The sequence below is a fragment of the Mobula birostris genome, chromosome 15 (assembly GCF_030028105.1).
Source record: "Mobula birostris isolate sMobBir1 chromosome 15, sMobBir1.hap1, whole genome shotgun sequence".
NCBI lineage: Eukaryota > Metazoa > Chordata > Chondrichthyes > Myliobatiformes > Myliobatidae > Mobula > Mobula birostris.
Window position 1 is genome coordinate 16038308 of NC_092384.1, and position 72089 is coordinate 16110396.

At 43.4% G+C, this 72089-nt stretch overlaps 1 protein-coding gene across 1 annotated transcript; it reads left to right on the forward strand.

Annotated features, from left to right (window-relative positions):
• The first annotated feature begins 22894 nt into the window (after positions 1-22894).
• Positions 22895-41271, forward strand: gins3 (GINS complex subunit 3). The gene is made up of 3 exons (XM_072279119.1): positions 22895-23137; positions 33858-34091; positions 39258-41271. The coding sequence occupies exons 1-3, from the start codon at positions 22967-22969 to the stop codon at positions 39486-39488; spliced, it is 636 nt and encodes a 211-aa protein (XP_072135220.1). The 5' UTR covers positions 22895-22966; the 3' UTR covers positions 39489-41271.
• Positions 41272-72089: the final 30818 nt, after the last annotated feature.

Here is a 72089-nt window from a genome sequence, read left to right on the forward strand (position 1 = left end):
TTTCCATTTCACCCAAAGTATCACTCCAGTATGCCTGAAGTTTGGGACAAGTCCAAAATCAATGGGTGAAGGTTCCAGTATTTACTTTACATTTAGAACACATTGGAGAAACCCCTGTCTTAAATTTCGAGAGATGATCTGGAGTCAGATGGGCTCTATGCAAAATTTTGAGCTGCAATTCTTTAATTCGATTACAAACTGAAATCTTCTTTGCATTATCACAGATGTTTTCCCATGTTTCAGCTGAATTTCTGCTTCCATTCTTCCTCCCAGACCCTTCCCAGCTGCTCAGCCTCTCTACAAGAACACTCCCTCAGGATGCTGTAAAAAGTCCTGATGGAGACTTCACCCTTAGAACAAAACACCCTCTTTTCTATGTCAGAACTACAGAAATCAGTTAACAATGATATTTTTTTCTGTATATAAACTCTTACCTGAAAGAAACGAAAAAGATCTTTGTTGGGTATGTTAAATTTCTGCACTATTTGACTGAAAGACATCATCGTTCCTTCATCAAACAAATCTCCTAGATGGAAAATACCCTTAGAAATCCAAAGTTTAAATCCAGAATCCATTATGCCAGGCTGAAAATCTGGACTGCCGGTTATTGGAGTGTCGGGTGATATTTTCGCTGCATTGCCCTCCAAGCCTTGACAGTATTGTTCCTGAAGTCCTTGAAAACCCAGTCAACCACATAAGATAAAAAGGAACTTAATTGATATTTTTTGATATCTGGAAAATCCAGACCCCCTAGACTACTGGGAAGCTGTAACTTAAGACATTTTAATACAGGGTCTTTTTTTGTGTAACATGCCAATTTATGCTCTGTCCCTTTTATAGTAATTCCTCTGATATCCTCATTTTGTCTGATGTATTGAGCTAATGGTTCCAGATATAATGTGAAGAGTAACGGTGACCATGCACAACCCTGTCTCGTGCCCCTTCCTTGGGTAAAACTACTTGATAAATATCCATTGATTTTAATCCTAGCAGAAAGTTGACATATAGTGTCTGTATAGTTTTAATAATTGTGTCATGGAAACCAAATCTATGTAAAACTCTGGAAGGAAAATTCCAATTAACTGATCAAATGCCTTTTCAGCGTCCACGCTTATCACTATTGCTTCGATTTTATTTTGTTTGTATATGATCCATAATGTGAAGTGTCCTTCGTATATTGTCTTGTGTTTGACATTGTTGTATAAAACCTGTCTGATCCTTATGTATCACTATGGGTAGAAACTCTTCTAATCATTTGGCCATGATGGGGGTAAATAATCTATAATCTACATTAAGAACAGATATTGGTCTAAATGACCCATATTCCATTTTATCCTTGCCTTCTTTTGGTATAGCTGAGATTATCGCTTCCTTCCAGCTGGGTGGCATTTGTGCCTTTCTTAAGAGCCCAGTTCAGTGTGGGGAGTAAGACAGGAATTAACTCATATTTAAGTTCTTTGTACCACTCTGACGTATACCCATCTGAACCTGGTGACTTGCTTAATTTAAGCCTTTCAGTTCAACTTCAGTTATGTCAACAGTCATCGTTCTATTTTGTTCTTCGCTTAAAGTGAGTAACTCTAGAGAATTCAGGAAAGTGTCAATTTGGGTTATGCTTCCCCCTGGAATTTTGGAATATAGAGTTTTGTAACACACTTCAAAAGCTTCTTGAATTTCACTTAGCTTATTTTTTTTTATCATTTTTATTCTTAGATTACTAATTCTATGAATTATATTTTTTGCTATCTTTTTTTTCCAGTTTCCACACCAGTATTTTCATAGGCTTAGATCCACTTTCATAATGTCTTTGTTTCAGAAACAGGAAATACTTTTTGATTCCCAGGTTAAGACAACACGTTTGCAGATATTTAAATAATATATTAAAATTTGCTGAATAAGACCTTAAATTTGTTTATCTTTTGCCAAAATACTGCAAGTTTTAAAATATCATTAATATTATTTTCAAATAAATGTAAGACCTATTTAAAATGCAAAAGTGTTTAACATATTCAAGTGCAATTTAAAACAAATTTTAATTTTAGTCCAAATGTTGTCACTCACCAATAATCAGATATGAACCTGGCCAAGTGTTGGGGTCACTCAAAGCAAATGCAATAATCTGAACTGGATCCACAAGAATTCCATACCTGTATAGATACTTTAGTTGTCATTAATATCACAGCTGAATCTACAAACTAAACAATGTTCATCAAGATAAACTGGGATAAAAATACATATTATATTTTATATATATATATATATACACACACACACACATACACACACACACACACACACATAGATAAATATATAGACCACATCAACAAAGGCTTCCATATTCTCATTAAAAGTAACAATACAAATTATTAGAAAATTACTGTTCAAATGTTAAAATTAATAGTTACAAAATCCTTACTGTTTACCTCAATACTATTATAACTGCAGGTGCAATACATACGTGATCAAATTTTCATACACCATATGCGTATGTGTCAAAATCTGTGGAAAAATTAAGGTAATTAACACAAACAAACAGATTTACTTATTAAAATGACTTTATGGTAAATCTTCCGCAAACTTCTAATACTATATACAGTAAGGCAATGTTGACAGTAGGTTTACAGAAATGGTTGTCCCAATTAATATGAAATAAAATTAATCTTGTATTCTTTCAGTGTTAAATATTCTACAGTTTACACTCAATTGTGAATATTTACCCCTTACTTGATGGCGTGATAGTGATATTTAATATCACTTTTAAACAAGTAAATTATTCTGGAATATTACAACACTTAATATCTACAAATTAATGAATTCTTTTTAGAAAAATTCAAACAGTTGAATTACTACTTCGCTGCATCAAAAATAAGTACCCTAAAAAATCTAATGCTTCTTCTACTGCTCTTACAATACACCGTGTACAAAGCTAGGCAGGAAATTAAACACCTTCTCCAAAATCACCCAAGCTGAAGTTTTCTTCAGGGTTTGTAGTGAGTGATAACAACAACTTCTCAATGTCAGCAAGACCAAGGAACTGATCATAGGCTTCAAGAGAGGGAAACCAGAGGTCCATGAGCAAATAATCAGAAGACCAGAGGTGGAGAAGGTCAGTAACTTTAAATTCCTGGCTGTCACTATCTCAAAGAATCTGTACTGGACCTATCTTATGAATACTGTTGCAAAGCAAGCAAAACAGCACCTCTACTTCCTCAGGAGTCTCTGGAGATTCAGCATGTCATCAAAACCCTAGGCAAACTTCTATAGATGTGTGGTGGAAAGTGTGCTGACCAGCTGCATTATGGCTTGGTATGGGAACACCAATGCCTTTGAGTGGAAAATCCTACCAAAGGTAGTGGATTTGGCCCAGTACATCATGGGTAAAGGCCTCCCAATCATTGAGCACCCCTACATGAAATGCTGCCGTAGAAAAGCAACATCCATCATCAAAGAGCCTCACCACCCAAGCTATGCTCTTTTCTCATTGCTGAATCGCACCACCACTTTCAAGAACAGTTACTACCCCTCAACCATCGGGCTCTCGAACAACCAGGGGTAAATACACTCATTCTATATCTGGTGTTCCCTCAAGCAATGGACTCACTTTAAAGACTCTTTATCTTGTTAATTCATACTTGTTATTTATTGTTTTTTTAATATTTGCATTTGCACAGTTTGTTGTTCATTGATCCTGCTTACAGTTACCGTTCCATAGACTTACTAAGTACACCTGCAGGGAAAAGAGTCTCAGGGTTGTACGTGGTGACATGTATTTACTCTGATAATAAATTTTATTTTGAACCTTGCTTCACATCCTTCCCTGAGCACACTTAATACAGCCTCTACACGTGCTCTCTCCATGTCTATATGGGATTTATCAATTTGCATCTCAGCTTCGTGCTTTAGCATAACCCACTTTCATTCTTGCTGCTTCATCTCTGGTGCAAACTCGTGCTGTGGCTTTCATGGATTCCTTCGAGCATTGTGAAGACACAGGCAAAATGCCACAACTTGACCTCACTTTTAGGTCTTAGTGATCGACACTGCTGGGTTTGGAACCTAACATTATAGAATACAGCGTTCAGACACGTCTCCAGTTCACAGGCGATGCCTTTGAAGATGATTTAAGTTTTCACTCTACTGCCCTCACAGTGCATTGTGTACAAAGCTAAGCAAGGACTTAAACACCTTCTCAAAAATCACCCAAACCTGAAGCTTTCTTTGGGGTTTTTAAGAAGTAAACTTTGTGAAAAGATATTGCTGTTTCAAGGGTAAATAAAGAGTGGGTGGAGATAGATGCCTTTCAACCGTGTTTACTCCAAGTCAATTTTATAAATATATATGAACCTTATATGTCACCTTCAGTTGGCTAGAACTGCAAAGAATTTGAAAGTACACATGCTGCTAAGCTATTGGACTGGATCATTGTGGATTGAGGAACAACTGCGCAGGCGCATGGATGTCAGCGAGTTAGACAGGTAGCAAGAGAATAAAAGGCGATCATTTTTTCTTTGGTGTTTGATTGAGGAACGACTGCGCAGGTGCATGGACATCAGTGAGTTAGACTGGTGGGAAGAGTATAAAAAGACAGATTTATAGAGCGGGCATCAGAGAAGCGGGAGACAGAGTAGGAGGACTTTGACTCAATGGGCTTCAGCAATTACGGGTCGAAGCAAGGTAAGTTACTTGTGAAAGATAGGAATAGGAAGTATGTCTGTAAGGCCGTTGTTCTGTATGGGTGTCAGATGTGGGAAGCCGGGAGACTCCCAGCCTCTGGAAAGGCCACATCTGCGCCAGGTGTGTTGAACTGCAGCTCCTTAGGGACCGGGTTAGGGAGCTGGAAATGCAGCTCGATGACCTTCATCTGGTCAGGGAAAGTGAGGAGGTGATAGAGAGGAGACATAGGCAAGTAGTCACACCGAGGCCTCGAGAGACAGATAAGTGGGTAACAGTCGGGAGAAGAAAGGGCAAGAGTCAGATACTAGAGAGTATCCTTGTGGCTGTCCCCCTTAACAATAAGTACTCCTGTTTGAGCACTGCTGGCGGGGGACGACCTAACTGGGGGAAGCAACAATGGCCGCGCCTCTGGCACGGAGTCTTGCCCTGTGGCTCAGAAGGGTAGGGAAAGGAAGAGGATGGCAGCAGTGATAGGGAACTCTATAGTTAGGGGTCAGACAGGTGATTCTGTAAATGCAGGGAAGAAATGCTATTTGCTTCCCAGGTGTCAGGGTCCGGGATGTTTCTCATTGCGTCCACGATATCCTGAAGTGGGATAGTGAACAGCCCGAGGTCGTGGTACATATTGGTTCCAACGACATAGGTAGGAAAAGGGATGAGGTCCTAAAAACAGACTACAGGGAGTTAGGAAGGAAGTTGAGAAGCAGGACCTCAAAGGTAGTAATCTCGAGATTGCTACCTGTGCCATGCGACAGTGAGTATAGGAAAAGAGTGAGGTGGAGGATAAATGCGTAGCTGAGGGTTTGGAGCAGGGGGCAGGGACTCAGTTTCTGGATCATTGGGACCTCTCTTGGGGCAGGAGTGACCTGTACAAAAAGGACAGGTTGCACTTGAATACGAGAGAGACCAGTATACTGGCAGGGAGGTTTGCTAAGGTTATTGGGGAAGAGTTTAAACTAGAATCGCTGGGGGGGTGGAAACTGGACTGAAGAGACAGAGGAAGGGGTGGTTGGCTCACAAATCGAGAAAGCTTGTAGACAGTGTGAGAGGGAGGAAAGACAAGTGATAGAGAAGGGATGCACTCAGACCGACGGTTTGAGATGTGTCTATTTTAATGCAAGAAACATCATGAACAAAGTGGGTAAGCTTAGAGCATGGATCAGTACTTGGAATTATGATGTTATGGCCATTACAGAGACTTGGATGGCTCAGGGGCAGGAATGGCTACTTAGAGTGCCAGGCTTCAGATGTTTCAGGAAGGACAGGGAGGGAGCCAAAATAGGTGGGAGCATGGCACTGCTAATCAGAGATAGTGTCACGGCTGCAAAAAAGGAGGAAGTCATGGAGGGATTGTCTACGGAGTCTCTGTGGTGTAAGTTAGGAACACAAGGGGTCGATAACTCTACTGGGTGTTTTTTATTGACCATCCAATAGTAACAGGGACATTGAGGAGCACATAGAGGGACAGATTCTGGAAAGATGCAATAACCATATAACAATTACAGCACAGAAACAGGCCATCTCGGCCCTTCTAGTCTGCGCCGAATGCTTTTTTTTTGTAATATAATTTTTATTGAGTTTTCAAAAAGAATACATGAAAAGATAAAATCTACCCTCCCCACTCCCCTTAACCCTCCCCCCCCCCACATATAGTCCTACCTAAAAAGAAAGAAGAGAGAAAAAAAAAAAGAGCCGCCTGGGTATTGGAAGGTTTCCACATGCTCCATGGGATTCAAAATAAATTTGATATAATTATTTGTTACTTTCCCCAAGGGACCAAGATCTTTATTGGAGCACTTAAATATGCCATCCTATCTTTTGTAAATAAGGGCGCCAAATATTCAAAAATGTTACATATTTATCTCTTAAATTATTAGTAATTTTTTCGAGTGGAATAGAACTAGCCATTTCATTATTCCAACGATCCATACTTAAATACGAATCAGATTTCCAAGTAACTGCTATAGTTTTCTCAGCTACTGCCAATGCAATTTTTATAAATTCTTTCTGATATTTATTCAATTTAAGTTTCGGCTTAATCCCTTCAATATCACCTAATGGAAATAACCATGCCGAATGCTTACACTCACCTAGTCCCATCTACCTGCACTCAGCCCATAACCCTCCGTTCCTTTCCTGTCCATATACCTATCCAATTTTTTTTTTAAATGACAAAATCGAACCTGCCTCTACCTTTACCTCAATAATAACAGGGTTGTCATGGTGGGAGAATTTAATTCCCCCAATATTTATTGGCAAGGGGTTTAGATGGGGTGGCGTTGGTTAAGCGTATTCAGGAAGGTTTCCTGACACAATATGTAAACAGGCCTACAAGGAGGCTGTACTTGGGAAATGAACTTGGTCAGGTGTCAGGTCTCTCAGTGGGAGAGCAGTTTGGAGATAGTAATCACAATTCTATCTGCTTTACCATAGCATTGGAGAAGGACAGGAATAGACAAGTTAGGAAAGCGTTTAATTTGAGTAAGGGGAACTATGAAGCTATCAGGCAGGAACTTGGAAGCATAAATTGGCAACAGATGTTCTCAGGGACATGTACGGCAGAAATGTGGTAAATGTTCAGGGGATATTTGTGTGGTGTTCTGCATAGGTATGTTCCAATGAGACAAGGAAAGTATGGTAGGGTACAGGAACCATGGTGTACAAAGGTTGTTGAAAATCTAGTCAAGAAGAAAAGTTTACAAAAAGTTCAAAAAACTAAGTAATAATAAAGATCTAGAAAATTATAAGACTATCAGGAAGGAGCTTAAGAATGAAATTAGGAGAGCCAGAAGGGGCCATGAGAAGGCAAGAGGATGATGTGAGAGAATAGGACCAATCAAGTATGACAGTGGAAAAGTGTGGATAGAACCGGAGGAAATAGAGTATTTGCTTCAGTATTCACTACAGAAAAGGATCTTGGCAATTGTAGGGATAATTTATAGTGGACTGAAAAACCCGAGCATATAGACATTAAGAAAGAGGATGTGTTGGAGCTTTTGGAAAGCATCAAGGACCGGACGAGATGTACCCCATGCTACTGTGGGAGGCAAGGGAGGAGATTGTTGCGGAGGATTGGAGGGTTGCAGATGTTGTTCCCTTATTCAAGAAAGGGAGAAGACAGAGCCCAGAAATTATAGGCCAGTAAGGCTTACTTCAGTGGTTGGTAAGTTGATGGAGAAGATCCTGAAAGGCAGGATTTATGAACATTTGGAGAGGCATAATATGATTACGAACAATAAGCATGGCTTTGTCAAAGACAGGTCATGCCTTATGAGCCTGATTGAATTTCTTGAGGATGTGAAGAAATACATTAATGAAGGTAGAGCAGTCAATGTAGTGTATATGGATTTCAGCAAGGCATTTGATAAGGTACCCCATGTAAGGCTTATTGAGAAAGTAAGGAGGCATGGGATCCAAGGGGACATTGCTTTGTGGATCCAGAATTCCCTTGCCCACAGAAGGGAAAGAATGATTGTAGATGGGTCAATTCCACATGGATGGTGGTGACTAGTGGTGTGCCTCAGGGGTCTGTTCTGGGACCTCTTCTCTTTGTGATTTTTATAAATGACCTGGATAAACATAGAACATAGAATAGTACAGCACAGTACAGGCCCTTCGGCCCACAATGTTATGCCGACCCTCAAACCCTGCCTCCCATATAAGCCCCCAACTTAAATTCCTCCATATACCTGTCCAGTAGTCTCTTAAACTTCACTAGTGTATCTGCCTCCACCACTGACTCAGGCAGTGCATTCCACGCACCAACCACTCTCTGAGTAAAAAACTTTCCTCTAATATCCCCCTTGAACTTCCCACCCCTTACCTTAAAGCCATGTCCTCTTGTATTGAGCAGTGGTGCCCTGGGGAAGAGGCGCTGGCTATCCACTCTATTCCTCTTATTATCTTGTACACCGCTATCATGTCTCCTCTCATCCTCCTTCTCTCCAAAGAGTAAAGCCCTAGCTCCCTTAATCGCTGATCATAATACATACTTTCTAAACTAGGCCCCATCTGTTACTTATTTTTATATTCCACTAATGCCCCACCTCCCCCTCGTACCCCGTTACTTATTTTTATATTCCGCTAATGCCCCACCTCCCCCTTGTACCCCATCTGTTACTTATTTTTATACACACATTCTTTCTCTCACTCTCCTTTTTCTCCCTCTGTCCCTCTGAATATACCTCTTGCCCATCCTCTGGGTCCCCCCCCCCCGTCTTTCTTCCTGGACCTTCTGTCCCATGATCCTCTCATATCCCTTTTGCCTATCACCTGTCCAGCTCTCGGCTCCATCCCTCCCCCTCCTGTATTCTCCTATCATTTTGGATCTCCCCCTCCCCCTCCAACTTTCAAATCCCTTACTCACTCTTCCTTCAGTTAGTTCTGACGAAGGATCTCGGCCTGAAACGTCGACTGCACCTCTTCCCAGAGATGCTGCCTGGCCTGCTGCGTTCACCAGCAACTTTTATGTATGTTGCTTGAATTTCCAGCATCTGCAGAATTCCTGTTGTTAGCATCCTGGTAAATCTCCTCTGTACCCTTTCCAATGCTTTCACATCCTTCCTATAGTGAGGCGACCAGAACTGGACACAGTACTCCAAGTGTGGCCTAACCATTGTTTTATAGAGCTGCATCATTACATCACGACTCTTAAACTCTATCCCTTGACTTATGAAAGCTAACACCCCATAAGCTTTTTTAACTACCTTATCCACCTGTGAGGCAACTTTCAGGGATCTGTGGACATGTACCCCCAGATCCCTCTGCTCCTCCGCACTACCAAGTATCCTATAAGGAAGTGGAGGGATGGGTTAGTAAGTTCACTGATGACACAAAGGTTGGAGGTGTTCTGGATAGTGTGGAGGGCTGTCAGAGGTTACAGCAGGACATCAATAGGATGCAAAACTGGGCTGAGAAGTGGCAGATGGAGTTCAACCCAGATAAATGTGAGGTGGTTCATTTTGGTAGGTCAAATATGATGGCAGAATATAGTATTAATGGCAATGTGAAGGATCAGAGGGATCTTGGGGTCCGTGTCCATAGGACACTCAATGCTGCTGCACAGGTTGACTGTGTGGTTAAGACGACACATGGTGCATTGGCCTTCATCAACCATGGGATTGAGTTCAAGAGCCAAGAGGTAATGTTACAGTTGTATAGAACCCTGGTCAGACCCCACTTGGAATACTGTGCTCAGTTCTTGTCACCCCACTACAGGAAAGATGTGGAAACCACTGAAAGAATGCAGGGGAGATTTACAAGGATGTTGCCTGGATTGGGGAGCATGCCTTCCGAGAATAGGTTGAGTGAACTTGGCCTTTTCTCCTTGGAGCAATGGAGGATGAAAGGTGTCGTCCTGATGAAGGGTCCCAGCCCGAAACGTCGACTGTACCTCTTCCTAGAGATGCTGCTTGGCCTGCTGCGTTCACCAGCAACTTTGATGTGTGTTGCTTGAATTTCCAGCATCTGCAGAATTCCTCATGTTGGAGGATGAAAGGTGAGCAGATAGAGGTATATAAGATGAGAGGCATTGATTGTGTGGATAGTCAGAGGCTTTTTCCCAGGGCTGAAATGGCTAACACGAGAGGGCAGTTTTAAGGTGTTTGAAAGTAGGTACAGAGGGAATGTCAGGGGCAAGTTGTTTTTTTTTAAATACGCAGAGAGTGGGGAGTACATGGAATGGGCTGCTGGCGACTATGATGAAGGCAGATGTACTAGGGGTTTTTTTTTTTAAAAGGAGGCTCCTGGATAGGACATGGAGCTTAGAAAAATAGAGGGCTATGGGTAATCCGAAGTAATTTCTAAAGTAAGTACATGTTCAACACAGCATTGTGGGCCGAAGGGCCTGTACTGAGTTGTAGGTTTTCCATGTTTCTGTATTTATTCTTCTCTTAAGGGCCATTAGTGAGCCTATAATACAAATCAGCAAAATGATTATTACCATATTTTTTCTAAGTTCCAAATATATAACCTCACCAGCTGATTCCCCCAACAATTAAGTACTGCCATGATGTTCTTCCTAATCAAAAATACAACTTCCTTCCTTCTCTTGTGCTTGTAACAGGTGTAATGGACAGCAGTGAGCTACTAGTCCAGCCCATCCCTCAACTATATTTTTGTTGTGGCTATATGTCCCATGCACCAATCTATACCCTAAGCTCCTCTGCCTTACCTGTCAGACAATAAAATAAATTGAGTACTGTCCATAAGATCTTAATATCTTCCCGTCTAGCCCGTGCCTGTCCTGTTTACTCAGCATGCTTGCTTTAACATTTGTAATTGCTTTAACTATTCCATCTGCCATACTCCTACCAGCCTTGTATAAACACTACGAAATCTAGGATACAGTATTGGTTCTCCTCCAATTTAGTCAGAGGTCACAATCTTACAATAAGGAATTGGCCATTCAGGATAGAGATGAGATGACAATTTTTTTTATTTATAGTGTAGCAAATAATATACAATTCTCAAATAGCTTACTCATGCTTCTTTTTCGTTTGTACTTCTGTACGTGACATAAAAATTTGAAACTTCAGGAACTCTAATTCAGAGACATTGAACAAAACAAAGTTGTCACATGAAGGTAGAGCCAAGGTCCATAACATGAAAGAGGATTAAAAAAAAAAGACCGAGATATGACATTTGTAACTACAATGGAATTCCATTATTGCGCTATCAGTTAATTGGGGCAGCTGCTTATTTGGGACAACTCTTAAAGAAGAAAAACTAATTGAGAAAATAGTCAGGGTTCCCTTAGTTTATTTGGGAAATTATGCCACCTAATTGGGACAGGAGACTTGCTGAGCAGTTTCTAACTAGCATCAGTTGCATGCACTTGTGTGACCATTAGACACATCATGCTTAGAGCAAACAGTTTTAAAAATAGTGTCAGTTGTATGTGTTTGTGTTCAAAAATCAGTGATTTTTGTCACGGATAGTTGGCAAGAAATAAGCAAAATAATAATTCAGAACTCTTTTGCACACTGCAGTTTCAAACATTCAGGCTTGGAGATGCCAGAAACTGCCGGAAGTAAAAACAAGGTAAGTTCACTACTTCAGCAAGTTAAGAAACATGTAGAGTTTGAAGGTATTAATCATCTTGAATGTTACAAAGAAAATGAAGATTTGGAGGATGCAATTATTGAAAGCATTGTATGAAGGCAGTCTGTTATCTGTACTAGGTGTCTGTGCTGATTTTGTTCATTTACAGTCAATCAAAACATAGCGGCATACACTGGCTGAATTCCTCCACTGATAACTGTTAGAAACTAATACAATTTTATAGTATTGTAATAGCATTGGTAGTATTCCAACTTATCCTGAATTTCATTTAAATACATAAATTGTTACTCAGTTAAATGGTAGTCTTACACCTTTTTAACTACTTTCATGAAACTTTGGCTAATTCAGGCAGCTGCTTAATTGGGCCAAAATGTACTGGTCCCGATGTGTCCCAATTAACCAGAATACAATGTATATCCATTCTGATGAATTGAAATAGTACATTGTAAATTCACACAATGTGGTATAATTCTCACAAGAGAGAATCTGCAGATGCTGGAAATCCGATCAACATACACAAAAACGCTGGAGGAATTCAGCAGGCCAGGAAGCATCTATGGAAAAAAAGTAGAGTCAACATTTTGGGCCAAGACTCATCGGCAGGACTCAGTCCTGCTGAAAGATCTCAGCCCAAAACATCGACAGTACTTTTTTTCCCGTAGATGCTGCCTGGCCTGCTGAGTTCCTCTAGCATTTCATGTATAATTCTCACTTTTGTTTTCTCAGAAAGACCTCAGCAAAGTACCTACCAGCACAACCACAGCCCAATTCAAAATTCCACGGTAGTTAACAAATCCACTGGAGGAACTAAACAGAGATTCCCGTGCTCTGTGGCAACTGTAATGTGAAAAACACAAAAATCCAATTTACTTGAACTGACCTTATAAGAATTCTTACTATCTACGCTAATTTACTGGTATTTAATTGTGATTATCAGCCAGCAAGCTCAAATAATAGTCTTAATAGAGATAGAACATAGATAGAACATAGAATAGTACAGCACAGTACAGGCCCTTCGGCCCACAATATTGTGCTGACCCTCAAACCCTGCCTCCCATATAAGCCCCCACCTTACATTCCTCCATATACCTGTCTAGTAGTCTCTTAAACTTCACTAGTGTATCTGCCTCCACCACTGACTCAGGCAGTGCATTCCACGCACCAACCACTCTCTGAGTAAAAAACCTTCCTCTAATATCCCCCTTGAACTTCCCACCCCTTACTTTAAAGCCATGTTCTCTTGTATTGAGCAGTGGTGCCCTGGGGAAGAGGCGCTAGCTATCCACTCTATCTATTCCTCTTTATTATCTTGTACACCTCTATCATGTCTCCTCTCATCCTCCTTCTCTCCAAAGAGTAAAGCCCTAGCTCCCTTAATCTCTGATCATAATGCATACTTTCTAAACCAGGCAGCATCCCGCTAAATCTCCTCTGTATCCTTTCCAATGCTTCCACATCCTTCCTACAGTGAGGTGACCAGAACTGGACACAATACTCCAAGTGTGGCCTAACCAGAGTTTTATAGAGCTGCATCATTACATCGCGACTCTTAAACTCTATCCCTCGACTTATGAAAGCTAACACTCCATAAGCTTTCTTAACTACCCTATCCACCTGTGAGGCAACTTTCAGGGATCTGTGGACATGTACCCTGAGATCCCTCTGCTCCTCCACACTACCAAGTATCCTGCCATTTACTTTGTACTCTGCCTTGGAGTTTGTCCTTCCAAAGTGTACCACCTCACACTTCTCCGGGTTGAACTCCATCTGCCACTTCTCAGCCCACTTCTGCATCCTATCAATGTCTCTCTGCAATCTTTGAAAATCCTCTACACTATCTACAACACCACCAACCTTTGTGTCATCTGCAAACTTGCCAACCCACCCTTCTACCCCCCACATCCAGGTCGTTAATAAAAATCATGAAAAGTAGAGGTCCCAGAACAGATCCTTGTGGGACACCACTAGTCACAATCCTCCAATCTGAATGTACTCCCTCCACCACCACCCTCTGCCTTCTGCAGGCAAGCCAATTCTGAATCCACCTGGCCAAACTTCCCTGGATCCCATGCCTTCTAACTTTCAGAATAAGCCTACCGTGTGGAACCTTGTCAAATGCCTTACTAAAATCCATATAGATCACATCCACTGCACTACCCTCATCTATATGCCTCGTCACCTCCTCAAAGAACTCTATCAGGCTTGTTAGACACGATCTGCCCTTCACAAAGCCATGCTGACTGTCCCTGATCAGACCATAATTCTCTAAATGCCTATAGATCCTATCTCTAAGAATCTTTTCCAACAGCTTTCCCACCATAGATGTAAGGCTCACTGGTCTATAATTACCCGGACTATCTCTACTATCTTTTTTGAATAAGGGAACAACATTCGCCTCCCTCCAATCCTCCGGTACCATTCCCGTGGACAACGAGGACATAAAGATCCTAGCCAGAGGCTCAGCAATCTCTTCTCTCGCCTTGTGGAGCAGCCTGGGGAATATTCCGTCAGGCCCCGGGGACTTATCTGTCCTAATGTATTTTAACAACTCCAACACCTCCTCCCCCTTAATATCAGCATGCTCCAGAACATCAACCTCACTCATATTGTCCTCACCATCATCAAGTTCCCTCTCATTGGTGAATACCGAAGAGAAATATTCATTGAGGACCTCGCTCACTTCCACAGCCTCCAGGCACATCTTCCCACCTTTATCTCTAATCAGTCCTACCTTCACTCCTGTCATCCTTTTTTTCTTCACATAATTGAAGAATGCCTTGGGGTTTTCCTTTACCCTACTCGCCAAGGCCTTCTCATGCCCCCTTCTTGTTCTTCTCAGCCCCTTCTTAAGCTCCTTTCTTGCTTCCCTATTATTCCTCAATAGACCCAGCTGATCCTTGCTTCCTAAACCTCATGTATGCTGCCTTCTTCCTCCTGACTAGATTTTCCACCTCACTTGTCACCCATGGTTCCTTCACCCTACCATTCTTTATCTTCCTCACCGGGACAAATTTATCCCTAACATCCTGCAAGAGATCTCTAAACATCGACCACATGTCCATAGTACATTTTCCTGCAAAAACATCATCCCAATTCACACCCGCAAGTTCTGGCCTTATCGCCTCATATTTTGCCTTTCCCCAATTAAAAATTTTCCTGTCCTCTTTGATTCTATCCTTTTCCATGATAATTATAAAGGCCAGGGAGCGGTGGTCACTGTCCCCCAGATGCTCACCCACTGAGAGATCTGTGACCTGACCCGGTTCATTACCTAATACTAGATCTAGTATGGCATTCCCCCTGGTTGGCCTGTCCACATACTGTGACAGGAATCCATCCTGGACACACTTAACAAATTCTGCCCCATCTAAACCCTTGGAATTAATCAGGTGCTAATCAATATTAGGGAAATTAAAGAGATAAACTATTTGCAATGGTTTGGAAATCAAGGAAAAGGACACCTAATCTGAAAAAAACAAGCCACAACTCCCCCCCCCCACCCCCAGGGGTGAGAGGTTACCAGAATTTACAGAAATCTAGTACAAGAGGGCATGACTTAAGGATTGAAGGGCACCCATTCAGAACAGAGAAGCGAAGAAATTTTTTTAGCCAGAGGGTGGCAAATCTACGGAATTTGTTGCCACGGGCAGCAGTGGAAGCCCAGCCATTGGGTGTATTTAAGGCAGAGATTGATTTGTATCTGAGTAGCCAGAGCATCAAAGGTTGTGGTGAGAAGGCGGGGAGTGGGACCAAATGGGAGAATGGATCAGCTCATGATAAAATGGCAGAGCAGACTCGATGGGCCGAACAGCTCACATCTGCTCCTTTGTCTTATGGTCTGAATGCCATCAGGTTTATAACTTAGATTTTATTTAAATCTTACATTCATCCCACAATGTGGGAGAGTAAAAATCTTTGCGTTATGACTCCGTCCCAATGTACAGGCATGCAAATTTAGAAGTCTAATGGCTTGTAGAAAGAAGCTGTCCCATAGCTTGTTGGTTCTGGCTTTAATGCTGCAGTACAGATTGCCAGATGGGAGCAGCTGAAATAGTTCATGGTTGGGGTGATTGGTGTCCCCAATGACCATCCAGGCCTTTTTTCTGCACCTGCTGCCATAAATTTCCTCAATGGAGGGAAGTTCACATCCACAGATGTCCATACCACTCTCTGCAGTGCCTGTAGCAGGCGGTGATACAGCTAGTCAGGATGCTGTCAATGGTACTCCTATAGAAGGTCTTAAGGATTTGGAGGTCCATGCCAGCTTTTTCCAGAGGTGGAAGAGTCGCTGTTGTGCTTTTTTTCAGAACCACAAAGCCCGTGTCTACAGTCCAGGTGAGATAATTGGAGATGACCCAGGCAAAATATGAGGAGCTGCCCCTTGAATCTGAGTATGGCCTCATCGTGATAATGGAGGAGGCCATGGACGGGCGTGTCACTGTGGGTATGGGAAGTTGATGTGAAATGGCTGACCACCAGGAGACCCTAGCTGTTGCGGCAGACAGCGCAGAGGAGCTTGATGAGTCCTAAAATCTACGGTCTCACACCTTCGGGCCCCAAGCCCCAGTCTAGGATTTGGAGAGTGAGGATAGGGAAAGAGTCAGATGGACATTTTGGCCTGCACAGTCACCCAAGTTACTGATGCCAAAAATAATTTAATGAACACCCAATACTCCAGATTAAATATGGAATAGTTTTGACAAAATAACGTTTTAAAAAGAACTCACTGGCTTTCAAGTTGTAACTAAGGATATTAACCTTCAGTTAAGTGAGTTTGGGCTGTTCCCTTTGAATCAGAAAAAGTAATCCAGTAGAAGTTTAAGATGACAAGAGGTTAGAAATAGGAAAACTATTCCCAATGACTAATAACTAAGATATCATAGAGACTCAAGATCATACATTAAAGAAAACCGTCAGGATGTGAACCCAGAAAAGGTGGAGGAGGCTGACTACACAAATAACTTTAACTATAAATTGTACTGCAGCCTGAAGATAAATATAACACAAAGATTGAACAGAGTCGAGAAAATGATCTTTCAAAAATGCAATGACATCAGATCTTTCTTCCCCACAAGTTTTAATGATCCTCTAGAATCAGAATGACAAATAATTGTAAAGAATTTCTCAATGGAAAAAAAACATTAATGGCTAATTATATGCACGTACATACAATATAATGCGAAGGATCAATTGGAAAATGTTTTCCGAGGGAAAGGGAAATTATTAAAGGTTATTAAAGGTTTATTATCAGCAGATTATCATCTAAGTGATGTTGTTTCTTACTGAAAGTGGGACTTGGGCTATTTTTTGCTAACATTAGTGATGCTGGTTGACAGCTGGGGTCTGGCCCTGCTGAGACTACGCGTGTGTATACTCTTACCACATCTTCCTGCGCATCTCCTCCACCAGGTCCTCGTAGAACTTCGACCGCTCGCTGGTTTGAGGCTTCACCCGAATGTTAGAGTGTCTTTGCGTACTCCTCCTTGCTGTGCTTAACGATACGCTGGGGGTCTCCGTTTTCCTGTTCGTGTCATCCATTTCACCCCCTCTCCTCTCGCTATCCTTCAGCCGCCCTCCACACCCGCCGCCGCCGCCGCCGCCGCCTCCCCGGTCTTTCCAAAACCCAACCGACACCCCGCCTCGCGCCTCGCGCCTCGCGCCTCGAGCCTCGAGCACGTGTCCTGACGTCACCAACCGTCCCATGACGTCGCTTATCTCGCCGAGTCCTTGTAACCGGCCCGTGCTGAACTATTAGTCTGCCTCCTTCCATCGACGTGCACCGGGACCATACCCCTCCCATCCATGTACTTATCCAAACTTCTCTGAAACATTGAAATTGAGCTCATTAGCACCATTTCCGCTAGTAGCTCGTTCCACAGTCCACACTCTCACGACCTTCTGAGTGAAGAAGTTTTCCCTCATGTTCCCCTTAAACTTTTCACCTTTCACTCTTAACCCATGACCATCCCACCCAACCTCTGTGGGAAAAGCCTACTTGCACTTACCCTATCTATAGCCACCATAATTATGGACCTGCATTCCCAGATCCCTTCTGCCACACTTCTCAGTGCCCTACCACTCACTGTGCAAGACCTACCCTAGCTGGCCCTACCAAAGGGCAACTCCTCACACCTGTCTGCATTAAATTCCATCAGCCAATTTTCCCAGCTGGTCCAGATAGTTTTCCTCACTATCCACTACAATCTTGATGTCACCTGCAAATTTGCTGATCCAGTTAACCACATAATTTTTCAAACCATTGAAATAGATGACAAACAACAACAAACCCAGCACCGATCCCTACAACACACCCCTAGTCACAGGCCTCCAGTCAGAGAGGCAACCATCCACTACCACTCTTTGTCTTCTCCCACAAAGCCAAAGTCTAATCCAATTTACAAGCAACAACTTTCTTGACCACCCTCCCATTCAGGACCTTGTCAAGTGCCTTGTCCATGTAGACAACATGCCTTGCCTTCATCAACTTTCCTGGTAACTTCCTTGACAAAGTCTGTAAGATTGGTTAGACACAACTTACTAAGCACAAAGCTGTGGTACTATCCCTAATCAGTCCATGACTATCTAAATAACCATATATCAAGTCCCAATAACTCTCCCACAGCTGATGTCAGGCTCACTGGCCAATAACTTCCCGGTTTATTTTTAGAGTCTTTCTTAAACAGTGGAACATCGGCTATCCTCTAATCCTAGAGTATCTCACCTGCTGAAAAGGATGATTTAAATATCTCTGCTAGGGCCCCTACAGTTTCTGCACCTGCCTCACACAGAGTCTAAGGGAATTCCTTGTCAGGCTCTGGGGATTTACCCACACTGATTTGCTTCAGAACAGCAAACACCTCTTCCTCTGTATAGGGTACGTGGAATTCATGCTGCTTTGCCTCACTTCAATAGACTCTGTGTCTGTCCCCAGGTAAATAAAGATGCAAAAAAAAAATCCATTTAAGATCTCCCCCATCTCTTTTGGCTCCACATATGGATTATCATTCTGATCTTACAGAGGACCGATTTTGTCCCTTGCAATCCTTTTGCTCTGAACATATCTGTAGAATTAGGATTCTCCTTCACCTTGTCTGATAGGGCAACCTCATGCCTTCTTTCAGCCCTCTTGATTTCTGTCTTAAGTGATCTCTTCCATTTCTTATACTCCATAAGTACCTCCTTTGATCCTACCTGCCTTTCCCTGCTATGTACCTCTTTTTTTAACTAGGGCCTCTATATCTATTGAAAACCAAGTTTCCCTAAACCTGCCACACATAAACTTTGAACTCACAAAATTGCACTTTTGAAGACTTCTCACTTACGAGTACATCTTTACCAGAAAACAGCATGTCCCAATCCACACTTGCCAGATCTTTTCTGATACAATCAAAGTTGGCCTTTCTCCAATTTAGAATCTCAACCAGCAGACTAGACCTATCTTTTTCCATAATTACTTTGAAACTAACGACACTACAATCACATAATGATCACAATGATTGCCGTACGGAATAAGATCAATGAACTTATAGCACAGTTACAGTTTGCCATGCATAATGTTGTAGACATCACTGAATCATGGCTGATAGAAGAATGTAGCAGAAAGATTAATGTCCAAGGATCAAAAGGATATGCAGGAAGTCAGAGGAGTTGGTTTGGCTCTGTTGGTAAAAATGAAATCAAATCATTAGAAAGAGGATTGGAAGGTGTTTAATTGTTGTGGATAGAGCTAAGGAACTGCAAGGGTACAAAGATCCTGATGGAAGTTATATACAGATCCCCAAACTGTGTTAAGGATATGGTCTACAAGTTATAAATGGAGATTTTTAAAAATGCATAGCAAAAGAGCAATTTTACAATAGTCATGGGGGATTTCAATATGCAGGTAGATTAGGAAAGTCAGGTTGGTACAGGATTCCAAGTGAGAGAATTTCTAGAATGCCTACAAGAAGGCTTTTTAGAGCAGCTCATGGTTGAGCCCACTAGGGGATCAGCTATTCTGGATTGGGTGTTGTGCAATGAACCGGAATTGATCAGAGAGCTTGAGGTAAAAGAAACCTTAGGGGCAAGTATTCATAATATGATCAAATTCACCCTGAAATTTGAGAAGGAGAAGCTAAAGTCAGATATATCAGTATTTATAGTGGATTAAAGGAAATGTCAAAGGAATGAGAAAGGAGTTGGCCAGAATTGATTGGAAAAGAACACTGGCAGGGATGATGGCAGAGCAGCAATGCCTAGAGTTTCTGAAAGCAATTTGGAAAGCACAGGATATATTCATCCCAAAGAGGAAGAAGTATTCTAAAGGTAAGATGACACAATCATGATTAACAAAAGAAGTCAAAGCCAAAGAGAGGGCATACAATAGAAACAAAATTAGTGGGAAGTTAGAGAATTAGCAAACTTTTAAATACAAACAGAAGGTAACTAAAAACATCATTAAGAAGTTAAAGATGGAATATGAAAATAAGCTAGTCAATAACATTAAAGAGGATACCAGAAGTTTCTTCAGATACATAAAGTATAAAAGAGGGGTGAGAGTGGATATTGATCGCTGGAAAACGATGCTGGAGAGGTAATAATGGGGAACAATGAAATAGCAGACAAGCTGAATAAGTATTTTGCATCAGTCTTCACTGTGGAAGCCACTAGCAGTATGGTGAAAGTTCCAGGCGTAATAGGTCATGAAGTGCGTGAAGTTACCATAATTAGCGAGAAGGTTCTTGGGAAACTGAAAGGTCCGAATGTAGGTAAGTCACCTGGACCAGATGGTGTGCATCCCAGGGTTCTGAAAGAGGAGGCTGAAGAGTTTGTGGAGACATTAGTAATGATCTTTCAAGAATCACTGAATTCCGGAATGCTTCTGCAAGACTGGAACATTGCAAATGCCACTCCACTCTTCAAGAAGGGAGAGCAGCAAAAAAAAAAAGGAAATTATAGGCCATTAAGCTGACCTCAGTGGTTGGGAACATTTTGGAGTCGATTGTTGAGGATGTGGTCTCAGGATACTCGGAGGCACATGACAAAATAGACTGTAGTCAACATGGTTTCACCAAGAAAAAATCTTGTCTGACAAATCTCTTGGAATTCTTTGAAGAAATAACAAGCAGGATAGACAAAAGAGAATCAGTTGATGTTGTGTGCTTGGATTTTCAGAAGGCCTTTGACAAGGTGCCACACATGAGGCTGCTTAACAAGTGGCTGATGGGCAGGAGGCAAAGAGTGGGAATAAATGGAGCCTTTTGTGGCTGGCTGCTGATGACTAGTGGTGTTCCACAGGGGTGTGTGTTGAGACCAATTCTTTTTATGTTATATGTCAATGGTATGGATGATGGAACTGATTACTTTGTTGCAAAGTTTGCAGATTATATGAAAATAGGTGGAGGGGCAGGCAGTTTTGAGGAAATAGAGAGGCTATAGAAGGACTTAGATTAGGAGAATGGGCAAAGAAGTGGCAGATGGAATACAGTGTCAGGAAGTGTATGGTCATGCACTTTGGTAGAAGAAATGAAATGGTTGACTATTTTCTAAATGGAGAGAAAATACAAAAAAAACCTGAGGTGGAAAGGAATCCTTGTGCAGGATTCCCTATAGTTTAATTTTCACGTTGAGTCTGTGGTGAGGAAGGCAAATGTAATTTTAGCATTCATTTCAAGAGGACTAGAATCTAAAAGTAAGAATGTAATGTTAAGACTTTATAAAACACTGGTGAGGCCTCATTTGGAGTATTGTTAGTAATTTGGGCCCCTTATATTAGAAAGGATGTGCTGAAACTGGAGCGGGTTCAAAGGGGGTTCACAAAAATGATTCCAGGATTGTCATATGAAGATGGCTCTGGGGCTGTATTCACTGGAATTCAGAAGAATGAAAGGATGATCTCATTGAAACTATCAAATGGTGAAAGGCCTTGACAGAGCAGATGTCTCCTATGGTAGGGATGTCTAAGACCAGAGGACACAGCCTCAGAATAGAGGGGCATCCTTTTAGAACAGTGACGAGGAGGAACTGCTTTAGCCAGAGAGTGGTGAATCTGTGGAGTTCTTTGCCACTGGTAGCAGTGGAAGCCAAGTCTTTATGTATATTTAAGGCAGAGGTTGATAATTCTTGATTGCTCAGAACATGAAGGGATGGGGGGGGGGAGAGGCAGGAGAGTGGGGTTGAGAGGAAAAATGGATCGGCCATGAGGAAAGCCAAAGGGCCAAATGGCCTAAACTGCTCCTTATGGTCTTAGATGCAAAGTGATCTCCTGCACAAACTTCTGTCACCTGCCCTGTCTCATTCCCTAACAGATCAAGTATTGCACACTCTCATTGGGACTTCTATAAACTGATTAAGGAAACTTTCCAGAACACATTAGCCAAACTTTATCCAATCTAGTCCTTTCACAGTATGGGAGTTCCAGTCAATATGTGGAAAGTTAAATCCCCCTCTGTAACAACCTTATGTGTCTTGTGGTTATGTAACCTTATGTTATATGGTTATATGGTCTTGCAGCATCAGCGATCTTTCTACAAATTTGTTCCTTTAAATCCCGCGGACTGTTGGTCCATAACACAGCCCCAATTACACGGTCATACCTTTCTCATTCCTCAGTTCCACTCAAAACGCCTCACTGGACGAGTTCTCCAGTCGGTCTTGACAGAGCAGCGCCGAGACATCTTCATTAACTAGTAAAACCATCCCTCATCCTTTAATTCCAACCCCCCCCCCCCCCCGGCGGAACTGAAAGAACGGAACCCCGGAACACACATTTGACAAACTTTCCTCACTAAATTAAGTTAGACAATGTTTTTCGCCGATGTTTTGGAATTTAACTGAGATAATTACATATGTAATAATTTAAAGCCAGAAACTAAATCTATCATTGACATAAGAAATTCTGCAAATGCTTATGATCTTGCGCAACACACAACAAATGCAGGAGGCACTCTACGGGTCAGGCAGTATCTGTGGAAGGAAATAAACCACACACACACAGGATGCTGGAAGAACTGATGAAGGGTCTCGGCCCGAAATGTCAGCTTTTCATTTCCCTCCGCAGAAACTCCCTATCCCGCTGTGTTCCACCAGCAGTTTCTGATTTGCTAAATCGATCGTTCTGCGCCCGACTCTGTCGCTCGCAGTATCGGCTCTCGCTTGCTTTTCCCTAGCGAGAAGCGCGCGACGTTTGAGTGGCGGCGGCGGCGGGTCCTCTACCGGTGGCCCGAGCTGCGCCTGCGAATATCGGATCCCAATGCCGCGGTCCGAATCGTATATTGTGGTGCCTCCGGGAGGGCTGGAGGAAAACTTCCTCAGTCTGGACGACATCCTGATGACCCAGGAGAAGGTCCCATGCCGGACAGAGACGGTGCTGCCACGTCTTGGCTTTCTGGATAAGGGCAGTGAGGCCGATCTCATCCCCGAGGTAAGAGAGGCCTAATGAAGGGTCTCGGCCGGAAACGCCGACTGTACTCTTTTCTGTAGATATTACCTGGCCTGCTGAGTTCCTCCAGCACTTTGTGTGTGTGTTTGTATTGTTTTGGATTTCCAGCATCTGCAGATTTTCTCCGATAAGAGAGAGGGCCTGCCTACTGCTGGATGCGTGTACATCGGCCGGTGTAATGTTTGGCATACGTACAAGTATTGGTGTGGACTCGGTTTTATTGGATGGATCTTTTAATTAAATACATTGGCATTTCACTCAATATATGGGCAGACACTCTGAAAGCAGGCTGCTATCTTATTTGTTTAGGTTAGACTTTATTTTCTGATATATTCGCTCGCCAGGGGCATCTTCTAATTTGTTTTACCCTTAGATGCTTATTCATAAACTAAAAACATAGGTTGCTGTAAAGTGTTGTACTAGCCACTACGCTATCACGCCTCCCCATGTGTCTTGGGTTACAAGTCGGTAAGCATGCAGAGGAAGGCAACACAAGTGGAAAAGGTGGTAAAGCAGGCATATGGCATGCTTTCCTTCATTTGGAACGTTAGTTTAAAAATCAGGAAGACCTTCAAGCTGTTGGGCTCTATTTGGAATATTGTGTGCAGTTTTGATGCACGCTAAAGCATAGGTCTGTTAAAATGTCTCTTAAATATCTCAATTGTGTCTGCTTCTACCAACTCCCCTGCAGAGCATTCCAGGGACCTACTGCTCTATTTATATAAAGAAATAACTTGTTGATTTCCTCTAAAAGAATCCCCCATCCACTATGCCCCCTAGTATTTAACATTTCCATATCAGTAGAAGACTCTCTCTGCCCTATCTATGCCTCTCGTAATGTTATATGGTTCAGCATCTGACATTCCAGCAAAAAACTTTCCAAGTTTGTCCAAACTGTTTTTACACTCTAATCCAGCCAGCGTCCTGGTAAAGCTCTATGGCACCTTCTCTGAAGTCTCCCTATCCTTGCTTTAGTGTGTGTCAGAACTGCACACAGTATTCCTAATGTAGCCTAACTAAAGTTCAAACGATGAAAGGGAGCATGTCATATGCCGGATTTACCATCCTTTTTACTTGTGTTGCCTGTCTCTGCATGCTATGGACTTGTACCCTACAATACCTCTCTACATCAATTCACCTAAAGGTCTTGCCATTTTCTGTATACCTTTCTCTTACATTTTGACCTCTCAAAGTTCAACAATGGATTTATTTAGGCTACGTCCACACTATGCCGGATAATTTTGAAAACGCTGGTTTCGAGTAAAAATGACAGGCGTCCACACTAAGCGTTTTTCAAAATACCTCCGTCCACATTAGGCAGATATTTGGGCGAATCTCTTCCTACTGGGCACGCGCAGGACACACAGAAAACAAGCAAAGAGGGAACGGTATACTTGGTGCGCGTTTGTCAGGTAATAGTAGAAAAACTTTAAAGGAATTGCTCTTGGCTGTCGCGCAGGAGGACTTAAAACTAAAAAAACAACAAATACTGGAGTGTATGGAGGCAACCGACAGGGAGTTCACGGACAGTATGACCTGGCTGACGACGAACGTTGAAAAACTGACTAACTCTGTTGCATTACTATAGCACCTTGTTAAATGTATAAAACAACTTCCGGGGTCAAGTATGGAGTGAGTTGGTGCATGTGAGTGTGGCTCCTGATTTTTATTGAAAATCTACCTGTTTATCTTTGCCGTATGCTCGAGATAACTGAATATTTACCATTGTGAACAACGCGGGACATAGCTGGACATTGAAATGGCAAATAGAATGTTCCTTCGAAGTAAAACTGGGGAAAAAGATAGCGAAGCCTCGAGCAAGAAGGCGGATGTTACAGTAATGGCGCCGTTGCACGCTGCTGGAGCTGGACCCAGACCTGCGCTACCCGATGACTTGGAGAGACTTCGTTTAGTACTTATTACTGACATGACGCAAGCGGTGCATTCTGCCTTAAAAAGAGAACTTGAAGATGCTTTTTCACCAGTGAATGCTACCATGGAGCAAATTATGTCTTCTTACGAGTCACACGACGGACGCATTCGTGGGGTTGAAGACGGCCTGAATGATTACAGTGACCGCCTGCTGAGCACCGAAGCCGCCATTGCAGCGTTGCAGAGCGAAAACACATTTCTGAAGGGAAAGTTTGGACCTTGAAAATCGGTCGCGGAGATCCAATTTGAGAGTGGTCGGCATTCCTGAAAATTTGGAAGGTTCGGACCCTGTTAAATTTATGACCGAGTTTTTTGACGAAGTGCTGGGGACAAATTTTTTCCCAAGTCCTCTCGTACTTTCGCGTGCTCACCGAGTCGGACATAAACCATCCGGTGTCTCTGGAGTCAAGCAAACGAGACCAAGAACGTTCCTGGTTTGCTTTCACTCCTTTCAAGATAAGCAACGCATCATCAATAGACGGAAGCAGGAGCAGTATTTCCGTGGACACCGCGTGTTTTTTTATGAAGATTTTAGTGCGGAGCTGGGTAAAAAACGAGCAGCTTTCAAGGAGGTGAAATCCCTGCTTTACGGGAAAGGGGTCAGGTTTGGCCTCTTGTATTCTGCCCAGCACCGGGTCATGCATGAAGGTGAAAAACATTATTTCCATACGCCAGAGGCGGCCAAAGAGTTTTACCATTTGCGCTGGGGAGAAGAATGAGAAGAGCAATGACTTTTTTTTTAAGGTTATTCATGCAGCATGGAAGGGGCCTCATGCCGAGGCAAACTGTTAATTTTCACAATGCACTTCTTTGTTCATTTTTTTCAGTTTAATTTGTGGAACGCGATCGGGTCGAACTGCTATGCTGCCGAAACTGATTAACAAAAACTTTCAACCTGCAAAATGTAAATATTTGGGATTTGTATCTCAGGCGTTTAAATTGCCTAGTGTTTTTCTTTTGTTTTTAATGCTTAGCTTGACCTGTGTCATCTTTAGCCTATATGTTATATTAAAGGTAGTATAAGTGATAGGATAAATGTAAAGGAGGGGAGCCACCCTAGATTAGATTGAAAATTGGGTTGTATGAGGAACGCCTTGGAAGTTTTTTGTTGGGTACTGCCTGCGATCATCCTCAATTGGGGAGGTAGATCTAGGTTTCAGGGGTTAATTGGGTTTTTTTGTTGTTTGCGTAAAGGGCTGGGGGCAGTGTTTTGGGGGATTACCATGGCAGTTTATTCTTTTGTGTGTTACAGATTGATCAGACTTTCTTTTCATTGTGCGTTATTGTTTGCAACTTATACCCTTGCACTGTTTTGGATTGTAGGCCCTGTGTGCCTTTTGATATGGTTAACGTAAGTGCTGCTGATGGAGGCCACCCTGTGAGGTTTATTTCTTGGAATGTAAAGGGGCTCAATGGTCCGGTTAAAAGAGCTAAAGTTTTCTGTCATCTGAAACAATTAAAAGCAGATATACTATTTTTACAAGAGACACATTTAAGAGTGGAGGACCATAATAGACTTCATAAAGTATGGATTAGTCAGGTTTTTCATTCCAGATTTAATAGTAGGTCCAGGGGGGTGGCAATATTAATCACCAAAAGAATGCAGTTCACACCATCTGATGTAATCAGTGACCCTAATGGTGGCTTTATTATAGTCTCTGGCTCTATCTTTCAGATACCTGTTATTTTGGTAAATGTTTATGCTCCTAATTGGGACGATGTCCAATTTGCAAATAAGGTTTTGTCATTAATACCTAACCTGAATACACATAAGCTAATCTTTTCCGGAGATTTGAACTGTGCTATTGACCCACTGCTTGATAGGTCTTGCCCTAGAGGAACACGTTCTGGTATGGCAAAGGCCTTCTTGATGTTTATGCAACAAAATGGTTATATGGATCCTTGGAGATTTTTGAATCCATCAGTTAGGCAATTCTCTTTCTTCTGTCATGTTCACCACTCCTATTCCAGGCTAGACTATTTCTTTATAGGTAACTCCTTGATACCTATGATTAGATAAATTGAATACACTGCTATAGTTATATCTGATCACTCGCCCGTGAAACTGGACCTATGTTTTCCTTTAAACGTTAGAGAACTTAACCCCCTTTTGCTCTCTAATGAGAAATTTTGTAGTTATATATCGGCTAACATTGACACATTCTTCGAGACTAACAAAACTGAGTCAGTATCGTACTCTTTACTTTGGGAAACTTTAAAAGCTTACTTGAGGGGTCAAATAATATCTTATACTTCACATGCCAATAAAGAGCGTAGGAAGGAAATGCAAGTGTTATTGCAATCTATTTGGGACCTGGATAGAAAATACTCTGAGGTACCCACTGCGGAATTATATAAAAGCCGGGTTGATTTGCAAGCGAAGTTTAATCTTCTATCCACAAACCTATCAGAACAATTAATTCTTAAGACACGTGGCCTCTATTATGAATATGGTGACAAGGCGAGCTGGCTTATGGCTCATCAGTTGAAACGTCAAGCTGCATCACGACTTATTCCCCAGATAAGAGACACGCACCAGAACTTGACAAGCAATCCAAAAGAGATTAATAACATCTTTGCAACTTTTTATTCCTCTCTGTATGCCTCAGAGTTCCCCTCAGATAAAACAAATATGGAACGTTTTTTAGATAATTTGGAAATACCAACTCTTGAACCAGAGGAGGTGGAGAACCTAGATCGGGCTCTTGGGCAGGGAGAGATTAATAATGCCATTATGGCTATGCAGAGTGGAAAGTCCCCAGGTCCTGATGGTTATCCAATAGAATGTTATAAGAAATTTAAGGATAGGTTCATACTGGTCCTTCTAGAAGTGTTTCAGGAATCTTTGGAGAACGGCTCCTTACCCCCTTCTCTTTCACAGGCGGCTATTTCACTACTTCTTAAAAAGGACAAGGACCCGACTCAATGTGGATCATATCGCCCCATCTCACTTCTGAATGTAGATGTGAAAATTTTGGCTAAAGTGCTTGCATGTCGTTTAGAACAACCCCTTCCCAAGATAATTTCAGATGATCAAACAGGTTTTATTAAAAATCGCTATTCTTTTTTTAATATCCGTCGACTGGCTGATGTGGTTTATTCACCCAGTGATTCTCCAAGTCCAGAGGTTGTTATCTCCTTGGACGTGGAGAAGGCATTTGATAGAGTGGAGTGGGTATACTTGTTTAGTGTTTTGGAGAAATTTGGATTTGGCAGAATATTTATAGCTTGGGTTAAGCTATTATACCACTTGCCTTTAGCATGTATACAGACAAATTATTTTTGATCTGACTATTTCCTATTAACACGTGGCACTCGCCAAGGTTGCCCACTGTCCCCTCTTCTTTTTGCAATTGAGCCTCTTTCTATTGCACTTAAGTCAACTACTTTATTTCAAGGTGTTAGAAGAGGGGACATGGAATACCATGTTTCCCTATGTGCTGATGACCTCTTACTTTATGTTAGCGACCCTATAGGTAGTAGTCCTGCTATTGTGTCATTATTAGGTCAATTTGGAGCCTTCTCTGGCTATAAACTGAACCTTCAAAAAAGCAAATGCTTTCCCATTAATAACTTGGCCCTACAGATCCGACAGGAATCCTTGCCCTTTCCATTATCTCAAGATGGTTTTGTATACCTAGGAATACATATTACTCGCTCTTTTACATTTCTGTTTGAAGCTAACTACAGGCCTCAGGTTAGCCAAATGAAGGCTGATTTCGAGTGATGGCGCAGTTTACCCTTTACTATAGCTGGATAATTCAGTCAGTGAAAATGACTATACTTCCTAGATTTCTCTATTTGTTTCAGTGTTCGCCAGTTTTCTTATCTAAGTTATTTTTTAAATCAGTTGATCAAGCTATAACCTCCTTTATTTGGGAAAATAAGGTCCCAAGGGTTAATAAGCACACTCTTCAAAGAGGTCGTGACGTAGGTGGAATGGGTCTTCCTAGCTTTATTCATTATTACTGGGCATCGAACATTCAAAAAGTATTATTTTGGCTTCACCGGCCAGATATAATCTGGTGCCTGCTTGAGTCACGGTCTTGCCACTCCTCGTCTCTCCCAGCTTTGGTGTATTCTTCCTTACCATTGAAATCCTCTCAGTTCACATCTAACCCGGTCGTGCTCTTCACCCTCAAAATTTTTAATCAATTTCGCTGCCACTATAAGTTCATATCAGCTTCAGTTTTGGGCCCCATTCATAAAAACCATTTATTTCCTCCCTCCACATTCGATTCAGCTTTTAGACAATGGGGTTTGAACGGTCTTATGTGCATTAAGGAATTGTATACTGATAACATATTTGATAGTTTTGATAACCTGCGCGGTAAGTGTGGCCTTCTGCATAATCATTTTTTTAAATACCTGCAGATTCGCCACTTTGTCAAGGAAAAATTTCCCTCTTTTCCTGTTCTACCACCTGCTATGTTATGGGAAAAATTCACTCTTAGCTTTAACAATAAGGGGCTGATTTCTGAACTATACTCTCAGCTGATGTCTTTGGGAGTTCAAGATCTAACAAAACTAAGAGTAGGTGGGAGGACGACCTCGGTATCGATCTTGCGGAGGAATATTGGGCAAAAGTATTGAATAGGGTTCATTTCTCATCATCATGTGCTAGACTGGGGCTCATACAATTTAAAGTTTTACACAGGGTACATTTGAGTAAAGCCAGACTTGCAGACATACACACTGGGACAGACGCTGGCTGTGACAGGTGTTCCTTCTCTCCGACTGGTTTAGTCCATGTATTTTGGTCATGCCCTCGGCTTGATGACTATTGGGCACTGGTTTTTAAAATTATCAGTGAGGTTTTGGGGGTGACACTGAGACCTTGCCCGCTTATAGCTGTATTTGGAGTGGCAGATGATGATTTGGGTTTAAATGCAAGCCAGTCGGATATCATTGCATTTACATCGCTATTGGCCCGTAGGAGAATTTTGCTGGTTTGGAAATCTGCCACTCCCCCAACTGCTGCTGCTTGGTTAGAAGATGTAATGTTTTTTCTGAAATTAGAAAAGATTAAATTCACTTTGAGGGGGTGTGAAAAAGTTCTATTCGAAATGGAGACCTTTCTTATCATATTTTGGGAGTCTTAAGGAATTACCTACTAGTTGAGGGCATTTGATTGTACTTGGGAAGTTGCCTCCCATTTAACACGCTTATAATTTACCTCACAGGGTGGTTGATGAATTGTAAATATGAGTGTATTTTGGATCATCTGACATGTTGCAGATGTGTGTGAGCCGTCGTCTTGAAGTAGTGTGGGGGTATGGTTGTGAAATGTCCGTACTTGTATTTGTGAATTGTTGTGTTGTAAATATATTAGCTGCCATGGTATGTTTGGGGAGGGTGGGTGGGGGGAGGTTTGTTTTGGGGGTACAATACTAAAGCAAAATGGAGGAAAATGTAACCCATTATATATTCTGTATTGTGTCATTCCTTCAATAAAAATTTAAAAAAATGTATAAAACGTCTGCATCAGTGTTATCTTGTTATTTCCATACAATGTTACATTAGGCTGTTACACATCTATTGTCAGAGAAGTACTTGCATAAATAGGTAAACCACCTTCATACAAGCAAGGACAGAAAACAGGGCAAATTGAGTCTACTTATTTATTCAGTAAGCTATGGGTCAAAGTATTTCATGCATATTTCTAACCCTTCTGGCTTCAGTCTCGTTGCCGTCTGTTCTGAAATTGTTAGGTGGTTGCATTCAAGAAAACATAGAAACATAGAAAATAGGTGCAGGAGTAGGCCATTCGGCCCTTCGAGCCTGCACCGCCATTTATTATGATCATGGCTGATCATCCAACTCAGAACCCCGCCCCAGCCTTCCCTCCATACCCCCTGACCCCCGTAGCCACAAGGGCCATATCTAACTCCCTCTTAAATATAGCCAATGAACTGGCCTCAACTGCTTCCTGTGGCAGAGAATTCCACAGATTCACCACTCTCTGTGTGAAGAAGTTTTTCCTCATCTTGGTCCTAAAAGGCTTCCCCTTTATCCTCAAACTGTGACCCCTTGTTCTGGACTTCCCCAACATCGGGAACAATCTTCCTGCATCTAGCCTGTCCAATCCCTTTAGGATTTTATACATTTCAATCAGATCCCCCCTCAATCTTCTAAATTCCAACGAGTACAAGCCCAGTTCATCCAGTCTTTCTTCATATGAAAGTCCTGCCATCCCAAGAATCAATCTGGTGAACCTTCTTTGTACTCCCTCTATGGCAAGGATGTCTTTCCTCAGATTAGGGGACCAAAACTGCACACAATACTCCAGGTGTGGTCTCACCAAGGCCTTGTACAACTGCAGTAGTACCTCCCTGCTCCTGTACTCAAATCCTCTCGCTATAAATGCCAGCATTTATAGCGAGCAACGAACATCTGTTCCGGCACGTCATGACGGCGTTTTTAAACAGTTAAAAAAGCTCACTTTACAATTTAACTCGCGCCGTTCACACCGACTGCGCGTTATAACAGCTCGCGCAGTACCAAGCAGAAGCAGTAAAAAGCATTGTTGTTGTGGTGTTGTCATGACAGCGTTTTTAAATCTCTTCGTTTACCCCGTACACACTACGCCGGATATTAAGCGTTTTCAGATTTATTCACTCTGGGAGTGTTTTCGAAAATCTCTGTTTTCGGGGGCTGAAAACGCTGTTTCAGTGTGGACGGGAGGTCAAAACGAAGAGAAAGGGCTTCGTTTTCAAAATTATCCGGTGTAGTGTGGACATACCCTTACATTAAACTGCATATGAAATTTATTTGCCCAAATTTCCAACGGATCTATATCCTATTGTCATTTAACAATCTTCCTCAGCAGCCTACCATGTGGAACAGCCACTCTACTTTCTATAACAGCCTACCATGTGATATGTTTTGTGAATCATGCACTTGAACATCCATGTTCCTGAGCAAATCCATGTTCTCTTTCTTTGATTAGATTTTGTTAAAAATTAACTGTCCAAATGGACATTTTCACATTTAATTCCAGTTTCTAGATCTTTGCCCACTTGCATAATCTGTAGTCTCTTTCACAATTTACTATCCTACTTAACATGTTAAATCAACAGGTATAGACTTTGGTGCCTTCATTAAAGTCAATGTCCTGATCCAGCCAGTATCCTCAACGTCAATGTTCAATTACATTTCATAGACATTCCAAGTTGTCTGTATGCCTGACACTGAGTTCCCAAAGCAAGCCCTCAAGCAACTTTCAGGACGATGTCATCAAAACAGCTTTGAGAAGAGGTTTCATCCTTGTGAGAATTCCAAGCCAAAGATTGGTCAAACTGCCAGAGGCATTGAAGAAGGCACCATGCACTTGGATCCCTTTGGAAGCACATTAAGGCCATGCACAGACAACATGGAATAAATAATCCAGTCAACTTCCCTGGTCATTCTCTCTAGCTCCTACTGCCCCATCTCCAGCAGAGTCTGCAGACATTGTTGAGAACTCTGACTCACTTCAGAACCTATGGTTCTGCAGTGGAAGCAAACCATCCTGAATTCAAGGAGCTCCCACAGAGGTGGTTGGAGTTGCCAGTGGAAACCATATACTGACACTAAATGGAGCTTCAAGGTGGAGACAACTTTGTGTCAGAGGGAATTACTTGAGTCTATCAGAACAAGCAACAAAATGTGATGAACTGTTATCCTAAATCTCCTTTTGGAGAATATCTTGGGCATAGTTACCAGATCCATTTCCAGAAATTATGGCAACAGTATCTAAAGGAACAGTTATAGTTATATTAAACCACATGTTTTGGAAGTGCTTTCCCTATTAATAAAAAAAAGTGACTAAAGATGACTCGGGCAAGAAAAATAAATTCTGGGTTATTTATCTATTTACTTGTTATTTCTTCATTTACTGATACAACGCATAGTAGGCCCTTCCAGCCCTTCAGGCCACATCAACCAAACCCTAACCTAATCATGGGACAATTTAGAATGACCAGTTAGCCTACCTGGTACGCCTTTGGACTGTGTGAGGAAACCAGAGCACCCACGGGAAACCCACACATTCCACGGGGAGGATGCACAGAGACTCCTTACGGAATGGTGCTGGAATTGAACTCTGAACTCGGGGAAACACCCTGTCGCTGTCAGAGCATTGTGCTGAGTGCTACACTACCATGGCACCCAAAGTATTAAGCAATTTAATTTGCATATTTCTGTGAAAAGCTTTATTAATCTGTTTTTTTAGCAGGATTTCTTCGTGGGATTAAACAAATTATATTTTGTTCCTTAAGCGAAATTTTATTTAAATTCATGGAAAGCTTTCATTTGGTGATGACATTCTCACCTCTGGTATTGGAAGGTTGAAGGTTCTATGCTGCGCTATCAAAGGTATTATTTTGCATGAAATTCTAAACTGAATCTAGCCCATGCATTTAAATATTTATAGCCATAGATAAGTAAGAGCATGTGAGTTCTGATGTCCTGTCTAACACTTGCCTACAATTCCAATATTACTGCTGTGGATTATCAGATCAATTCTCTCCTCCCTACTTGTGAGACAACATTGGTGCCATGTTTACCTAGAAACAGTGATTGTGTTTCTATTTCTAAAGTTTCTCATTGTTTTGGAGTACACTAAGGATGTAAAAAGTGTTACCTGCTTTCCTTTTTGCTTATTGTGTCTAGTTTTCGCAAGTGATGAACATCCCAAATTTCCATTTTTCTAAGAATTACCAACTGAACTTAGTTTTGGATTGAGTTGCTGCTACCTAATTTTTAGGTGAGTTTATTTTTGTTTTAAAAGGGTACGAAGATAGAACTGCCTCTTTGGATGGCTAAAGGATTGTGTGACCCCAAACGCCGCATTGTGTCTGCCAGCATTCCAAAAGTGTATAGAGATGGTTGGCGGACTGTTTTCAGTGCTGATGCAAAGGTAGTGGATTTGCACAAAATGGGGCCGTATTATTATGGGTTTGGAACACAGTTGCTGCATTTTAACAATCCAGAGAATACAGAAATTGCTCAGACTATCCTACAGGTGAGTATTCCATTTTGCTGCATTTTAATATGTCAGTTATTTATTTGAACAATAACAAAATTCTGTGATTAATGAAAATAAAATTTGAATATTCAGCATGTTTAAGAGAAGCAGTGTTAAATATTCAAGCTGATTTTCACTAGTGGCAAGAAGTTCAATGTGTAACATATTTCAAGCAAAAATTGAGGGAGGGAAAGAAAGTGGAGTATCTGATAGTTTGGAGTATACGGAATAAATGGGGAAAAAAATGTCTTCCACATTATCATAGATATTCCCGCTTACTATTTCTTCTCCTCTCTGTCTCTCTCTCTGACTTTTTGATTTGTTTTGCAATAATTTTAATGAGGTACGGTTGTTTATCTAACTTTGTTGAGCTGCAGATCAGGTCACTATTCATCCTTTCTTTGCTAGTTTATTATCATGTCCTGTGTTTCTGAGCCAAATGTGCCTGAATATACTGTTCCCCAGCAATTTATGAGTGGGAAGGGGAAGATTTAACATGAAAAGCAACAATATAACTCGATTAGCTGTGTGACAGGAAGAGTTTCTTTAACATAGAATTTATCATATCTCATACTGTCCCAACTGATTTATCAGCAACTTATTATATTTACTCCTAGGACATCTTTGATATTTCTCAATGGCAAGTCCTGGCTTTTAGTGACTCGGGACAACTTGCTAACCAGAGTATTGAGGAAAATATTCTTTGAATAGAGCCATGAGAACTTCTAAAATACAGCTGAGTCATCAGAGTAGGCAGATCTCTTGGAAGGTATCTTATTGAAAAGAGAGCATCTTTGACTATGCAGCACTTCATCGGAGAATTGCTTTCAGCCAATGGCTAGAGCTTAAAACCAGTCGCGGACATTAAGCAACAATCTTCCAGTTTAATAATGAGAATAATACCAATTAAATGCATCTTAATCTTCCTGATAATAGAACTTCCTTGCTGGGTCTCACCTGATTATCTACTCTTATCAAAACCATAATTAATAATGAAAGACAAACTTAAAGAATAAAATGATAATGCATGTTTAATAGAGCTGACAGTATATTCTTGACAAGTTGACCATCGTGGCCTGAAATTACTTATCAAGAATTGTATTTTGGGAGTTTGATTTCCTGCTCCTTTAGCATCCATGATAATAAAGCAATTAGCATTAGTAAGGGCTTTCTTTCCCTCCTCTCCCCCCCACAATAAAAATTTGTTATATTATGCAGCCTGAGTGCAGTAAAACTTGGTTCTTGTCAACTGTTTTGAAAGAATTATCGTCTCCAGTTCTAGTATAGTAGTGAACGAGAAGTGATTTATTTGTATGAGTAGTTACTTTACAGTATAATCGTTATTTTCAATTGTCTATTGCAATACTCAATTATTAGTGAAATCACAGCAGAACTGAGAAGCATCACTGCTGTAAAGGGCCCAGTGCCTTTTTGGAAGTTAGTTGCAAGAAAAAGTTTGTGAACCCTTTGTAATTACCTGGTTTTCTGCGTTAATTACTCATAAAATGCAGTCTGATCTTCATCTAAGCCACAATAATAGACAAGCACAATCTGCTTAAACTAATAACACACAAACAATTGTACTACTTCTCATCAATACTGAGTAAACCATTTAAACAATCACAGTCTAGGTTCAAAAAAGAATGTGAACACCTAGGGTAGTACCTTCTAAAAAAGCTATTTGAAGTCAGGAGTTCCGATCAATGAGATGAGATTGGAGGTGTGGGTTGTAGAGGTGTCCTGCCCTATTTAAAAAAACAGTGCTCCATGACTCAATCAAAACAACTTTCAGAGGATCTTAGAAGAAGAATTGTAAAGATGCACAAAGCTGGAAAAGGCTACAAAAGCATTTCTAAAGACGTGAGTGTTCAACAGCCCACAGTAGGAGAAATTCTCTACGAATGGAGGAAACTCAGTACTGTTGCTATTCTCCCTAGAAGTGGACATCTTGCAAGGATCACACCAAGAGCACAACGTGCAATGATGTAGGAGGTAAAAAAGAACCCAAGGGTAACAGCAAAAGACATGCAGAAATCTCTATCACTTGCTAAAGTCTCTGTTCATGTGTCCACTACAAGAAAAACACTGAACAAGAATGGTTTTCATGGAAGGACATCACAGAGGAAACCACTGCTCTCCAAAAAAAAATACATTGCTGCACATCTCAAATTTGCAAAAGACCACCTGAATGTTCTGCAACACTTCTGAGACAATGGTCTGTGGATAGATAAGACAAAAGTTGAACTTTCTGGGCAGAAATGCACAGCAGTATGTTTGGAGGAAAAAGGGCACTGCACATCAACACCAAAACCTCATCCCAACTGTGAAGCATGGTGGAAGGAGCATCATGGTTTAGGGCTGCTTTGCTGCCTCAGGGCCTGGACAGCTTGCTATCATTGAGGCAGCAATGAATTCAAAATCTTATCAAGGCATTTTACAGGAGAAAGTCAGGGTAGCGGTCTGTCACCTGAAGCTTAGTAGAAGTTGCATGGTGCAGCAAGATGATGATTCAAAATGGAACAGTAAATCAACAACAGAATGGTTTAAAAAGGGGGCCATAAGAAGGCCTTGGAGAGCCCCAAGGCATTCTACAACTATGTGAAGAGCAAGAGGGTAAGATACGAGAGAATAGGACCAATCAAGTGTGACAGTGGAAAAGTGTGTATGGAACTGGAGGAGATAGCAGAAGTACTTAATGAGTACTTTGCTTCAGTATTCACTATGGAAAATGACCTTGGCAATTGCAAGGATGACTTAGAGTGGATTGAAAAACTTGAGCATACAGGCATTAAGAAAGAGGATGTGCTGGAGCTTTTAGAAAGCATCAGTTGGATAAGTCTCCGGGACCAGATGAGATGTACCCCAGGCTACTGTGGGAGGTGAGGGAGGAGATCGCTGAGCTTCTGGCAATGATCTTTGCATCAACAATGGGGACGGGAGAGGTTCCGGAGGATTGAAGGGTTGCAGATGTTGTTCCCCTATTCAAGAAAGAGAGTAGAGATAGCCCAGGAAATTATAGACCAGTGAGTCTTACTTCAGTGGTTGGTAAGTTGATGGAGAAGATCCTGAGAGGCAGGATTTATGAACATTTGGAGAGGCATAATATGATTAGGAATAGTCAGCTTGGCTTTGTCAAAGGCAGGTCGTGCCTTATGAGCCTGATTGAATTTTTTGAGGATGTGACTAAACAGATTGATGAAGGTTGAGCAGTAGATGTAGTGTATATGGATTTCAGCAAGGCACTTGATAAGGTACCCCATGCGGGGCTTATTGAGAAAGTATGGAAGCATGGAATCCAAGGGGACCTTGCTTTGTGGATCCAGAATTGGCTTGCCCACAGAATGCAAAGAGGGGTTGTAGATGGGTCATATTCTGCATGGAGGTCGGTGACCAGTGGTGTGCCTCAGGGATCTGTTCTCCATGACTTTTATAAATGACCTGGATGAGGAAGTCAAGGGATGAGTTACTAACTTTGTTGATGACACAAAGGTTGGGGGTGTTGTGGATAGTGTGGAGGGCAGTCAGAGGTTACAGTGGGACATTGATAGGATGCAGAACTGGGCTGAGAAGTGGCAGATGGAGTTCAACCCAGATAAGTGTGAGGTGGTTCATTTTGGTAGGTCAAATATGATGGCAGAATATAGTATTAGTAGTAAGACTCTTGGTAGTGTGGAGGATTAGAGGGATCTTGGGGTCCAAGTCCAAAAGACACTCAAAGCTGCTGCGCAGGTTGACTGTGTGGTTAAGAGGGCATATGGTGTATTGGCCTTCATCAACCATGGAATTGAGTTTAAGAGCTGAGAGGTAATGTTACAACTGTATAGGACTCTGGTCAGACCCCACTTGGAGAACTGTGTTCATTTCTGGTCGCCTCACTACAGGAAGGATGTGGAAAATATAGAAAGGGTGCAGAGGAGATTTACAAGGATGTTGCCTGGATTGGGGTGTGTGCCTTATGAGAATATGTTGAGTGAACTTGGCCTTTTCTCCTCGGAGTGGCGGACAATGAGAGGTGACCTGATAGAGGTGTACAAGATGATCAGAGGCATTGATCGTATGGATAGTCAGAGGCTTTTTCCCAGGGCTGAAATGGCTAACACGAGCGGGCACAGTTTTAAGGTGCTTGGAAGTAGGTACAGAGGAGATGTCAGGGGTGAGTTTTTTACACAGAGAGTGGTGAGTGCGTGGAATGGGCTGCCGGCGACAGTGTGGCGGTCTTTTAAGAGACTCCTGGATAGGTACATGGAGCTTAGAAAGATGGCTATGGGTAACCCTAGGTAATTTCTGAAGTAAGTACATATTCAGCACAGAATTGTGGGCCAAAGGGCCTGTATTGTGCTGTAGGCTTTCTATGTTTCTATGTAAAAGAAGAAAATTTGGGATTTGAAATAGTCGTCAGAGTCTAGACTTTAACCCAATTGAGATGATGTTGCGTGACCTGAAGAGGGCCGTTCATGCAAGGTATCCCAGAAATATTGATGAACTGAAACTGTTTCGGATGGAGGAATGCCCTAAAATTCCTCCTTACTAACTTGCAAGTCTGAGCAGCCAGTACAGGAAATGTTTGGTGGAGGTTATTGCTGCTAAAGGAGGTTCTACCAGCTATTAAATACAAGGATTCACATACTTTTTCCAGCCTGAACTGTGAATGATTAAAGCATGTGTGCAGTAAAGATATGAAAAGCACAATTGTTTGTGTGTTATTAGTTTAGACCGACTGTGTATGTCTATTATTATGATTGAGGTGAAGATGAGACCACATTTTATGAGAAAACTAGGTAATTGCAAAGGGTTCACAAACTTTTTCTTGCAACTGTAGGTATGAGTAGAGGTGCAACTGCCTAAATGTCATATGTGGTAGATAACAACCAGTAAAAAGTTCAAGTTAATGAGGGTTTTAAAGAATATTAGCCAATAAAATTTGTAACCTAAGCTACAATTAATAGTTACTAGTATAGCAGGTTCATTTTTAAACTACTGCATTCAGCACCATTTTATACTGCAAACTGTGCAAAATCAATGCATTCATTTACAATCTCCTGGAGTGATTAATTTGGGAATAACCTTAGTATTTCCATTCTGGTTGGAATTTGTACTGTCATCATATGCTGGTGTTTAGATGTACTGTTCTATAAACTCTGACTAAAATTACTCTTGGCACAGACATTTGTCAATCGTTTCCGTCGGATCATGGATTCCTCACAGAATGCATACAATGAGGACATTTCAACACTAGTGGCTCATCTGGATGAACTGGAGCGAGAACTGTTTCAAGCTGGTCAAAAGGGATTGAATGACTTCCAAAAGTGGGAGAAGGGACAAGCTGTCCAAATCACCACTTCCAACCTAGTTCAGAGCTATGGTAAACGGAAATTTTCAGATATGGAAGCCTAAGTTCCTTACATAGCTGGTCATAGACATGATAAGGAAACAGTATGAAGATTCTTCTCAAATAAATGTGGATTTCCTTACTCTAAAAATAATTCCTCATAAGCTGTGACTGGGTTATTCACAGTGATCAAAACAAAATTAAACAGTTGTACTATAATGAAATGGGACAAAATCCTGTTGATTGAGTGATTCCACTGGTACTGTTCACCACACACCTACACCTACACGGACACACCTTGTGAAGCTAAATATTGATGCAGACTAATTGTTTGATTTCTGTGGCGTATTGAATGGTTTTGTTAAAGGTCTATCTCCCTTCATTTTGAGCCATGTTAGTATCCATTATGGAAACCCTGAAGCATTGCTGTGAAATCAAATAGAATTTAGTTTTGTACCCATAGCAGCCAGGGAAGGATACAAGGTGAGTACATCCAGTGCCGAGTTTTCCTCCTTCACTTTATTATAGGTTTGACTTGCCCCTTAAAGCCAGAGAAGGAAGGTTTCAATGCACTTGGTGCTTGATAAGGAAGTACAATGTACGTGTCTTCTTGTTTAGGTATTTAATGTTGTATCATTGGTTCTCTGCTCTCTGAAACAAACTTATAGGTAATTATTCTCCTATCAGCAGGCCAAAAAATAAAGCGTTGGGCTTTAAGTATCAAAACTTCCAGTTCCAGGCTCTTTGAATTTGACCAATGTTCATCCCTTAAGAGCATTGTATTGTTTTTTCATTTGAAGAATAGACAGGTGACTGGAATAGCTTGTTTTGCCTTTGTTTTGATTGTTGATGTAATTTGGTTACTATTTGTTTCTTACGTCTGCTGTAGCACAATTTGCTCCTGAATTTCAGAATAATTGCATTTGGTAAATAGAACCATATATTTCTTATAAGACTTTGTAATACTTCTGCAACTAGAGAGGGAATGAAAGATGCAATTTGTAGTGCTGTTGAATGCATGAGAGTGAAATTTACATTCTAGATCACTAGTTTATTCCTCCGGACATTTTTTATTTTCAAGTCTAATTTTATATGGTCTTTGGGTTTAAATTGCTAGGAGTTGGAATGTAGGCTGTATTCTCTAATGCCCTTTATTAATATAACGTGTTTCACAGTAGAGAATGGGTTTGTGTTGCACTGACATCATAGGCTTCTGATGACACTAAAACAAGGGTAAATGATGGCTGCTGCCAAGGGCGGGGGGGAGAGGGAGGGAACGTCAACTCAGACCATGAGAGGCCTGCACTGAGCATTTTCATGCCTTACAAGGCGCAGATTGGAAGTCTGTGTGGGGCGCCACTCCTTGCACAGACACTAGAACAATGTGTGGTTAAGTGCCTTGCTCAGGGACACAAACACACTGCCACAGCTGAGGCTCGAACTAGCGACCTTCAGATCACTAGACCAACGCCTTAACCACTTGACCATATGCCCAACAATGCCAAGAGATTGTGTTGAAACTTTAATAATGCATCCCTCTGTCATCTAAATATTCCAAGCATTTAATATATTTATTGACTGTTGTGTCTTAGAGCTGTGACTATACCATCTGCTAATCTTTTTGAAATTGTATTTCTTTCAATTCCTCTTTGGTTTTGTACTTTCAAGCTATTTCTGTGTTTTTAACATTAGATATGAAAAGTTTTTATACTATAAATACTCATATTGATTTCAATGCTCTCATTATTTTATGAACAGAATGTGTGACAGAAAAGAAGAAACTATTTAGCCCATCATCCCTGAGTAACTCTTTGAAAGAGGGACCAAATAATCCCACTTACCTGCTTTCATCTATCTCCTGGCCCCACAGCATTGTGAGTTTTGTTCCTATTCAAGTGTATATGAATTTCCCTTTTTGAAGTATGTAATTGAATCATTCCAATCACTTTCAGGAGGTAAAGTCCAAAATACAGTAATTTAATGAGTCTAAAAAGAAATCAACTAATCTTCCCTCAATACTTTTCCGTATTTACATACACACAGTTTTGGCAGTTGGGTTCTACTGGTTTCTAACTGAAGTACAGTACTGTGCAAATGTCTCAGAGATATATCTATCTGTCTATTTCTAGGGTGTCTGAGACTGTTGCACAGTACTGTGGTAATTTTATGTATTGCACTGTACTGCTGTCACAAAAAACAAATTTCATGACATACTGTATGTGAGTGATGATCAACCCGAGTCTGACATGGGTCTCTTTTGTGGACTGAGAGTGGGAAGGGGGCAGGGAGAGGGAAGGTATGGTTGGGAAAAGAGGAAGGGAGAGGGGACGGAGTGGGAAGCACCAGAGAGACATTCTGTAATGATCAATAAACCAATTGTGTGGAATCAAATGAACTTGCTTGGTGTCATTGTGTCTTCGAGATATACAGTATATACACACATTTTGCTTGCCATTTTGACAATGGCCCGATTTTAAGTCTAAGTCAAAGTAAATTTATCAAAATACATACCTGTCACCATAAACTACCTTGAGATTTGTTTTCTTGAAGGTTTTTACAGGAAAATAAATACATTAGAATTTATGACAAACTGTACCTAAACCAAGGCTGACAAAACAACCAATGTGAAAAAACACACTGGTTTCTGAGCATCAGTATATTTTGTGGAGGTGAGATTTATTGGCATGAGGTTGTGCCATTGAGGGTTTTAAGGTGGTCAAACTGAATTTCTTTCAAGACTGCTTAGACTTTGAGGCTTTCTTTAAATATGCATTTGTCTTGCCATACCAACAATGGATGCCAAGAAATGGCACATTTTTCTTTGTCATTCAAAACATTTGTCAAAGGTAATTTCCAGCCTATACAGTAATGTGAATAATGCTGGTGTAACTGGAGCTGAAATTCTCTACCACAGTATTTAAAGGGAAAATGCTTCATGCGATAACTTTAAAAACATTTTTGACAAGATAAAGTTTTCTTAAAAATGTTGCTTCCTGATCATATTGAATTGTAAGATGAGCTAATTGTTTCACTGTCTCTCTTCACCAACTACGAGGGTTCACTCTCTTCACTGTGTCCTGCGAAAGAAAAGGCAGTACCTGAATTCAACCAAGCTAAGTGATCAGTATTAAATGGAGTAACCACATCTGTTGTACTGAGAGTTTTGCGTCATCACAAGCTGATTAAAAGGATTTATTTCTTTACTAGCAAGCAATGTGATTATGCTTCAGCATAATGTATGCTGTATTTTATATAATTAACTGCAAAGTACTAGATGTTGCTGTGGTACCAATCACATATTGCAGCTTCTGGTTCGTTTCTACCTCTGGAGTACCCTTTCACCTTTGATAGCTGTACTTGTGGTTCCTTTTCTCCTTGATCTACCAAACAACCAACCCTCATATCTATTCCCCTGCATGTTCCCAATTCTTCCCATTTATGAGTAGTTCTCTTTCTGTCTTGTTGCAGCTGACCAAGCTATTAAATTTGGCAGAGCAGGGATTCTGCACCATTTGTACTGAAAAACTATCTGGATAAAGGTCAATTTCCATGTTCATGAAGCAAATAAAGAGGCTGTAATCAATCCTGCTAGGGTGCTTTTACCATACTTTATCTGAATTTTTAATTCTCTTATCCTTTCTCAAAATACTAAGTAAATATATTATCAAAGTACTGTACACATGTCGCCTTTTACTACCCTGAGATTCATAATGCAGGCATTCACAGTAGAATAAAAGAATACTATAGACTCAGTGAAAAACTAGCAATCAATGTGCAGAAGACTAACCATGTAAATACAAAAAAAAAACCCAAATAAATATGTGTAGACAATACTGACAACATGGGTTGTAGAGTCATTGAAAGTGAGTCTGCAGGTTCTTGAATCAGTTAAGTGTTGAGTGAAGTTATTTACGCTGCCTGTTCTTCCCATTTTTGAAGTTTGTGTTATTCCCTTTTCTGTATTCTCTATTTTACTTTGTCATCTATTTCTATTTCCTTCACCCTACCGTGCTGCTTTCACCTTGCCCCCACCTGAGTTATGTTCTTCTGTATCTTCATTTCTTCCAGAATCCTGTTATCTGCTTCCTCTCCATCTTTCCTATCTGTGACATTGGTATTTTGAACAAATTTCTCTGTAGCTTAGGATCTGCACATTCTTGAAGGTGTCTGAAGTGTCCCAGTTAATTCATTTTGTTTGGATAGAATTTTGTTCTCAGTGTGAAATGCGGGAACATTTGCTTCCACCTCAAATTAATTAGCTTTGACATATGCCTTTGGTTTAATATAAAAAAATTGACTTTGATCACAATTGCTTTCCAAATATGGGTCACCTTGTTTCAAAGACAATGCAAATACTCAACATTCTTGATTTTCTGACTAACTTTCATTTCCTCAATGATATTCTATCAATAAAACCATTATTCCTTTTGGGACATTTGTCATTTGACAGAGTGTGTGCTTCCTGGTATTATTTAACAAAAATGTCTCCTGTTACACAAGCAATTAGGTATTTGTTCCGAGATAGATGTTGAGGTGTGTCTTAATGAAGGTTAAAGAGGACAGGTTGGTATAGTGGAGTTTTTGCTGTGACATTACCTAGTATTATTGAGGAAGATTTGAAGAAATTTTGGGTGGATACTCAAATTGCAAAATGATAGAAATAAAATCAAGACAGTGAGATAGCAAAACCAGTAAAATTGGAAAAGCAGGAGGCAAAGTGAGGAAGATTACAACAATGATAAAGTAGATACTAAATTATTCATCAATTATTGTAAATATATCTCAATTGAGTGTTGCCAATGTTGGCATAAGCTGCTATATTGAAACCTAGTGTGATTACATTGTTAATAGGGAATATTAAATGAACAAGTAGTCAGGGATGGGAGAGAAGCAAAATGCAGGTGAGTCCGACAGTATTTATAATGGATGCTATACTATACCAAGTGGAAATAACATTATAGATTGCAGACAACAAAAACATGGATTGCAGAGTAAATTTTGAATGTGGTTACCTCTGATGAAAACTGATGTGGAAGAGTTGTCATTATTCCATTATGTACTATGATATAAGTCTTTCTTTCTGCAATTTCTTATCTTGAGTTGGGGATGGAGACTACGAGGGAGAGCGGAGAGAATAAGGGGATATAAGAGGCAATTGGAATTGCAAAAGAGTAGGTAGGTGGGAGTGAACAATGAGGGAAGTTTTAAAAATACACCAATTTTAATAAGCATTTGCTAGCAGCTTCAGGTTGAGATGTTGAGTAAACATTGGGCACTGATGGTAGACATCAACAGAAATGGATTGTGTTCTACCAGAATCTAATTTTCTGGTCTGACCTGTCCCAGAATAACACCAGTAAGCTAGAGGACCTTTCCCAGTGCAATATGTCAGGGATATCTTCAACTGCAGTTAAAAATAAGATGTTAATCCATTTGAAACAACAATAGATGAAGTCAAATGATTCATAACCAATTAGATCAAAATTTTGCGATTCTGCTACAGTAAATTGTAACTAGTGGTGCATAGTTAATTAGCTACAAAAATTAGACTTTGTGAACTTCCCATCCAGGTTGATGGTGGAACCACACACAAGTGGCAAAGACAAGACTGAAGCGTTTGCAATCACCTTCAGTAGTTAAGTAAACTGTCTGTTCTGGATATTTGCTGTGAAACCCACCAATTATGAACCCAGATTTCAGCTAATTTGATTCACTCCTTATGATTGAGGAATGCATGACTATAATTCTGCCTGAAGACCTGTGCTTTGGAAATAACAATACATCCAGTCAAACTGTTACAATGCTGCTGTGTGACCAATGAAGTAAAAAATTATCCAGGTGTGTCTAGTCCAAAAAAAAGCAAGTGAAATCCAATCAAACAAATTCGCAGCTCACTGCTTCAGTCCATCTTTGGTAATCAGCAAAATGATGGAAGTTGTCATCAACAGTACTGCCAAGATATCCCTTCTCAGTTTGAGTTCTGTCATGATCAAAATCACTTTGGCCAAAAACATTTCCAGAGTAGGGGAGACTTTTTTTGTGTATAAGAATCACTGACTAAACGTGTACGATCAAGAGATTTGTTGTAGGACATTCTCATCCTTGAAGGTTACCATTTGCCATTGCGTAGCATATCTGGCCGCAAGGATACATGTGCCATGCCGTGAACCATGAAACTTACTGAATCTCACACTGTTTCTCATTCCCATTCTCCATTCCCCCTGCTGTGTCTGAGTCCTTCTCTCCCTCCCTCATTCTCTCCTTCCCTCCCTCCTTTCACTCCCTCTCCATTCCTCCTTCTGCTCTCCTTTCTTTACCCTATCCCACCTTCCCACCCTCGTCTCCTTCCACCTGCTTCTCCTTTCTTCTCCACTACCTCCCTTCTCTTCTTTCAATCTTCCTCCTGCCCTCCTCTCCCCCTCACTCCTCTACCCCCTCCTCTCTCCTTCCTCCCTCCTCCCTTCCTCCTCCCTTCCCAAACTTCCATCTCCACTCCTACCTCCCACCCACTCCTTTCCTCCCTCTGCCTCTCCCACCTACTTCCTTCCTCCCTCTCCCCCTCCTTCTCCCCTCCCTACCTCATACACACCCCCTTCTCTCCCTGCCCCACTCTTATCCTTCCTCCCCTCCCGCATTCCCTCCTTAACCTCCTCCAACCTACGCTCTTTCTCCCTCTGCCTATACCTCCCCCTTCTCTCCCACTCCCTTCACTCCACCTCCGCATCTCTCCCCTCTCTGCTTCGACCTTCTCCCCCTCGATCTCACACACACACCGTCCGACCTCACGTGTGCCCCCCTCCGTCTCACGCGCACACCACTTCCCTCCCGCGCACACGCATGCACGCACACTATCTCCTTCGCGCGCGCGCACGCCCACCCACCAGCCCTCTCACACGCGCACATGCAGCCTCTCCATCTAACACGCACACCCCACCGCGATGTCATTCGCGCGTGCGCACAATCTATCTCGCACGCGCACACTTTCCCGCACGCGCACGCATCTCTCTCCGTCTGAAGTGCGCACACACTCTCCCTCTCTCAAACCAATGCTCTTCCTCACGGCTATACCCGCCGCTCCCTCGCCCCCCTCCCTCTATTCCCCTCTTCCCGCTCTATCCCCATTTACCTCCCTCACACTATCCCCATCTATCTACCTCCCCCGAGCCCCCTCTATCCCCACCTCTTCCTTCCCTCTCCCCTCTCTCCACACACACCTCCCTTCCCTCCCGCATTCTGTCTCTCTCTTCAATCCCTCCCGCATTCCCCCCTCCCCGTCATTCTGACTCTTCCCCTCCCCCTCCCATCATTCTCCCTGTCCACCTCAACCCTCCCTATACCCTCTTTCCATTTGTCCCACTCACCACTCCCCTCAATCTCCCTACCCTTATTTCCCCCTCCCCTCATTCTCCTGTCCACCTCGCCCCTCTTTCTACTTGTCCCCCACAGCCTTCCACTCATTCCCCTCCCCCTCATTTTCCCTCTGCCCTATTCCCCTCTCTCTCCCCTCCCATCATTCCCATCCCCCTCACCCCTTGTCTCCCTCCCCACATTCCCCCTCACCCCCTCATTTCCCCTCATTAACCCACATTCCCCCTCAACCCCACATTCCCCTTCCCCCCTCATTCCTCTTCCCCCTCATTCCTCTTCCCCCTCATTCCTCTTCCCCCTCATTCCTCTTCCCCCTCATTCCCCTTCCCCATACTCCCTCTCCCCTCATTCCCCCTCTCATTCCCCTTCTCCCTCCTCATTCCCCTATCCCCCCACATACCCCTCTCCCCTCCCCCTCTTCCCACCTCATCCCCCTCTCTCCCCACTCATTCCCCCTCCCCACTCATTCCCCCCTCTCCCCATTTCCCCTCTCCCCTCCCCCTTATTACCCCTCTCCCCACCTCATTACCCCCTCCTGACCTTCCCCCCTCATTCCCCCTCGCTCCCCCTCATTCCCCTCTCCCCCACTATTCCCCTTTCTCCCCACTCTCCCCCACTCATTACCCCTTCTCCCCACTCATTCCCCCTCCTCCCCACTCATTACCCCCCACTTTCTCCCCTCTCTCCCCACCTTATTCCCCTCTCTCCCCAATTCCCCTCTCCCCATCTCATTCCCCCATTCCCCTCTCCCCCTCATTCCCCTCTCCCCCTCATTCCCCTCTCCCCCTCATTCCCCTCTCCCCACCATTGCCCTCTCCCCACCATTGCCCTCTCCCCACCATTGCCGTCTCCCCCACTCATTCCCCCCTCCCCACTCATTCCCCCCTCCCCTTTCCCTCTCTCCCCTCCTCCTCATTACCCCTCTCCCCCACCTCATTACCCCCTCCCCCCTCATTCCCCCTCATTCCCCTCTCCCCCACCATTCCCCTTTCTCCCCACTCTGCCCCACTCATTACCCCTTCTCCCCACTCATTACCCCCCCACTCATTCTCCCCTCTCTCCCCACCTTATTCTCCTCTCTCCCCACCTTATTCCTCTCTCTCCCCAATTCCCCCTGCCCCATTCTCCCTCTCCCCATTCTCCTCCCCATTCCCCTCCCCCATTCCCCTCTCCCCACTTCATTCCCCTCTCTCCCCTCTCCCCCACACTCCCCCTCCCCCTCTCTCTCCCCCATCTCATTCCCCTCTCCCCCTCATCACCCTCTCTCCCCACCTCATTACCCTCTCCCCCTCATTACTCTCTCCCCTCCCCATTCCCCCTCCCCCTCATTCCCCACCTAATTCCCTCCTCTCCCCCACCTCATTCCCTCCTCTCCCCCACCTCATTCCTTTCTCTCCCCCACCTCATTCTGCCCTCTCCCCACCTCATCCCATCCCCCTCTCTCCCCACTCATTCCCTCCTCTCTGCCCCTCCTCCTCTCTCCCCACATCATTCCCCCCTCCCCACCTCTCCCCCCTTATCCCCTCCCCCTCTCCCTTTATCCCCCTCCTCTCTTTCCCTTTATCCCCTCTCCTTATCCCCCCTCCCCTAATCCTCCTCCCTCTCTCCCCTTATCCCCTCCCCTCTCTCCCCTTATCCCCCTCTCCCCCTCCCCCACTCTCCTTATCCCCCTCCCCCACTCTCCTTATCCCCCTCCCCCACTCTCCTTATCCCCCTCCCCTCACTCCCCTTATCCCCTCCCCTCATTCCCCTTATCCCCCTCCCCTCTCTCCCCTTATCCCCCTCCCCTCCCCTCTCCCCTTACCCCCTCACCCTCATTCCCCCTCTCCCTCCCCTTATCCTCCCTCTCCCCACCCCTACTCCCTCCCCTCATCACCCCTCCCCACCCCCTCTCCCTCCCCTCATCCCCCCTCTCTCCCATCCCCCTCTCCTCCCTCCGCCCTCTCCCATCCCCTCCATCCTTGCCCATCCCCTCATCCCCCTCTCCCTATCTCCTCCATCCCCCTCTCCCCATCCCCCTCTCCCCTCCATCCCCCATCCCCTCCACATCCCCCCCTCCCCATTCCCCTCTCCCCTCCATCCCCCATCCCCTCCACATCCCCCCTACCCATTCCCCTCTCCCCTCCATCCCCCTCTCCCCCTCTCCCCTCCATCCCCCTCTCCCCTCCATCCCCCATCCCTTCCATCCCCTCCCCCTCTCCTCCATCCCCTCTCCCCCCTCCTCCATCCCCTCTCCCCCCTCCTCCATCCCCTCTCCCCCCTCCTCCATCCCCTCTCCCCCCTCCTCCATCCCCTTTCCCCCCTCCTCCATCCCCTTTCCCCCTCCTCCATTCCCTTTCCCCCCTCCTCCATCCCCTCTCCCCCCTTCTCCATCCCCTCTCCCCTATCCCCCACTCCCCTCTCCGCAGCCCTCTCTCCCCATTCCCCCTCTCTCCCTTCCCCATCCCCTCTCCCCTTCTTCCTCTCCTCTCCCCTCTCCCCTTCCTCCTCTCCTCTCCCCTCTCCCCTTCCTCTCCTCTCCCCTCTCCCCTTCCTCTCCTCTCCCCTCTCCCCTTCCTCTCCTCTCCCCTTCCTCTCCTCTCCCCTCTCCCCTTCCTCTCCTCTCCCCTCTCCCCTTCCTCTCCTCTCCCCTCTCCCCTTCCTCCTCTCCTCTCCCCTCTCCTCTCCCCTCTCCCCTTCCTCTCCTCTCCCCTTCCTCTCCTCTCCCCTTCCTCTCCTCTCCCCTCTCCCCTTCCTCTCCTCTCCCCTCTCCCCTTCCTCTCCTCTCCCCTCTCCCCTTCCTCTCCTCTCCCCTCTCCCCTCCCTCCCTCCCCCCCTCCCCCTCTCCCTCTCTGCTCCTCTCTCCCCCTCCCCCTCCCCCCATCTCCCATTCAAGGCTTTGGATGGGGTTAGAAGATCACCCGGGTGTGGCCTGGATTGGAGTGTATTAAGTATATTTGGGGGGTTGATCAAACTGGGATTGTTTTCTCTGGAGTTCAGAGGCTAAGGGGCAATTTAAGAAAAGCATATAAGATTATGATAAGCATAGAGGTCTTTCCCAGGGTAGAAATGTCAAATACAAGAATGTTTAGTTTTGTGGCGAGAAGAGGAAAGTTTAAAGGAGATTTACCTGACAATTTTTTTTAAGCAACACACACAAAACGCTGGAGGAACTCAACAGGCCAGACAGCATCTATGGGAAAAAAAGTACAGTCGATTTTTCTGGCCAAAGCCCTACGGCAGGACTGGAGAAAAAAATGCTGAGGAGTAGAGACAGAAGGCCATGGAAGAAAGAAAAGGAGAGAGAAGCGCCAGAGGGAGGTGATAGGCAGGCAAGGAGATAAAGTGAGAGAAGGAAAAAGGGATGGGAAATGGTGAAGGGGGGGGCTGTGGAGGCATGACTAGAAGTTTGAGAAATTGATGTTCATGCCATTAAGTTGGAGGCTACCCAAATGGAATATAAGGTGTTGATCTTCCATCCTAAGTGTGGCCTTATCCCGACAGTGGAGGAGGCCATGGATGGACATATCGGAATGGGAATGGGAAGTGGAATTAAAATGGGTGGCCACTGGGAGATCCCACTTTTTCTGGCGTAGGTGTTTGGCAAAGTGGTCTCCCAATCTGCATTGGGTCTCACCGATATACAGGAGGCCACACCGGGAGCACTGGACACAGTAGATGGACCCCAACAGACTCACAGGTGAAGTGTTGCCTCATCTGGAAGGACTGTTTAGGGCGCTGAATGGTAGTGAGGGAGGAAGCGTAGGGGCAGGTGAAGCATTTGTTCCACTTGCAAGAATAAGTGCCAGGAAGGAGATCAGTGGGAAGAGATGAATGGACAAGGGAGTTGCATCCCTGCGGAAAGCAGAAAGTTGTGGGGGCGGGGAGGTAAAGATGTGCTTGGTGGTGGGATCTCGTTGAAGATGGCAGAAGTTTTATAGAATTATGTGCCGGATGTGGAGGCTGGTGGGGTGGTAGGTGAGGACAAGAGGAACCCTATCCTTGGTAGAGTGGCAGGAGGACGGGGTAAGAGCAGACGTATGTGAAATGGAAGAGATGCGGTTGAGGGCAGCATTGATGGCGAAGGAAGGGAGGCCCCTTTCGTTGAAAAAGGAGGACATCTCTTTCGTTCTAGAATGAAGAGCCTCATCCTGAGAACAGATGTGGTGGAGACAGAGGAATTGAGAGAATGGGATGGCATTTTTACAAGTAACAGGGTGGGAAGGGGTATAGTCCAGGTAGCAGTGAGAGTCCGTGAGTTTGTAATAGACATCAGTGGATAAGCTGTCTCCGGAGGTAGAGACAGTGAAATCGAGAAAGGGGAGAGAGGTGTTGGAAATGAGGGCCAGGTGGAAGTTGGAGGCAAAGTGGATGAAGTCAACAGTTCAGCATGGGTGCAGGAAGCAGCACCAACGCAGCCGTCGATGTAGCATAGGAAAAGTGCGGGACGGTCATCAGTATAGACTGGAATCATAGACTGTTCCATGTAGCTAACAAACAGGCAGGCATAGCTGGAACCCATGTGAGTGCCCATAGCTACCCCTTTTGTTTGAAGGAAGTGGGAAGAGCCAAAAGAGAAATCATTTAGAGTGAGGACAACTTTCACCAGGTAGAAGAGAGTGGTGGTGGTGGAGGGGAACTGGTTAGGCCTGTTTTTTTTAACATGGTGATTGGTAGGTACCTGAAAGACCCTGCTCGGGGAAGTGTTGGAAGGAGTTACCGTAACAATTTTAAAGAGGCAAATGAATAGACAGGGAATGGAGGGATACAGACCATGTGCAGATAGATGGGAGTAGATAGGATGAGCTTCCCTACCATCCAATGAGCCACCACATCCTACACATTATTCTCTGCAACATCTGGCAATGGGATATCTTCTCCTTCCCTCCATTTACCTCCCTTCCTCTCCACTTTCCACAGGTATCCCTCTCTTCATGATTCCCTTATCCCCTCATCCCACCTATCCTCCTCCAGGCAGTTAATCCTGCAAATGTGCTCATTGTTACTCTGCCCCTACACCACCTCTTTCACCACCATTCAGGATATTAAGCAGTCCTTACTGGTGAAGCAGGTTTCACATGTGAACCCATTGGTGTCATTTATTGCTCCCAGTGCAGCCTCCTCTACGTCAGTTGAGAACTAAAGCAGATTGGGGGAACCCTTCGTTCATCACCCACCTTAAAATCCTTATTGCCAACCATTTTAATTTTATGTTCCATTCTCAAACTGACATGTCTGTCCACAGCCTCCTCTACAGCCAAGTAGAGGCTAGACACAGATTAGAGGAACAGTACTTCCTATTCGACTTTCATAGTCTCCAGTCTGACATCATGATCTCTCTAACTTCCAGTAACCACTCCCCTCTGTCCTGTCTCTTACCTCATCCCACCGCCCATTCCTTTCCCATCCCTTGCCGCCTTGATCTGCCCATCACCCACATATTCTTCACTCTGATTCCTCTCCTCATCACCTTCACTTTATTCTGTGGTCCACTGTCTTCTCCTACCAGATTCCATCTTTTTCAGCTCTTCGTCACTTCCATTTCTTGTGTCCATTCTGGGGCATCAATCTCAGCTTTGGCTTCCACCAGACACTCAATTCTCACCTATGGTTCCAAGTAGCTGTTTGCATGTGACACCAGCCACACCCAGCACATCCCTTCAACATGTGGGACAAACCAGGGGAGGTTAGCCGGTGGACCTCATTCCCTTGTGAGATGGGGACACGCATGTGAAGTCAGCTCCAGCGGACTGGGCAGATGAGATCAACAGTAAGATCCAACAGTGAGATCCAGGAAGGCAGTTCTGCAACACCTCTTAAAGAGAAAGAGCATGACAAGGCACAGAAGAAGTCATGGCCATTCACTGCACCCAAGGAAGACCCCAGTTGTTATAATTCTGGATGGTGAGTCCGTGTCAGTAAAATCCAGATTTGCGATGGAGTCACTGATATAATGTAGGAGTGCACTGGTGAGGGAGGTGGAAAAAGCACCTATCATTACCAGCTGATAGTTGGGTTCAATCCTGAACTTGGGTGCTCCCTTTATGGAGTTTGCATATTCTCCTTGTAGAACATAGTTTTCCTCTGGTTCCTTCCAGGCTGCTAAGAAATGCTGGCTGCTATAATTTGCCACTTGTGTTCATAAGCAGCAGGAGAACCAGTCAGGAGTTAGTACGCATCTGAGGATGAGTAAGTTGCAGGAGAACTCGTGGGGCAGTGGGAGTGTTCTGAGAGTTGGCTAGAACTAATAGACTAAATGCTGGTAGAACTCAGAAGGTCAGGTAGCATCTATGGAAATGACTGTTTATTAACAGTCAAAGTTCCGGGCTGAGACCCTTTATCAGGACTGGTGAAGGATCTCAGCCCAAAACGTCAACTGAATAGTCTAAGTATTCAGCAGACATTATTAAACAGTAAATTGGTAAACAATTTATGGCATCCACACATGTGCAGTTGAATGCTAAACATAGAAACCCAAGTTACACTAATTCTCTGAAAACTGCGCTGTGCTGGATCGCACATTGTGCACAAGTTCAAACAAAGGAAGGGCATAAAGTTGTGGCTCTTACCTGTGGGCTACCCACAAACACCAGAAATTGTTGAGTCTGCTAGTTTAAGTGTTTAACCTGTAATAAATCTTAATTACTGCCAATTAAAAAGTTTAAAATCATATTGCATTGGTTAATTATTGGAAAGGAAAGCAAAACAAAAATACCTTGTTTTTTAAAAATTCTATTTCACTTAATTATATTTTCTTTCCCCTTTCGTTCCTATTAGTGCTGTGGTTTTGAACTAAATGTTCTAATTTACAGTTCCCGGTGTGTGTAGCTCAAGGTGGATTCTTTAATCTTCATGTTTAAGAAGACAGGTTTCAGATTCCCTGTCCTATTTTGACTTTTAAATTACTGCATATCATGTGTATATGTGAAGGATGATAAGCATCAATCTGTTATCATTGACTATAAAATCTAGAGCGTTGAGTCATGCTACTAATATTTCCCATCTAAACCCCAGCCTCTATCAGAATCAGCCACGTCTATTATCACTATCATGAAATTTGTTCTTTTATGGCAGCATTACAGAGCAATACAAAAAATTACTATAAATTACAATAAGAACTATATTTTAAAATTAAATTAGTGGAAAAAGACGGCAAAATGAGGAAGGTAGTGTTCATGGGTTGTCCATTCAGAAATCTGATGGTAGAGGGGAAGAAGCTATACCTACAACATTGAGTGTGTGTCGTCAGGCTCCTGTTCCTCCTCTCTGATGGTAGTAATGAGAAGAGGGCATATCCTGGGTGATGTTGTTTCTGAAGGACAAATGCCACCTTTTTGAGACATCGCCTTTTGAAGGTGTTCTCGGCGGTAGGAGGCTCGTGCCCTCGATGGAGCATAGGTGGTGTCCATGCATGGAATCTAGTTTGAGAATAAGTGTGCAAAATTGTTAAATATGTTGCTCTATTAAATTATTATTTTATTCATAATTGCATAATTTTATCGGCAGTTAATGTGGGTAACGTGGTTAAAGTAAAGTAAAACTGCAGGTGGTAGAAATCTGAAATAAAAGCAGGCAACACAGTAAATATGCATCAGGTAGCATTTATGAAGAGAGAAGCGAAGCTAATGTTATCTGACCTGCTGAGTGTATTTAGCATTTTCTGGTTTTTGTACTGCATGTCAGATAGGCGACCAGCAACTATGGCGCATGCACTGTTGATGTTTGCCAATTGTTGATTAAATAATGGTAAAGTGATGCATTTTGCAGCAGGATGACATCAGTGAAGGAGGAAACACCTGATTTATGCACTGGAACAGAAAATGCCCTTTCACTTCTAAATCCAATTTGTATCAAAGTCTGATGCAAGGCTCTTTCCTTGAATAGCATTAATACTAAAAGGCATTGTTAACAATACACTCAGGTAGCCTCTGCTCTTTTAGCAGTAATAAGTGGATAACATAAATGTGCCCACACTTTTTGCGTTACACTCTCAAGTGGAAATGGGACACTGGCAAGGTTAAGTAATGTTGCTGCTGTGTGCATTAATATTGCAGCAATAACAATAATAGTGTAATCATAAATCATAACAAGTAGTGAGGAAGACTTTCTTGATCCTTCACTTTATTAGGTCTCTTGTATGCAGCATTTCTGGAAATTCACAAAACTCTACATCATTAGGAGAAATCATCTGATTTTTATATTCCTTTAATGTGTGCGCTTCCCTCAATTGAATTGTCTATAGATTCTGTGGCCAAATGATCCCGTGCCACCAGAGACAGAAAAGTGTGCCCATGAGTAATAAAACCCATGGCATTTCAGGATGATGTCCTATTATGCATTATGTGTCAATAGCCTTGTGTGCTGTAATACCCTGGGACTGTGGCTGTGATACCCTGGGACTGTGGCTGTGATACTCTGGGACTGTGGCTGTGATACTCTGGGACTGTGCGGGTGATACCCTGGGACTGTGGCTGTGATACCCTGGGACTGTGGCTGTGATACCCTGGGACTGTGCTGTGATACCCTGATTCTGCAGCTGTGATACCCTGGGACTGCGGCTGTGATACCCTGGGACTGCGGCTGTGATACGCTGGGACCGTGTCTGTGATACGCTGGGACCGTGTCGGTGACACCCTGGGACCATGGCTGTGATACCCTGGGACTGTGCGGGTGATACCCTGGGACTGTGCTGTGATACCCTGATTCTGCGGCTGTGATACCCTGGGACTGCGGCTGTGATACCCTGGGACCGTGTCTGTGATATGCTGGGACCGTGACTGTGACACCCTGGGACCGTGTCTGTGACACCCTGGGACTGTGTCGGTGATACCCTGGGACTGTGTCGGTGATACCCTGGGACCGTGTCGGTAGTACCCTGGGACCGTGTCGGTGATACCCTGGGACCGTGGCTGTGATACCCTGATTCCGTGGCTGTGATACCCTGATTCCGTGGCTGTGATACCCTGGGACTGTGTCGGTGATACCCTGGGACTGTGGCTGTGATACCTTGGGACCGTGTCGGTGATACCCTGGGACTGTGGCTGTGATACCCTGATTCTGTGGCTGTGATACCCTGGGACCACGGCTGTGATACCCTGGGACCGCGTCGGTGATACCCTGGGACCGCGTCGGTGATACCCTGGGACCGCGTCGGTGATACCCTGGGACCGTGTCCGTGACACGCTGGGACCGTGTCCGTGATACTTTGGGACCGTGTCGGTGATACGCTGGGACCGTGTCTGTGACATCCTAGGACCGCGTCTGTGACACCCTGGGACCGCGTCTGTGACACCCTGGGACCGTGTCTGTGACACCCTGGGACCGTGTCTGTGACATCCTGGGACTGTGTCTGTGATACCCTGGGACCGTGTCTGTGATACCCTGGGACCGCGGTGGTGACACCCTGGGACTGTGCAGTGATACTCTGGGACTGTGCAGTGATACTGTGGGACTACAGCTAATGACCTCCCAATAGTAAAGTCCCAATAACAACACAACCAGATGTGTTAATAGAAGTATTTTCTTACCAAATGTTTGCATATGTGTGGTTGACTGTAAATTCCTACAACAATTATGATAACACGCATTGTTGCCCTTGAGAAGTTTGCCTTTTGCAGTAAATTGTCAGGCCAGTTCTGACAAGATTAGATAAACAAAAGGTGGCTGTTTATTGAGAACCATGATGATGTACAGCTAAATCAATTAGAAAAGGCACAGCTTTTACACTGATGAACTGTTTGATATTCATGGAATCAGTGCAGAAAATGAGAGAGCCCGTCAAAGCTGGTCTTTCCTTGCATGTTTCTGATTCATTTTGGATCTTTCCAAACAGAACTGTATTTAATATGAACACTTCTGCAGTGACTACATTTCAGATAGATTGAATCAACACGCACAACAGGCTGGAGGAACCCAGCAGGTCAGGCAGCATCCGTGGAAAAGATCAGTCGACATTTCAGGCTGGAACCCTTCATCAGGACTGAAGAGGGAAGGGGCAGAGGCCCTATAAAGAAGGTGGGGGGAGGGTGGGAAGGAGAAGGCTGGTCGGTTCCAGGTGAAAAACCAGTAAGGGGAAAGATAAAGGGGTGGGGGAGGGGAGGCAGGGAGGTGATAGGCAGGAAATCTGAAGGAGGAATAGGGGAAAACACAATGAGTAGTAGAAGGAGGCGGAACCATGAGGGAGGTGGTAGGCAGCTGGGGGAGGGGGCAGAGAGACATAGGGATAGGGGAAGGAAGGGGAGGGAATTACCGGAAGTTGGAGAATTCTACATTCATACCAAGGGGCTGGAGACTACCTAGACGGTATATGACATGTTGCTCCTCCAACCAAAGATAGATTGAATGACACTGCATAGAATGGAAGCGTGTCGGAATTGAAATAATTATAGAGACCCAACGAGACAGCAGCTACTGTAATGCTGAGTAACAGAAAATAACACGGAGGAGTGATCTTTCAGGATGAGACTCTTCATCTGGTCTGATGTAAACCTAAAGTCCAGACAAAGGGTCTTGACCCCAATCTTAAACTGTTCATTTTCCTGTGCTGATACTGCCTGATCCACTGAGCTCCCCCCTTGTGTTAAAGTAATTGTAGACACTTGCAGATTAAAGGCTGCAGGGTGTTGCCTCTGTGAATAAATAAAAGTTTGTTCCTCACGACTAGTGAATTCCCCTTTTCTGGTAGTATTCTTGTTTTATGATCTTTCAGGTGCTTTGTTCTTCACTTCTCTTTAAGGAAAATTACTTATCAGGTGTTCCCACTGTAACCTGCAGTACATAATTATCGACTTAATGATCTACAGATTTCACCATCTTATGAAGAACTCAGTGGACTTCACTTTCAGCCAAGCAGGAATGGCATCTTTAAGTGGATGGAGGTTTATCACCATGGCTGGAAGCGAGGCAGGCTGAAACACAGAGGGGACTCCAAGCCAGGCTGAAACACAGAGGAATGAGACCCTCTCTACCCAGCATCTTGTTAGCAAGTGTGCAGCCGCTGGAGAACAAAACTGAGGACCTGAGAGCAGGATTACTGTATCGAAGAGAAATTAAATTTACAAAAGGATCTAGTGCTTTCTCAAATAAGCCCTTTTTGGGCTTCCAGGCAGATACAGGTATTGATTTTAGCTACAACAAGGAGGAACCAGTCTCTATTTCCTGTCTTCCCTCTATTTCCTTGGTTTCTGGAAGGATTGCCAGGATTTTGAAGAAATACTGGATAAGTACCATCCACAAACCCGTAAGAAAGCTCAAATCACAGTTTATGTGGGTCAAAGATGATCTGAGACTCGGGTCAGCTGGTGTTTACAGGATTCCCTGTGAATGCGGAGCAGCGTATATCGGCCAGATGGGGTGCACGGTGGAAACCCCCATCAAGGAGCACAGGAGGTGTATCCATTTGGGTTATCTGGAGGAATCGGCTTTTGGGACCGCCTGGCAAAGAACATCATTGAAATAAAGCTGAAGGAAAAGAATTTTAACAAAGAGGAAGGTCTCACTCTAAGTAAGAATTGGAATTCGAAGATAAACAAGGTGGAACAGCAGATTGGATGAGTACTAACCAATCAGGAGGGACAGATAATGGGGGCATAAATACCACCAGACTGGACATGCCCCGGCATCATCCCTGATGAAGATGGTGGAGTTCATTACTGAAACGTTACTTAAAATCAATACCCGTACTCAGCTGGAAGCCCGAGAAGAGTTTATTCCAAAATGAAATGAATTTGTTGTGTTCTATATTTGACCAAGATGTGGCTTACTCCTAGCATGCCAGATACAGTGATCAGGCATGAAGGCTTTTGGACCAAAGTGCTGCTTCGGAAAGGCAAATTGTGGAAGTGTGTGTTTCATAATAAACCTCTTGTGGTGCTCTGATGTGTCAGTTTTGTCGAACTCATGTTCTCCTGACCTTGAACACCTAATGATCAAATGCCACCCATTCTATTTACCTAGGGAGTTCTCCATGATGCTGACCACATGTTACATACCATCAGCAGCAGACTATAAATAAGCACTTGAGATACTGCATGATGCCATCTCCAAACAAGAAACAATTCCTCCCGACGCATTTCAAATTATATTTGGGGACTTCAATCAGGCTTGTTTCAAGAAATCCCTGTCCAATTACCATCAGCATATTACCTGAAGCACCAGAGGTCCCAACACACTAAACCATTTCATGTACAGATCGCTGTATGGAAAATCAGATCACTTGAATATCCTAACTGCACACAGGCAGAGGCTAAGTAGCAAGGCTCCAGAGATTTGGACAAACAGGTGGTCACAAGAGGCAGCTCAAGGATTGCTTCGAGTGAGTGGACTGGACTGTGTTCAAGGAATCACCTGTTGATCTGAATGAATACTCCACAGATGTCATGGATTTTATTAAAACAATTGTAGGCAAGTGTGTCCCCGCAAAATCCTTTAGAGTGTTCCCCAACCAGATGAACCATGAGATCCGCCATCTGCTGAGGGCCAGATCAAAAGCATCCAAGTCTGGTGGTCAAGAAAGTTACAAGAGGTCCAGGTACAATCTCCAGAAAGCCATCTCACAGTTGAAGTGGCAATTCCAGACCAAACCTGAATCAACGAAGGATGCTTGACAATTGAGGCAGGGCTTGAATACTATCATCTGTTATAAAGTTAAATCAAGCAACATGGGTGACAATAGGGCTTCACTTCCAGTTGAGCTCAAAGCCTTCTATGCTCACTTTGACTGTCAAAACATGGAGAAACCATCACAAGTTCCCACAGCCCTCAATAATCCTGTGATTTCAGTCTCTGATGCTGACATGCGAGCAAGCTACAGGACCCACAAAAAGCATACAGCCCAGACGGAATACCTGGCCAAGTACTAAAGACTTGTGCCGATCAACTGGCTAAAGGGTTCATTGAGATCTTTAACCTCTCGCTTCAGCAGTCTGAGGTAGCCAGCTGCTTTAATAATACTTCACTTATACCAGTGCTTAAGAAGAAAGTAGTAACCTGTCACAATGACTGTCGTCCAGTAGCGCAGTGGTAAAGTGTGTAACGCCCTGTAGGTATTTCATTTTAGCAGTTCTGTAAGAGCAGTTTGTTCTGCTTTCAGCCTGCTTGGGTTTGATCTGAGATATAGGGCTTTGTTGTTCAACTTAGGAATGTGGTGTCAGCCAATCAGGATTGAAAAATTTGGAGAAGGTTCTAGAGAACGCTGCAGGGCCGAGGTCTTTGTTGACAGGAAGGTAGATGGTGGAGGATGCCATCCCTGTTGCAAGAGGTGCTTTGTGCAGACGAATGGCTTCAAGGAAGAAGGATTAATACTCCTGTGGGGGGGAGGGGGGGCCGTTTGTTCAAGATGGATTTCGAGCGACATTCGGAAGGTGGTGTGTGCTTTCACACAGACCAGAAGTCCAGCGCGTGTTTTACAGACAAGTTCAAGATTTGAGCTCCACCGTGCACGTGACTGTTTAAGTATAATGGGCACTTTTTGTTTTTTTTTCTTTCTTTCCTTTAATAACTGGTTGCTTAAGTTAACGTTCTTAAATATACTTATTAATTGTATGCAGTGTACGATCTGTTATTTCTTGCCAACGGGCGATTGCTAGGGGCAGTAAATCACAGAGCATTCACACAAACTGGGGTTTGGGCGGGCAAGACACCCCAGCCTCACAGATTTGGTGGGACCAAAATCATATACACCCTGGACGTACAGAGCCTGAGGAAGGTAGGTTTCTCACTGCGGAATCCCTTAGCTGTTAACGAGAGACTAATGAGCCACATTTCCAGAGGCACTCAGTAAAAGGGGGCTTCAAGTGTTTTCAGAGGCTGGTGATGAAACATATCAGCTCCTGCATGAGAAGCGACTTGGATCTGCTCCAATTTGCCGATCTACCCCAAAGCAATAGGCACAGCAGATGCCATCTCATTGGCTCTTTACTAAGCACTGGAACATCTGTACAGCGAAGTTGCATACATCAGGATGCTCTTCATCATCTACACCTTGCAATTCAATACCATTGACCCCTCAAAACTAATCAGTAAACTTCAAGACCTTGGCCTAATACCTCCTTGTGCATCATTCAGTTCAGATTGGCAACAACAACCTCTCCACAATCTCCATCAGCACAGGTGCTCCAGATGGCTCAATCCTCTGCTCTGCTCGCTTTACAACTATGACTGTGTGGCTAAGCACAGCTCCAATGCCATATTCAAGTTTTCTAACATCACCATTGTTGAAGGCTGAATCAGCATATAGGAAAGAGATTGAAAATATGACTGACTGGTGCCATAACAACAACCTCTCACTCAATGTCAACAAGATCAATGAGAAGATTATTGATTTAAGGTGAAGGAAACTGGAGGTCCACAAGACAGTCCTCATCAGAGGATCAGAGGTGGAAAGGGGCAGCAACTTTAATTCCTCAGTGTTATCATTTCAGAGGACCTGTCCTTGGCACAGCACGAAGAAAGCATGGCAGCACCTCTCTACTTCCTTAGGAGTTTGCGAGGATTCAGCATGACATCTAAAAGGTTGACAAACTGCTATAGATGAATGGTGGAGAGTATATTGACTGGCTGAATCACAGCTTGGTATGGAAACACCAATGCCCTTGAATGGAAAATCCTACAAAAAGTAGTGGATACGGCCCAGTACATCACAGGTAAAGCCTTCTCACCATTGAGCACAACTGCACGGCGTTGTTGCAGGTAGGCAACATCCGTAATCAAGGACACCACCATCCAGGTCATGCTCTCTTCTCACTGCTGCCATCAGGAAGAAGGTACAGGAGCATTAGGACTCACACTGCCAGATTTAGAAACGGTTATTACCCCACAACCATTTGAACCAAAGCGGATAACTTCACTTGTCCATTGTTGAAATATTCCCTCAACCTATGGACTCACTTTCAAGGATTCTTCATCTCATGTTCTGAATATTCAATGCTTATTTATTTATTGTTATTATTTCTTTCATTTTGTATTTGCACAAATTGTGTCTTTTGCACACTAGTTGAACACCCAAAATGGAGTGGTCTTTCATTGATTCTATTATGGTTATTATTCTGTTATGGATTTATTGAGTATGCCTGCAGGAAAATTAATAATAATTTTCTCAGGAAGAATTCCCGCTTCAAGAAAATTCTGACCCCTTACTCATACATGCAAATATATAAGGAAACAACATAATCTTGTTTCACATTACCAAAGGCAGGTTGTCATGGCTGTATATGTGCTTAGCCATAGCTATTTTTCCTGATAAACATTTGTTCCCTGTTGTCAGGTGGTAGCTTACCACAAAGTTAGATCAGGATGAGCCAAGAGGAATGTAAATCAGTATGGCTCAGAGGGGAGAGAAGCTGTGTAGGAGAGAGAAGAACAAGAGCTCAGAGTGGAAAGTAATGAGAAATGGATGTGAGAAAGCAGGACAGTAGAGTGGGGGGAGTGGAATAGGTGATTGGAATAAGGGAGAGGAAAAGAGGTCAAATGGGAGAATCACCAGGTTAATGGGGAAAGGGGGCTGGAGAGTGGAGAGGACAGGCATTCAGGAGAGCATATCGGAGCAGTGAGGAGACATAGGATCTTAATTAGATATGTGAGATTAGAGCGGGACAGGACAGTTAAGAAGGTGGAAGAATGGGGACATTACACGAGAAATGATCAGAGCAAAGGAGGAAGAGCAGGGTAATGGAGTGAGAGAGAGAAAAGGCAGCTTTCAGGGAGGGCTGAAGACAGAAACAAAGTAACAGTGCATTCAGTATCCATGTGCATAGCAGTAGAGGAGCTCTTTTGTGGCAGAAAGAGTGAAGCAGGAATTTCCAGTGGCTATCCATTCAATTTGGCTTCCAACTCCCATTCTGACATGTCTATCCATGGCCTCCTGTACTGCCTTGATGAAGCCAAACTTAGGTTTGAGGAGAAATACCTCATATTCCATCTGGGTGGCCTCCAACCAGGTGTCATGCACATTGAATTTCTAACTTCTGATAATTTCTGCACCCTCACTCTGTTTTACCATTCCTTATTCTAGTTACCCTCTCATGCTTTCTCTTCTCACCTGGCCATCACCTCCCTCTGGTTCTCTTCTTCCATTTTTTCCATGGTCCACTGTCCTCTCCAATGAGATTTCTTCAGCCTTTAACTCTTCCAATTACCCCTCCCAGCCTCTTACTTTATCCCCCCCACCCAACCATTTTCCCCCTAGCCTGGTCTCACCTATCACCTGACAACTTGTACTCTTTCCCCCTTCCTTCACCTTGTTATTTTGGCTTTCGCTCCCTTCTTTCCAATCCTGTTGGTCTCAACCTGAAACGTCAATTTTTTATTCCCCTCCATAGATGCTGCCTGGCCTGCTGAGTTCCTCCAGCATCTTGCGTGTGTTGCTCAAGATTTCTAGCATCTGCAGAACCTCTTGTGTTTATGGTTCCTATTTTTGTTTGCAGCTAATCATTTCTTGTACGATTCCTTTGCCTCTTTCATGTTAGTTCTCACTTCCCTTTATGTTCTTTTTTTATTTAACTGGTTGGGTTCTTGCTGGTGTTAACAGCCTGACACATGCCATATGCAACACTTCTTTTTTGCTTTATCTTCCCCTCTCTTTCTTAAGTCAGGCAAGTTCTGGGGTTATTTGCTCTGCATTCCACCCCACGTGGGGAGATTATCTCAAATATCCCTGGACCATCGCTTCCTTTAGGGCAGCCTGTTGTTTTGTAATGGTTTTCTCTGTCAACCTTTGGTTCCAATTTACCTGGAGCAGACCCACCATACTGACCTTCCTCTAATTAACTACTTTGGATGGCTTCTCTTTTTGTATAGTTATCCATAAGCATAATGATTATTATGCCCTACATTTCCCCTACTGAAATGTTATGCACTTGGCTCATTTCCTTCCTAGAACCAGATCCCAACAATGCCTCCTTCCTCACTGGACTAGAAACATGCTCCATTAGCAAATTATCCTGAACTCATACAGTGTTAGAAAATCTTCATCCTCCTTGTTCTTAACATAGTTAAACCTGCCTGTGCAGATAATGAAAGTCACCTATTAAACTACTGTTCACTTCCTAATGTAGCTGCTCCTCTACATATCTCTCATACAATGTACAATACACTCAGCAGTGTAATGCTATCTCCAATCTTTCTTAACTCTGAAGCAAACAGATTCTGTCTTTGACCTCCCTGCAGCATCATCTCTCTAGGACTGTCATCTTCAGCTTCATCAATACTGTGTCCCTTCATTTCTTCCCCTCCCTAATCCTTCCTAGTCATTTGGTATACAGGAATATTTAATTTTCAGCCAAGTCCCTTTTTGAACCAAGTTTCTGATACTGCCACCACATCATATTCTGATACAGTTATCACCATGCTGATTTGCCGCACATTCCGTGTATTCAAATGCATGTATAGTAAATGAAATGTCATTATTTCACTTTCATTTTCACTGACCTAATCTAGCAAGAACTGTCATAGAGTCTTAGAAAAGTACAGCACAGTACCAGGTCTTTCGGCCCATCTAGTCCATGCTGAACAATTTAAACGGCCTACTCCCATCGATCTGCCCCGGGACTGCAGCCCTCCATGTACCTATCTAAACCCCTCTTAAACATTGAAATCATGCTTGCACACACTACTTGAGCACACTTGAGTTCCACACTCTCATGACCTTCTGAGAGAAGAAGTTTCCCTTCATATTCCCCTTAAACTTTTCACCCTTCACTGATAACCTCAGTGGAAAAAGCCTGCTACATCTACTTTTTTTTTTACAAAGTATCTTTATTACAAATTCAGTGCTGCAATATATACAAACCAGTGACTAACATAATTACTACACTACTAACTTACTAAAATGTTTCCATCTTTGTCAATGATGGCACTAATTCCTCCCCGTCCCCACCCCCACCCCCTCATGGAGCAGATCCTCCCACCACCCGTTTCCAGGTCCCACAGATAGATGTTTTTGCCAGCCCCAGGAGCAAGTTGACAAGGACATCCTCATTCCCTCCATGCCCCCTTCCTTACTGGATGACCGTATATAAATAGGGTGGGACTAAAAGGTAACCAGGAGGAGAGAGGCAGCCCATGCAGATACACAAAAAGAGGCTGCAGCCTCACACACTCCATGTACATGTGGTACACGGTCTCTTCCAGCCCACAGAAATGACATGCGGCTGGGAGATCCATGTACAAACTAAAGAACTTATTACAGGGCACCGCTCTATGCAGCAGCGTCCACCCCAGATCCCCAAGGTGCATGGGAAGAACTCCCTTGCAAAGGGACTTCCATTGGGGACCCCCCCTCACCTCCAGGTTGAAAGACAGCCCACCATGGCATGTCAGGACGGTGGACAAGGGCCAGGAAAGTGAAGGGTGTGGAGCAGCATTCCATACAGGCACCTCCTACCTGCATCCCTGAATGGGATTGTGGTTGTTGAGGAGAGACGGCTCAAGTTACGTGGGCTGGGCTCGACTCTCAGATATGTTTCTAGGGCCCGACAAACAGCTCTAATGGTGCAGAGGTGAGCCCAGCCTGGGTTATTCCACACACCTGTCCCACATCGACATCCGTTGAGGTAGGGCAAGGGTCGGCCAGGACTCTGCCCCCTGCCAGAGGAGGGGATTCCCAGCCTGAGGCAACCATATTCCAGACTCTCAGTGGGTCCTGATAGAAGCTGGGCAGACTCCATAAAGCAGCACGGCTGATGCCCGCCGGTGGTAGCCACATCTCTTCATGAAGACAGAAGCCCCTCCGGAGGAAGAATGTCGCCAACGCATGCCACCTGGGAGGGTGCTTGGCATACAGGAATCCCTGCAGGGTCCTGAGATGGAGAGCCAAGGGAGACTCAAGACATAAGAAACAGGAGCAGGAGTAGGCCATTTGACCCATTAAGCCTGCTCCGCCATTCAATAACATCATGGCTGATCTGGCCATGGACTCATCTCCACCTACCTGCCTTTTCCCCATAACTTTTAATTCCCCTACTATGCAAAATCTATATACCTCAAAATTTTGTATATCTCTATCAAATCTCTTTTACATTCCAAGGAATAAAGTCCTAACCTATTCAATCTTTCCTTATAACTCAGGTCCTCCAGACCCGGCAATGTTCTTGTAAATTTTATCTGTACTCTTTCAACTTTATTTACATCTTTCCTATAGGTAGGTGACTAAAACTGCACACAATCCTTCAACTGAGGCTTCATCAATGTCTTATATAACTTCAATATAACATCCCATATCCTGTACTCAGTTCTTTGATTTAAGAAGGCCAATATGGGCTTCACAGCTGAACAGGTGAGAAGACAGCTGAAACGTCTCAACCCAAGCAAAGCTGCAGGACCGGATGGTGTCAGTACCAGGGTGCTCAAAGCCTGTGCCCCTCAGCTATGTGGAGTACTTTGTCATGTATTCAACCTGAGCCTGAGGCTCCGGAGGGTTCCTGTACTGTGGAAGATGTCCTGCCTTGTCCCTGTGCCGAAGACGCCGCGCCCCAGCGGCCTCAATGACTACAGACCGGTGGCATTGACCTCCCACATCATGAAGACCCTGGAGAGACTTGTTCTGGAACTGCTCCGGCCTATGGTCAGGCCACACTTAGAGCCCCTCCAGTTCACCTACCAGCCCTCACTAGGAGTTGAGGATGCCATCGTCTACCTGCTGAACCGTGTCTACACCCACCTGGACAAGCCAGCGAGCACTGTGAGGGTCATGTTTTTTGACTTCTCCAGTGCGTTCAATACCATCCACCCTGCTCTGCTGGGGGAGAAGCTGACAGCGATGCAGGTGGATGCTCCCCTGGCGTCATGGATTCTTGATTACCTGACTGGCAGACCACAGTACATGTGCTTGCAACACTGTGTGTCCGACAGAGTGATCAGCAGCACTGGGGCTCCACAGGGGACTGTCTTGTCTCCCTTTCTCTTCACCATTTACACCTCGGACTTCAACTACTGCACAGAGTCTTGTCATCTTCAGAAGTTTTCGGATGACTCTGCCATAGTTGGATGCATCAGCAAGGGAGATGAGGCTGAGTACAGGGCTACGGTAGGAAACTTTGTCGCATGGTGTGAGCAGAATTATCTGCAGCTTAATGTGAAAAAGACTAAGGAGCTGGTGGTAGACCTGAGGAGATCTAAGGTACCGGTGACCCTCTGTTTCCATCCAGGGGGTCAGTGTGGACATGGTGGAGGATTACAAATACCTAGGGATATGAATTGACAATCAACTGGACTGGTCAAAGAACACTGAGGCTGTCTACAAGAAGGGTCAGAGCCGTCTCTATTTCCTGAGGAGACTGAGGTCCTTTAGCATCTGCTGGACGATGCTGAGGATGTTCTACGAGTCTGTGGTGGCCAGTGCTATCATGTTTGCTGTTATGTGCTGGGGCAGCAGGCTGAGGGTAGCAGACACCAACAGAATCAACAAACTCATTCGTAAGACTAGTGATGTTGTGGGGATGGAACTGGACTCTCTCACGGTGGTGTCTGAAAAGAGGATGCTGTCTAAGTTGCATGCCATCTTGGTCAATGTCTCCCATCCACTACATAATGTACTGGTTGGGCACAGGAGTACATTCAGCCAGAGACTCAATCCACCGAGATGCAGCACAGAGCGTCATAGGAAGTCATTCCTGCCTGTGGCCATCAAACTTTACAACTCCTCCCTTGGAGGGTCAGACACCCTGAGCCAATAGGCTGGTCCTGGACTTATTTCATAATTTACTGGCATAATTTACATATTACTATTTAACTATTTATGGTGCTATTACTATTTATTATTTATGGTGCAACTGTAATGAAAACCAATTTCCCCCAGGATCAATAAAGTATGACTATCACTATGACTATGACTATGTGGCAAAAGCTTTCTTTAGGTCCCTATGCACCAGTGATACCACTTTCCATGAATTATGGACCTGTATTCCCAGACCCCTTTGCTTCACCACATCCTCAGTGCTCTACTGTTCACTGTGTGAGACCTACCCTGGCTGGTCTTACCAGAGTGCAAAATCTTGCACTTGTCTGCATTAAATTCCATCTGCCATTTTTCAGTCAGTCTTTCCAGCTGGCCCATATCCCACTGCAGCTCTGACAGTCTTCCTCGCTGCCCACTAAAACCCAATCTTGGTATCATTCACAAATCTGCTGGTCCAGTCAATCATATTATCATCCAGATCGTTGATATAGATGACAAGCAACAACGGACCCTGCACCAATATATTGGGCATTCCACTAGTCACAGACCTCCAGTCAGAGAGGTAGCCATCTACTATCGATGTCCAGCTTCTCCCACAAAGCCAATGTCTAATCCAATTTATCACCTCATCTGGAATGCCAAGCGACTGAACCTTCTTGAATAACCTCCCATATGGGACGCAAACAACAGGAATTCTGCAGATGCTGGAAATTCAAGCAACACACATCAAAGTTGCTGGTGAACACAGCAGGCCAGGCAGCATCTCTAGGAAGAGGTACAGTCGATGTTTCAGGCCGAGACCCTTCGTCAGGACTCCCATATGGGACTTTGTCTACCTTACTAAAGTCTATGTTGACAACATCCACTGCTTTGCCTTCATCAACTTCCCTGGTAACATCATCGAAAAACTCTATAAGGTTGGTTAGACATGACCTACTATGCATGAAGCCATGTTGACTATCCTTAATCAGTCCTTGTCTATCCAAATACTCATATATCCAGTTCTTCAGAATACCTTCCAATAACTTTCCCACTACTGATGCCAAACTCACGAGCCCATCATTTCCTGGTTTATCTACTGAACCCTTCTTGAAGAGTGGAACAACACTGGCTATCCTCCAATCCTCTGGTACCTCTCCTGTCACTAATAATGATTTAAATATCTCTGCTCAGACCTCAATTTTTTTCCCCCAATTTCTTTGTGTTTATTTCTTTGTCTCTGAATCTTTTCTTGTTTCCTTACTCTGATTCTATTTGCTGGCACACTCTTCCCCTTCCCAATCCACTCTCATTTTCATTATCCCTGCCATCTTCTTTATAAATGAACGGCGAAAACTCAGCTAAGGAAATGGAACAGGATCAGAAGGGAATTGGGTAGCAGAGGGAATGACGGATCAGAGGGGAGGAGGTGGGCTAAGACAGGAAACTAGAGTGGTCAGAGGAAATCAGTCTCTGCAAGAAGACATAATCAACATTTCCAGCTCAAGCTTAAACCATGCACCTAACATCCACTGTGGTTGTCCTACCCAGTTCAAAGCATTCCAGGACTGTGTCTTCTCTCTCTCCTTTGCAGTCATAGATTATTTACTGAAGAACACTTGAATATCTCTGATAATGTGATGTTGGATCTGTTGTCTTAATATATACTTGGAAACATTAAAATATAGGCTGTGACAAATTGTTGCCATAGCAACTGTATAACTTGTTTTCGCTATCCTGGTGACTTTGCCATTCTCCTACTCGGTAAATCCCTGATTTCAGATTGAAAAACATGGTCAACCTTGCATAATTCCTCCTATTACATTATGATATAAAAGAAGGCTATTTGGCCTAAATAGTCTATGCCAGCACTCCGAACAATACCACCTATCCCATTCTTTCACTTCCCTTAATGTAATTCACTCTTACACCACCCTGAGTCTCTTACCACCCATCTATACTGGGGGCAGTTATTTTAGGATGCACAGCAGAAGGAAATTTGAGTAGCCATGAGAAAGCCACTGCAGTTACTGGGAGAATACAAAAGCTCAGCACAGAGGTCAGGTTCGCTGGATTGCTGGAATTCTGAAAGCAGCAGATACGCTACACTAGTTAATGCTAGTAAGAGTGGTGGTAGAATTTCTACCCATTTTATAATGTGAGCACACAATTGAGGATAACATTCCAGTGGAGAGCAGAACAAATTGTATGGGGCTTCAAAGCTTACAGGAATTTAGAAATAATTCCCATGACACTGCTGAAAAGAGAAAATTCAAAAGGATGTTGAAGATAAGTTCTTTTTTATTTCTTTGACTACTTTCATTCGATATTTCAAATATTGGAAATGGAGAAAAATATCTGTTCAACACTATCAGGATTAGATCAATTGTATTCTAAAGAGTCTAGACCCTCTCCAGTTGAGCGTACAATTACCCTATGAGGACAGACCAGTATCAGGTGTGTGAGAGGTCAATGAAGCCCCCATGCAATCTAGGCTGATAATCCTGCACCTGTTAAAGATCCAGGACACTTTCAAAAGAAAAGCCCTTCTGACTACCATTTATCTTTCAATGAACAGTGCCTAATCTGATAAACTGATCAGATGTGTAATTCATTGTTTATTGAACTTGCAGTGTTCAATTTGGCAGCAATATTCACCAACTCACATCACCTGCACTTCAAATGATAAGTTTGGCTGGAAAGCATTGTGAGACCTTGGGAAATGATCACATCAGTACTAAAGTGAAGCCTAGTGTTGCATGATATGCCATTCTATCAGTGACATCTCTCTGGCCCGACATTCCTCCTTAGAATACCTGGAGAATAAAGACCCATATATAAGGCTCCTTTTCATTGACTACAGATCTGCCTTTAATACCATCATTCCAAATAAACTAATTCCTAAGCTCTGGAACCTGGGCCTTAGCACTCAGATCTGTAGCTGGATCTTCAACTTCCTCACAGACAGGACCCAGGCTGTAAAAATAGGGGACAAGCTCTCCTCTACAATCACTCTGAGCACCGGTGCCCCACAAGGCTGTGTACTCAGCCCCGTGCTGTACTCACTGTACACCCATGATTGTGTAGCCAAGTTTCCATCGAACTCAATATATAAGTTTGCTGATGACACAACAATTGTAGGCCGTATCTCGGGTAATGATGAGTTTCAGTACAGAGAGGAAATTAAGAACCTGATGGCATGGTGCAAAGACAATAACCTATCCCTCAACGTCAGCAAGATGAAGGAATTGGTTGTTGACTTCAGAAGGAGTAGTGGACTGCACAACCCAATTTACATCGGAGGTGCCCAAGTGGAACAGGTCAAAAACTTTAAGTTCCTTGGGGTCAATATCACAAGTGACGTGACTTGGTCCAACCAAGCAGAGTCCACTGCCAAGAAGGCCCACCAATGCCTTTACTTCCTGAGAAAACTAAAGAAATTTGGCCTGTCCCCTAGAACCCTCACTAATTTTTATAGCTGCTCCGTAGAAAGCATTCTTCTAGGGTGCATCACAACCTGGTATTGAAGTTGTCCTGTCCAGGACCAGAAGAAGCTGCAGAAGATCACACAAACCAATCTTCTGTCCTTGGAATCACTTTACACCGCACGCTGTCGGAGCAGTGTTGCCAGGATAATCAAGGACACGACTCACCCAGCCAACACACTTTTCGTCCCTCTTCCCTCCGGGACGAGGCTCAGGAGCTTGAAAACTCATAGGGCCAGATTTGGGAACAGCTTCTTTCCAACTGTGATAAGACTGCTGAACGGATCCGGACCTGCCTCTCGGTTTTTTTGCACTACTTTACTTTCTATTTTCTATTTATGATTTATAATTTAAATTTTTAATATTTACTATCAATTTGTACTCCAGGGAGCGGGAAGCGCAGAATCAAGTATCGCTGTGATGATTGTACGTTCTAGTATCAATTGTTTGGCGACAATAAAGTATAAAGTGTAAGTATAAAAACTTTCTCTTCAAAGTCACTCCAACATCCCCCTTTGGTGATAGAGTGGAATATTTAAAGCAAAGTTTTGATTTGTTCTTCAGAGACGTTGGCTGGCTAGAATTCATTACTTTGCACAATGAACAAGCTTTAAAACAAATACAAATGAATTACCAAAATAAATTACAAAATTTGGAGAATAAGGGCATCTGTATCATAAAGCAAACTGAAATATAGGATAAATTACAAACTATGAAGCTGAATATTTAGAGCAAATCATGGTTGCAAAGCAAGGTTTCATAGAAGCATAGAAACATAGAAAATAGGTGCAGGAGTAGGCCATTCGGCCCTTCGAGCCTGCACCGCCATTTATTATGATCATGGCTGATCATCCAACTCAGAACACCGCCCCAGCCTTCCCTCCATACCCCCTGACCCCCGTAGCCACAAGGGCCATATCTAACTCAACAAGGGCCATATCTAACTCATTTCCTATTATATAGAGTATTAAAGTGAGCACATTTGTTACATTGTACACGATAGGAACACAGAAACTGGTGTGAGCTATTCTGATCTCAAGCTCATACAGGTCAATACCTTTGGATCAGTGTTGACTTCAGTTGACCTAGATCACCAACTCTTTTCCAGAAGATCTATTACCAGCTGTACCCTAAGGTTGCTGTACAGACATACTACTAACGTCTTTGACTCCAAACCTTTTCTC

What these genes read in the sequence shown, in the direction of transcription:
- gins3 (XM_072279119.1), top strand. Translation starts at nt 22,967, where the DNA reads ATGCCGCGGTCCGAATCGTATATTGTGGTGCCTCCGGGAGGGCTGGAG. An exon ending in AGGCCGATCTCATCCCCGAG is followed by an intron (nt 23,138 to 33,857) that starts GTAAGAGAGGCC and finishes TTGTTTTAAAAG; the next exon opens with GGTACGAAGATAGAACTGCC. An exon ending in TTGCTCAGACTATCCTACAG is followed by an intron (nt 34,092 to 39,257) that starts GTGAGTATTCCA and finishes CTCTTGGCACAG; the next exon opens with ACATTTGTCAATCGTTTCCG.